Source organism: Cupressus sempervirens, chromosome 2 (genome assembly GCF_028749045.1).
Source record: "Cupressus sempervirens isolate cs-2001-9-10 chromosome 2, ASM2874904v1, whole genome shotgun sequence".
In the NCBI taxonomy this organism is placed as follows: Eukaryota; Viridiplantae; Streptophyta; class Pinopsida; order Cupressales; family Cupressaceae; genus Cupressus; species Cupressus sempervirens.
Window position 1 is genome coordinate 593,730,409 of NC_143119.1, and position 72,089 is coordinate 593,802,497.

Here is a 72,089-nt window from a genome sequence, read left to right on the forward strand (position 1 = left end):
TATCATCATCATTCATGCTAACAATCTCTCCCTTTTTCATTGATGGAAACATAGATGAAAAAACATCTGAGTTCCAAAGAATACCAAGTAGTACTTTGTTGTTGCTACTGCTCCCATCTTCTTAGGATTGGCAATAGTTGTTCACACTAAACAACTCACCATACATCAAAATTCCTCATGTTGCATATCTCTCCCATAGAGATATTCCTCCTTCTTCTTTACATGAATCTTTTTAAATCTCCCTAATAAAGTAGAGATTTCCATGCACTCTCCTTGTACATACTTAGGAGATGTTTTCCATGCATATTCTCCCCCATTGACATCAATGACAAAGGCATCATTATGTCAATTAACTACTCTAAGTCTTCAACCAGCTCAAGTGTCCAAAGACACTATTATAGACCAAATACCAAGTGTCATTAATGACTTAGCTCTCAACAGATACACCCCCATATAGGAAGCACCAACATTTAGTCCAATCTAACAAGAGTGCTCTATACCACTGGAAAAATGCACTTACTGCATCATCTACTCTAAAGTAGGTAGGGGCTTAACCCCAAGCATACCTCTCAAGTACTCAAATGTATCTTTAGTTAAGGACTTTGTAAAGATATCTACAATCTAATCTTTAGTACTTACATATTCTGACCTAATCTCCTTTTATGTTTATCTCTCTCTCAAGAAATGATACTTAATAGATATATGCTTCATTTTAGAATGCAATACAAAATTCGTAGACATACTTGTTGTACTTATGTTATAAAAATATATGATAATAGGTTCTGTAAACTCAATCCAAATGTCTTTCAACATCTTCTTCATCCACATAACTTGATTATAGTTATTTGTTGCCACTACATACTCTGCCTTAGCTATACTTTGTGAGATACAAGCTTGTTTCTTGCTTAGCTAAGCAACCAATCTTCCTCCAAGGAAAAATGCTCCACCACTGGTGTTCTTTCTTTCATCCATACTACTTTCCCAATCCGCATCAATATATGCACATAAAGTGAAATCATTTGATCGATCATACTAAACTCCATAGTCAGATATTCCTCTCAAATATCTAAATATCTTTTTTACTATTGCATAGTGATACTCATTAGGATCATCTTGGAATCTAGCTATAATCCCAACTGCATTAACTATATCTAGTCTAGTGTGAGTCAGATATTGCAATCCTCCAATTATGGATATGTATTTCTTCTGCTTAACTATAGGTGTCTCATCCTTGCTTGATAACTTGTGAGCAATTATCATAGGTGTATCAACATGCTTACAACTCTCCAAATAGAATCTCTTCAACAAGTCTTTCAAGTACTTAGCTTATGAAATAAAAATACCATCATTAATCTGCAATCCTAGGAAAAACTTCATCTCTCCTATCATACTCATTTCAAACTCATTTGTCATCTCTTTAGCAAACTTATCACTTGCTTCATCATTACCTCCAAATACTATGTCATCAAAAAATATTACTATGATAAACAAACCATTATCAATTTCTCTCAAATACAAATTACCATTTGTCATAGCTTTAACAAATCCAAGCTTTGTCAAATACTTATCCAATCTTGCATACCAAGTTCTAGGTGCTTGCTTTAGACCATATAGAGATTTTTTAAGTTTGTATACCATCTCTATGTATTTTTTCAAAGGGAAACCTTTAGGTTGCTTTATTGTATACCTCTTCTTCAAGTTTTCCATTTAGGAAAGTTGATTTAACATCCATCTGATATACTTTGAAACATTCTCATTGCATCCATTCTTTCTATAGGAGCATAAATCTCCTCATAGTCTATGCCTTCTTCTTGTGAGTAACCTCTGCATACAAGTCTGGCCTTGTTTCTCAAAACTTCACCTTGTTCATTCATCTTGTTTCTAAATACCCATTTGGTTCCTATCACATTCTTGTCTTTAGGTCTAGGAACTAACTTCCAGGTTTCATTCTTCACAATCTAATCCTTCATTCCTTGAATCTAATGATCATCTTTACATGCTTCATCTACACTTTTAGGTTCAACTTGAGAAATCAAACATAATTCCTCATTAACTCTATTCTTTATCATCACACCTTGGTCTTTTCTTCCAATTATCTACTCTAGAGGGTGATTCTTTGTCATGTTCTTGTTAGAGATAGGAGTTGTCATCTCAACTCTTATCTCAGCTCTTTGTTCAGATATGTGTTCTCCTCTTTTCTCAATAGTTAGCACATCATTCTATAGATCATTATTAGTCTCAAATAAAACTTCAACATCTTTCCTAACAATTCTAGAATTATTTTCTTCTTCATCATAATTACAAATTACCATCTTGTCCTTAGTTCCAAAGTTTTCATCATTTTTTACATTTTCACATTCAACTATAGTCTTGGCTCTATGATTAAAACATTTGTATGCCTTACTTTTCAATGAATAGCCAAGACACATACCTTCTTCACTTCTTGGATCAAACTTACCAATGTCATCATCTCTCATAATGTAACATTTAATTCCAAATATTTTGAAATACTTAACTAATGGTGAATAACCAAACCATAATTCATAAGGGGTCTTTCTCATACCTTTTCTGATTCGTACTTTGTTCATAGTGTACACTATTGTATTGACTACTTCTCTCCAAAATGTCTTGGATACATCATTCTCAAACAACATCACTCTTTCTTCCTCTAAAACTAATCAATTCCTTCTTTTAGCAATCCCATTTTTCTTAGGAGTCTTGGGTGAAGATAACTATCTTTTGATTCCATTCTCTTCACATAATATGTTAAACTCTCTAGAGGTGAATTCTCCTCCTCTATTTGATCTCAAACACTTAATCTTAACAACATATTCATTCTCAACTCTATTCTTAAATATGTTAAACTTCTAAAAAGCTTCAAATTTCTCTTTAAGAAATTCTACCCACACCATTCTAGTGAAATCATTAACAAAAATCATAAAATACCTTTCACCATAGAATCCTCTTGTTCTAGTAAGACCACTCAAATCTATTTGAACAATTTCAAACTTCTCTATCATAGTGAACTTCTTGTTGGGAAAAGATACTTTCTTTGTCTTAGCCAAAATACACTCTTTGCAAAAAATATTAGTAGGCTTTATTATCTTAGGCAAGTCTATAACTGCAAACATGCTACTGAATTTCACAATACTATCAAAGTTTATATGACAAAATCTCCTATGCCATAACCAATTGTTATCCACTTTAGCTACCAAACATGTTATTTCAATAGGATTCAACTAAAATACATTATCTTTGGACCTAGTTTCAGTTCCAATCATCTTACCATCCTTGTCCTTGATAGTGCAAGTCTTTTTTGTGAATTACAATTGATACTCTTTGTCCACTGTTGTGGTATTCACAACACATGCCCCATTCCTCGCCAAGAATGGGGGCCCCCATTTTTTTTTTGACTTGTGGACTCACAATTCGAGAGTTAGGAGAAGAAAAATTCATTTTGAAAGTTAGTCTTTGAGTTGAATATTCTAAAAAAAAAAATCATAAAAGAGATTTAAAAAGGAAAAAAAATCATTCACCCCCTCTCCCCATGTGCGTGCCCCGAGGAGCAGTGCGCTTTACATTTTTTGCAAGAGGAAGAGAGGGCTATAAAACCGTCCCTTCACCTTATTTTATTTTCATTTTTATAGGAGAACAAAGGAGGGAGTAGGTGAGCAGACCCCCTCCCCCCAACCCCCCCACCATGGCACTTGGTTGAGTTTTGTGTGCTTGCACCCTTGGCATTGCATGCCACGCATGCAGAGCCCTTGGCACAAGTGCTATGAGCCATGGCACCCTAGGTGGGAGCTCCACCACACTAGGCATTGCATGCCTCAGTGCAAGCACTAGGCACTACACGCACCCTTCACACGAGCACCGCACACACCTAGTGTCACATGCCTTTGTGTGCCGTGCGCCCATGAGGATGACATTTATTTATTTTTAATAAATTTAATTTTTTGAAAATAAAAAAAATTATAATTTTTTTTAAAACTTAAAATAAAAATAATAATAATAAAATAAGTTTTCAAGAAAAAAATGAATAAGTCCGCAAGGGGGACATTTTTTTTTCCTCGCTTGCATTTTTCTCACTATCCAATGATTGATCAAGTTTTCTTTCTCATGATGCATAGATAACATAATTAGATGGCATCTACATCTGGATCAGCAATGAAACCAGTTGTTTGCAAGTAGGTGTAACCCCAAAATCAAGGTTACTCGATGAGTATGTTGAGATCAAAGATATTGACCTCGAACACACAGACTTAGGAGAATTCTTGAGAGTATGCAATAATCTGACACAAAAGGTCAACCTTGGTGTCCACATTGATCCAATCCAGATTAGTAAATGTAGCATCACATCCCGTGTTGGTATAGTTAGCTGAGTTGATCATGACCCTATCTTGGCATTTTGTTCCTGATGAGAGGGTAGTTAAGGGCATCACTAAAGAAGTGGCCTTAGATTTGCAACTTGACAACATTGAGAGGGTCTTTCATCTACCTAGAGCTGATCAATTCATCTGACTCTCCTATGAAGCAACTAAGAGATGGTATAAAGATCACCATCAGGAGGCCATCGACATCATACATTCTTATACTTCATTGAGAAGCCACCTCGTGGAAAGATAATTAGCAAAGTGGATATGACACAAGGATACATGAAGGATGACATTGGATACTCAATCATTCTCCTAAGCAGAGTCATGGGCTTACCTGTAGCAGGCCATCTCACTCCATTTATGGTCAACTTCATTGAGACCATTAGGCATGCAAAGATACCACTAGATTGGGCCACCACACTAAGCGAGAATTTATGTGACCAATTGTGGAAGGTAAAGGAGAAGAAGAAGTTCTATATGACTTCTTATGTGGTGTACTTACTTGTGGTAAGGGCAATCAACTATCCTAGGTTATACAAAAAGGGCAATATGCAGGACCCTAATGCATGGCCATACATAGTCTATCCTCAGTTGGTGGAGAAGAAGCTCTCGCCATAGAGAAAAGATTACAGGATTGTAAACAATGCCTTCATCTTTTTCATCATTTGATTCATAGAGGGGGACTATGGGAAGATATTGTTTGAGGAAGCCAAGGCACAGATCATAGCTCTTAGAGCATATTTCATCCAGTTCAGGACATTTACATACATTCGGGTAGGTGGTGCATCTATCAATCTGAAGAAACTCCTAAGGTACCAAAGTGACAAGTTGGTCCTAATGGAAATATCCTGATAGATTGAGTTAGCTTATGAGAGGATCAAAAGACAATGGAGACCTTGTTGGGATTGGCCTTTTGTAGTAGGAGCATATTAGGTGAGGAGAAAGCAAGATATCTTAACTTTCGAGTGAGAATGGGAGAACTACCCTCTTGAAGAGTATAAATTTCCTCGACCATTCTTCAACAATGTTGGTAAAGTGGAAAACCTAGCAAGAAAGGAGTTCTATCATGAGGATGCCATTGAAGATCATTGGATGAATGCTACAAATGACCATGATGTTTGCATTAGAGACTATTATAGGATGACTTTGTATCTAGTAGAAAAGGATCTCCATTTGACCATCCCTGATGAAATAAGGCTATCAGACTCCAAGGAACTACTAGATCCCCTATTCAATATAGATAAAGTTGGTGAGAGACCCATTTTGAATGTAGAAGTTGATAGAGAGGAAGGAGACGATATTAATCATTGAGAGAGACATGTCATTTGAATGACAAGGAGTTCGATTAAGAAACCCTTTCCACTTGATCCAATTTTGGATACAGTCATCTTCCATGCACATGCTCACCCAGACAGGGGTAAGGGAAGGAAAGTCAGAGTTCCTATTTTTGTACTCCAGTCTCCTATTAGGCCAGAGATAGTCTACCAGCTTGATCACCAAGTAGGATACTACCACCCTTCAGAGAGGAAGGGAAAGAGGAAGAGATCCTCTCCTCAAAGGATTTAGATGGAGCATGTTGAAGAATAGGTCTCCTCCGAGCAATAGGAATTGAGTCCACAAGAGCCCCAGGATGGTGGAGCTTCTCATATCTAGGTTGAATTTCCATTGCCTCCTATTTTGTCAAGTCAATGAGAAGAGGGAGAAATTCTAGAGACCTCCATTCCTCCAGTGCATGAAGATCCTACTTCTCCTATGGTTCCATAGAAACAAAAGAGGATCAAGGTTGGAATGAACAAGAGGCAAAGAGTCCATAAAATATTAGTGCCTAGTTCATCTATTCCTAAGACCATTCCAGAGGAAGAATCAGAAGAGGAGGAAATAGAATCAGATGAGTAGGAAGAACAAGTACCCTTACAAAGGAGAACTTTGTTGGAAAAATCCACCAAATTGGAGAAAAGGAAGAGTACCATGAGTACCCTACCACCCACCCAAGCAAAAACTGTAGAACTCTCTTCTTCGGAGGATGAAGTGCAGTGATGGGTGAATGAGAAAAGGGAGCAAGGTGAAGATGTTCGCTCCATCCCAGATTTTGATTTCATGCCTGTGGGTATAGAGTTAGTTAGAGATAAGATCAGAGACACCCTAATAGGTGAAATTCAATAGCAAGACTGGACACAGATGCCACCAAAAACACAAGGTCCTCATCTCACTCCTCCATCTCCACCATAGGTCACGATGGTAGATAAGGGTTTAGTACTCCTCCACCTCTAAGTTTAGAAGACAAACATGTTCAAAAGGAACCATCATTATAAGAGCAACCTAAACCAAGGGCTAGTAATGAAGCATCAAAAGAGGCATAGATAGAAAAATATGTGCAACAACCTTCTCAGGAAGTTGAGGATCGAACTACAAGATCTACAGAGACCAAGACTACAAAAGAAGAGTCCTCATAGTAGGAGACTTTGAGCAAGAGCAATAAAGGGAAGGAGGTAGTTGGACACATCCTTCATAATCTAGAGCCAAGGTTGTAGAGAGACATATCCCAAGATGGTTTCAAAAATAAATAATGAGAAGTGCCAAGCACCAATTTCATGCTTCAGAGGATGACATTTTTGATATTGTAGAGATTTTGAACAAGCCTGAGACTCCATTACATGATGCAACATCATTTGCATTCATTACTTACATACAAAACTAGGACTTATTTACACAAGCGGTTCACCCTCCCAAAGGTATAGATATAGAAGCTATTAGTCTTGAGGACTATGAAGTGAAAGATATTATGTTAGGAAATCCTACATGGGATACATCTTTACAGATGATGACTGTGGGAGTCATAGAGGTTCTCAGGCACATGGAATAGGATGAGATTGAAATCAAAACACTTTGTAGGCAAGTTGAGATCCTAAAGGGATATCTAGGTGAAGTTATTGGTCCTCTTTATCCTGAACACCCCAAGGAGACTTTGAATACCATTCTTAGAGAAGGGGAAGGTGTACGGCTCAATCCATTTTTGAAAGCTTGTCAGGATTGGTGAGACAACCTTGAGGATAAAGGTGTCACTATAATCATAGGAAGTTTGAATTTGTTGCATGCTACACAAGAGAATGTTGATAAGATCATGGAAATTTTGAGGCAGGACTTTAGTATCATGGATGAGGTACGAGCATGGAGCAAAGATTTGCAAACTCTACAAGCCATAAAAGGACAAAGGTATCACATTCTAATTGATGTATAGATCGGAGAAGAATTAGACATGATAGATGATTGGATAGAGAATATTGTTGATGGAAATAAAGTGATGGAAACATTGCATGATGAGATACATAAGCTCAAGGACCAAGCCCAAGAGCAAATTTTGGAAGCAAAAAAGTTGTACAGTGATGCATGCTTGAACATTTTTGAAGATGAAGAATGAGAGAAGCTTTTTCCAGTTGAGATAGTAGTAGAAAATTTCAAGAAGACTTTAGAAGAGGCATCTAGTGATGAAGACATCAAACAAGCCTTCAGGACAGAGGAAGCACTATTAGAGTTGGACACCAAACTAAGAGATTTTGTAGAGACTCAAATTGAGGTGGACAACTATAGACAGAAGGTCAAGGACAAGTATGAGGCTTTAGATCTTCTAGATGTGGCTAAGATTACTGAGATGATAGAGAAATTCAAGGGCAAATATCCAAACATAGCTTTAGGGTGAAGATGAACAAAACCCAGATGCCAGAATTTCAATTTTGACCCAGTCAAGGTCCATAGGTCTGCATTTTCATGCAGCTCTACAGGTCTATAGCTCCACAATTCAGAGGTGCACTGATAGTTGATTGCGAGTTCCAAAAATAGCACTTTCCATGCATCGAGAGCATGTTTTGATGGCAAGTTAACTCTGACACATGCCTAGTGAAGGGCTAGCTTCTATTTTTGGCACCTCCTTACACTTCCACTTTGATTGATGACTTCCCCCTACTTTCTCTCTCATGCTTTCATTATTTTTGATATGTAAAGGGCTCATGCATCCAACTAATGAATAAAATATGGATGGAGTCCTTATAAGCACCAGTTAGATTGCTAGTTTGTATATGTTTAGTTTGTTTAAATGTTTTAAAAGCATTTTATTGCATCAAGATATCTCTCACTCTCAACACAAATTGAGGAGATGATTTCTTATAAATACCCCATTGTAAAATGTAACACGGGCCACTGTTATTATGCAATTAAATTATGCTTTTGGTGCTCGCATTTGGAGTGTAGTTATTCTTGCCTGAATCTATCATTATTTTGTGAATTTTATTCATAATATTGTGATTGAGCCAAAGGTTTATTGCATTGTTTTTAGTTTTGTGATCTTTTAGTTCTGGTGTTTGCTATAGATATACAAATTCTGCTGACATAACAAGCCTGAGAAGAGATCACCCGATTGTGTCTACATAGCTTTTTGTCTTGCATGTGTGCACTTTCCATGACCTTGTGATTTGATGAAGAGTAAAACATCATTTGATTTGTTAAATATTCTCATCGACGATTGCATCAGTGGATTCTAGGAAGCGTTGCTCCTATTTTCATTGGTTTCCTACCAATATCTTCAAAGGTTTAACTCATAGTGAGTTGTGTTCTATAGCTTATGTCTATTTAGGAATTTCAATTTCAAGTTATTTCAATTTCATGCTATTTGGTTTTAGTTTTTTTTTTTTCTTTACTAACCCCCTATTAGAATAGGACCTCATAGTAGCTGCATTGTTAGAGTTGCATTAGTTGAAAAAATAGAAAATAGAAAATATTATTCTTTTGGTGTGATATTTTAAGATAGTGAACATATTTACTTTGATTTTGAGATAAAAGAGGATTTAGAACTAGCAAAGGCCTCCTTGTGAACACTCACATTTATCTTCTATTGAGCAAATTTTGGTATGTCACAAGACAAATAATGAACCTTGGAGGGGATCCTTAAAAATATTTACTTTTCAAGAGAGGAATTACGCAATGGATTCTTGTCATTGACCTCGTGCAAAACAAATGCCCAACATCCACCAACTACCCAATAATAAAAAACTTATGCTTCAATCCATAAACAAAATAAACATCATTAGTGTTAGTTCTTCCATCTAAAGTAATGGATATAATTTCTATAATATGAAAAGCTGCATTGTTACCAACTCTAACAATACCTCCATCATAGTTTTTAAATTTAACAAACTTATTCATATCACTAGTCATGTGATGTGAACAACCATTGTCAATTATCCAATCAAATTTCTTTTCAACTTGGGAAAGTAGAGCATTTTCTTCTCTAATTTCTCTATCAAGATCATCTTCCTTAATAGCCACAAATCCTAGGTCATCATCACTTTCACTTTGAGCTCTTTCATCAGATTCCTCATCTTCATTAGCATACAAACAATTTCTATCTCTCTTAGGCTTAAACTTTCCCTTATGCTTTTTCTCTCTTTTAGGACATTTAGATGCATAATGACCAAAATCATTACATCTCCAACATTTAAGGATATTCTTTCCATCTTTTTCTTTTCTCACAATAAGTGTTATACCTTCTTCAATCCTCTTGCGTTCATCAGATCTAGATTTATTGTGACTAGAAAAATCTCCATGTACTTGCACTTCTAGACAGGCTTGGCCTAATGTTAAGGGCACTGAAGGTTGTCTCCACTCTTGTTAATTCTCCAATTTTTCTTAGATCCACTTCTTTTTCTTCCAATCTTCCAAGCAACAATTCTCTAGTTAATTCCTTAGTGCAAGGTATTAGTAGCTGAATCATCTAGGCTACTTGCTTGAATGGTGGTGTTAGAGCCTTCAAGATCTTCCATACAACCTCATCTTCTTCCTTGGTTCTACCATGTGACTTAATTCTTGCAACAATATCTGATATCCTACCAATATAGATTCTTACAGATTCATCTTCCATCATTTTAGCATCTTGAAATGTACATATCTAATTATGCAATCTTATTCTCATTGTATGTGTATCACCTTCAAAAATAAATTCTAATGCTTCTAAAATTTCATGACATGTTTGAAGTGACTTTATCTACCTATACTCATTCTTAGTAAGAGATGATAGTTAAGCTTCTCTAGCTCTCATGTTACACATGAATAGATCTCTTTCTGCCTCACTACATTCTTCAAGCTTTTCATCTTTCATAATCATCTTCTCACTCTTTGTTAAGAGCCAATAACCTAGACCCATGCATAATTGATGGGTCTTCATCTTCTCCTTCCAATTGTCATAGTTGGCCCCATCAAATCTAGGACTATCCTTTCTAAAAAGATTCACCATCAATCTCTCAAAGTTGTTAAGCTTATCCTTTAAGGACCTAATTCTCTAATACCAATTGTTAGAATATATAGTCCACCAATATAACTGGGGGGTGGGGGGGGGGGGGGGGGGGGGGGGGGGTGAACCTGTTATCCAACTAATATCACAATTATCAACCTTATTAAACTTTAATCATATGAGAGATATAATAGAAAACCACAACAAGATACTCATGCACAATTAACACCAAATATGTTAACAAGGAAACCCTTGATTAGATAGAAAACCCTGGTGGGGATGGTATCCACATGATGATGTACTAATATAAATATTTCTTGTTAGAGGATGGACTATGATAGGATTCTATAACAATATTTAGTACATAATAGTTCCTATTAGGAGACTTTGAATACCTATTAGGAGATTCCAACCCTATTAGGAGTTGTGGAAGATAATTAGACCCACTGCCCAAACAGCTTCGAGGTTAAGATCAAAGAACCCACTCTCCAAATGATCTCCATATTATTCCTTGTAAAATAATAGAAATGAAATGTCCTTCCTTTCTCTTCCTCTACCCTATCAACCAAACTTCTACTCCAAATCTTATAACTAGATCACAAATCTCGCATCCAATAATCCCTTGGATCACTTACATTTAGTAAACACTCTTCTCCTTTTCACACTTTTCTTTCAACACAAATGATCACCACACTTTATGAAAAAGGAAAACATCTTTCCTTTATACCATATCTACCAAATAATTCCTTTAGTCAGCCTTGAGGCATTCCCAATTAATTACAATATGATAATTAATTAATTTACAATTACAATAGCACTATTGGCTCATAGTCTATACAACTTCTCACACATGTGATACTAGGGTTTGCACATCCACTGACATCATCATCTAACTTTCATGAGTCATTGGTTTATAATGCATCTTTTCATTGCATCTCAAATGGAAGATATTGAACAAACATCATAAATTGATTTCCAAGCACTCTATCTCAGTATTACTCTTAGTAAATTAGCTACAACTTTTGTACATCTTTGAATTATGTCATCCACACTTAACCACATCATCAAGACATAGTGAGGAATGTGTCCATGACCACACATCACTAGACTATCAAACCATTGTCTGTATAGATAAGAGCTATGTCTGCTACTTTGGCAATCTTCACTAATTTATTTCTATGTTGACATCAATAAGAAATATAGCCATGAATGCAATATGTCAATATTCTCCAATGCTTAGGATACCCAAAGTAGTATCATCAACATTCATTCTAGTAGATATGATTATGGATCCTTGCATACAATAGTTGCAAGAGGTCTCTTTATCATTAGAAGAGATGCTTGGTTATTTCGGGCATGTTCTACATCCATCCTTACTAGATCCTGGTGTTGGAAATGTAAATGGGAAAGTAAGTTCTAAGGGGAGGGTGGGTGAATCAACACTTAAAACTTTTACCATAAAAAAAAAATCACCATACATCCATCTCATAACTTAACATGTAAACTGAAATAAGTAACCATGCATCACATCCAAAGAATAATGTAAACACATAACACTAAATATTTTGGTTACCCAGAAACCCTCCAAGGAGAAGGTAAAACTAGGGTGGGGGTGACACCCACAAATCTTCACTACTGGAGTTGTAAAGTGTGGCCAATTATGGCTGCAAAATTTTGATCATAAACTATAATCTACCCTATGAAAGGTCTACCCTATTAAAGACTTACAAGATTGTTAAGTCTCACCTTTACTAAAGGATTTAAACTTACAATTAAGTAAGAACTTTGTTATTATATGTACAAAATTCTATTAGGACTACTTTGTTAAGAGACTTACTCTATATCACCTATCAAAATGATTCAACATCTGATCTTTCGATTAGCACCTTACTGCTTGATGTCAGATCTCCTCTTTACTGGCCATCTCTTGATTCTCCTAATCAGATTTCTCTTCTCTATCCTTTCACTTCTTATCTTTAATCTTCTAAAATTGATTCTACATTGTAGTTCCATAACTTAACATTTATTTCCAATATGAAATTCTCTTTATTCTCTTAGCATTCCTCTCCTCACACATATGATACTTCTCTTTGAATCATGTATCATATCTAGGGTTTACATCCTTAAATCAACATTGTGTAGATGGGCTAGGTCATAATCAATGGCTTAGGTTGATTGTTATTTCTGCTTAATGCTTCCCTTTATCTAATTTTCTACATTTTTTCATAGGAATGTGTAATATGACTGGATCCTTATCTCTTAATATCAAAAATTCATGTTCATATCATCCAAAAATAGTTTACATAGAATTTTGTGCGATAACAAACATCTATGTCAAAGATTGGTAGTTTGGCATCATTAGACTCTGATGCTTGGCCTTCACTATGCTCTTTATATTGGTACTTGACTCCTAAATGGCTCAACACCTAAATCACTCAGCACACACTATTTACTCAACACCTTCTTTTTGCTCAACATGTAAGTGACTTTGCATATAGTGCCTCTCATGGTTGTAATCTATAACTTGTTATATTTTGATCTAAGAGATACTTGTTACTCATGTTGTTTTACTTTTCAAATGACCTGAGGGTCAGATATTATAATTTGATTTCCAGTATCATAGATGTTAGATTACTATGTTGCTCAATTGATCATATCTACATGATGATGGCTTTTTGAGATGACAATATGTTTTAGGATGATATATGGTTATCTAGTATTTGGACATATCATCTGATTATGTTTATATGTTGGATTTGATGCTATGGTTATTTACTTCATTCTTGCTTTGTGATGCTTTATGCGAAAGTGAGTGATGTAAATGGATTATTTTAGTATAATTAAATAAATGGTTAAATTAGGTTATTTAATGCATTTATTGCTTCAACAATGTTACTATATGCAATTGCACTTGATCATGTGTTTTAGTGTGCAGGATTTATATCCCTAGTAGTGGCACATGGAGTTAGTGATTAAGTTATTCATATCTAGCCAATGTCATCCCTATATGGTCGATGTGCCCTAGCTAATTATTTAATTTAACCTTCCAGTAATTTATTAAATTTGGACTCATTTGCATTATGTGATTAGACATATGAGTGTATCTATGCATTTAGAGGTTCACTTTTGTTGTGAAATTTATTAAGAAATTATATGATTTTGGTTTAATGGATTTTAGGCTTGAATTTTATTTAATTTTTTCCATAGTTGAATTCTAATTACTTGGAATAGCTTATTTTTGTTTGGGTTGAATTACGTTTAATTAGATTACCAGGTTATTTACCCTAATTGATTATTCACTCAAAAAGTGAATAAGTATCCAAAGAGGAATTTTATTCCTCACTTCTCACTTTTGCAAAATAGAATTTGAGAGTGAATATCCAAATTCTATTTTGTAGGGTTGTGTTTATGTTTGTTGTAGGAGCTAGAGGCATGGGATCATCGCAAGATCAATCTCATTGGATCCATCTTGAGGAGACCTTGGATTTCCATGGCTTTTAGTAGCTTCCATAGGTTATTTATTTTATTGTACTAATTCTTGTTTTTTCCCTTTTGGCTATCAGGTAAGGATCTCATGTTTTTGCTTTTTAGCTCCATTTCTAATTCCATCTCTCGTAGCTATACGTTAGGAGGTTGAGAACTAGTGTTCCCCTCCATTTCTAATTGATAGTTCTACATGGTTGGTTGAGTATGAACATTTCCCTTATTTTTAGGATGAGGGTCTGAGGTTTCACACTGTTATGCTCGTCATTTTGCATGTTATCTTCAAACCCAATTTTCATTAGATTTTTGTGGCTTATTCATCCTTGGGGTGAATGGGTTTTATTTTTCATTGATTTTAATCAACATTGGTGTTTGGGAGGTTTTCACCTCAATTTACATTTGGCATAGTTTTCTCAGGTTTCATTGGCATGATGTTGGTCACGAACTTGGCTTATCTATACTCTTGAGCTTGTATTCAGTTGAGTGTTATTTTTCTTGTGTTCTCATCCAACCCTTGTTTTATGATCTTTGTGATGGTGGTTCACCACACATGAGCACATGTACATGCATTTGTTAGGTGCTTGCGAGACCTAAACTCTCAATTGTATTTAGATGGAGTTATGTTCTTTGGGGTTGGGCTGGGAATATGCATGCCTATAGGCACTCATAATTGTGATGAGCATGGGTATGTAGGGTAGCATGGAGGGGCTTCTCTCACAACCTTAGTGACTTCTTCGTAGAGGGTTGGCATGAAGAAGTTTGAAACAAGTGATAACTAAATAATTGACTAGGTAATAAATTTAAGATAATAAAATGTTATGTAAGTGCCTAGTTAAGTCTAAAGACATAGGATTGTACTCCTCCCTAAGGAGCTACCAATATTAGCTTAGGATACTCGATGCCAAGCTACTTACCCTCCAATGAGCCCCTACATAGTGACCCATAGAGTGTCTGACTAGGACCTGATCCACTTCCATTATCTCATGATCTTGGTTTTAGTCATCTTTACTATTGGGTGTGAGTGTTAGCCATGGACATTTTCTTTATGTTTGTTTTTGGTTGGATCATTATCTCCATCAACATGATAGGTGTGGACCTAGGGGTTTCATGTGGTTGGGAGGCATAGCTATGTATAACACTACTGGGGACCGGTGTATAGAGATGCTCTATTATTCCAGTGTGATCAATGCTTGATGTTTCACTTGGTATTTCAGGTGTCTAGATTGCTTCCTTGTGATTTACGCTTTAATTGGAATACTTGGATATCATGTTTAGATGATGTTAGATTATTTGACACATTCCTTATTTATGATGTTTAGCACATGGTTAGATGATGTGATTCACTTAGTTGGAGTATATATTGCTTTATTGGTTTAGCATGTTAGATGTTCTTGTTCTTATGATGTTATAACATTGTAGTAGTGACGCCCTCGTAAGATATCTCTAACTATCCAATTGGTGGTTTGGGACGTTATGTGTGGGGGATTCTAGGGCCTTCAAGGTATCATGATGCTATTATAGTTGGATAGAACCATACAAGACTTTAGTTGTTTTTGTATATAGTGATGTTGCTTTCTGCATGTTTTCATATACTAATATGGTTAGCTGGTTAGTTGTGTTTCTATCTTGCTACTCTTGTGTTTGAGTGTCCAAGTCTTGATTTGTGGATCTAGTACTCCCCATTGTGGAGGTTATAACTCTTATCCTTCCTTCTAAATTTTTGATAGAATGTTTCTTGATTCCTAGGTGATAATGCTTTAGAATGGGTGATATTGGAAAGTATCACACACCCAAAGGAGATCTATCGTACGATACTAGAAAGTATCGTACACCTTAGGGAATTCTATAGTATGATACTAGAAAGTATCACACACCCATTGAAGCTATATCATACGATACTAGAAGAGTATTGCATGATCATAGTAAACTTTAACACCTAGACCCTAAAAGTATCACATGACAAAATGAGAAATATTGTATGATATTGGTGAAATATTGCCTGGGTTTGTGAGAAAACCTGCTCGGGTGACTATCGAGCACTTTTTGACTTGACCAAAAGCTTTTGCGAGGTGATAGGGACACCCTCTATGGAGCTCTTGAACCCTAGTGATTGTCATGTGCATCCATACTTGTCTAAAAAAAATTATCTTGGCTTTTATTTATCCTTGTTTCAAGGATCTCTAGGTAGGGTATTACATGACACACACTAACTACTCAGCACATACTAGTGCTCAACACTAATTTTCATATTACTCAACATGTATTGTCTGGAGGCTTATGTTCAGCATATACTATGCACTCAGCTTGCACTATTCTTTGCTAGATAATGACTAAGTGATTTATCACTGCCTTGTCAAAACCAAAATGAGATCAACAATCTCCCCCTTTGACATGAATGGAAAAAACACTTTGTCATGGCATATACAATCTTATCTTATGCATAAGTCAAACAATGTAAATTCTTCTACTCGATCTCTATACAAAATTTTAAAATCTCAAAATTTACAAAAAAGTGATGTCTCCCATACCTTATTACTCCCCCTAAGTAAATACTTCATGTCATTTCTATAACTCCTTCTGAGTAGATATCTAGTTTGACAAAATTCTCCAAAATTAAAAAAATCCCCCATTTTTGATACTTATGTCATTTGGGTGGTACACTTATAGTGTATGTATCAAAAAATGGCTTATGTAGGTCCATTATGATTCCTAATATAGAATCCTAATTATTAGTGGCTGAATCTAAAGATTGAATCTGTATTTCTAGATTTGTTACCATATGTACTAGACCACCTTCTTGTGTAGAAAGATGAGAAACTTTCTTGATCAATGTTTTTGCAAAGGTTAGTTCCTTCTCTCTATGTGAGGGGTCAACATGGATTGTATACTAATCAGATTTGATCTTATATTTACATGCTTTGCTTGCAACTCAACAAGCCTACTCTATGTATGTAATAACATTTGGAAATGAGCTTAACTAGTGCTAGGAGATTTCCTCAATGTAGTACCTGTTAACTATAAATATCCTTGGAGTTGGTCAATTGACTATTGAGTTTATTTAGTAAAGATATCAACATCACATAATTTTTAGTAAAAAGAGAAAATGTTACCCAAAACTGTCTTCACACTCACCATTTTTTGGAAATATAAAGGTAGGCAAGGTTACTGAGCAGGGAGGGGTGAATTGGGAACTAATAAAACTTTATCTTACTTCACCAATTAACCCTTCATATAATATTCTGAGCTAATTGTATGCATGAAAGAATGAAAGAAAATAAACATTCATAACAATTTGACACAAGATATGGTGACCCAAAAACCTTCCAAATAGAAAGTAAAACTTGAGTGGGGATGATATCCACAAGCTTTAGTACTACAATATAAGGTTAACCTATTAAGGCTTACAATTGACCACTTATGGTGATCTACTCTGTTAGGAAAAATAAGGAATATGAGGTCCACCTTGTAAAAGGATTTACAAACATACAATGAAGTATGCACTCAATTAAGAGATTTAGAAAATACTATTAAGTCTACCCTGTTAAAGGATTGGGCTGATGCACTTGTTAGGATTAACTAGTGGTTGATCTCTGATTTTTTGGTTGAGATTCCTTGTATTAAAATGATCACCTAATTATAATAGATAATACTTTGTTGTCCCTTATACTTCTTGTAGCCTTCTTTAATTCATACTTCTGTTTATCATATACTCATTTCATATATTATTGGATATGATACAATACATTATATATGTACCAATCTAAATTACAACTCATTGGAGTTGGCTACAATACCAATTTCATCATAATCCACAAAGTCGGCCCTCCTATTGTAACTTGGTGATGTTTTGATACATGAAAAACATTGTCAATGCTTGGTAATCTTTGGCACTCGGTTGAACTTGAAGCTCCATACTAATCATTTCCAAGTATCTTGAACTCGATCAACACTATGTGACTCATTGAACTCTAAGAAACTCTGTAGCAACTAGATCACTTAATTGACACTACATGATTTAGTCAACACTAGATCTACTTTGTTAACCCTGAGAGCTTTGTAGATACTATTTGACTTGGTTAAAACTGTAGAGCTCGGTTAACACTACTATCTTCTTTACTTCCACTGACTAGCTCGGTAGCCTCTTCTATGCTCATCTTGCACTGAACTTTGTCTCAAAATCTTGATAAACACTATGTAGCTCAAAAAACACTGCAAACTAACTACTTAGCTTAGGAACAATTGAATCACTTGGTTGGCACTACAAAATGAATGATAAGCTTGATAGAAACTATAGAGCTCAATAGAAATGTAACCAATTGACTAAGTGTTGAGTCACTAATAGACAAATTGACCTTAATTTCAATTTGACATGGAAGTCTCTTTTCATATGAGAGATATGTGTTAAGCCCTTGGTTTCCAAATGTTGATGTTTGGATTTTAATGCACCATCCACACATAATTCCATGAATGCTTCATTAATCTCTAGGGTTTTGAGTTCTTAGATTGAGAAGTGATAAAAAGAATGGATGTCGTGCATAAGTAATACCTTGGGAAAAATTTGAGATTGTGCACTAGCTAGGTCAAGCACTTTTGCAATTGTCGAACTTAACTTGAAGTTTAGTGCCTTGTAGTTAAGTCCTCGAACCAACATTTTAGATCCTTTCTTTTTTTTGCTACTGGAAGATGCCATTTCTCAGTAGGGTTTGTGAAAACTTTAAAAAATTTCAACAACAAATACTTAAATTGCTCTGGGGCTATGAATTCTCTCTTCTCAACTAGCTTTGGAAATTTGTGGTGAAACAATGCCTTTGATTTCTTCCATTTAAAAAATTTCCATCCTTCAATGACCATTAATACCTCATACTTCATACTCACTTGGTGATAGGCTATTCTCCACTTGGTTTAGTCTTTAATGCTCGAAAGACATCTATAGCTCGGTAGAGTCACCATCACTTGGCAGGAACTACCAACTTGAGTCTACAACAACATGTAACTTGACCTTTCTTCATAAGGTCTTGTGACCTGACCTTGCTTGGTAAGGTCTTTAGCTTTCCATTATTCTTTGTGATCCTTGTGCATCTTGGATGTTGATTGGATTATTCTTCTTGCTAGATAGAGCTAGTGTTAGATTTATTCTTTGGAATCATAGCTCCAGTGATTTCCATAAGGAAGTAAGTTGAGGTGTTTGGACCACCCAATTCATTAACTTAGGTGTCATTCACTTCATGATCTTGATTTGCATTCTCTGGAGATTTTGATACCCATTGTTGCTTCATTTGTTTTATGATATTATTAGCTTTGGCTTTCTTTTCATCTTAAATTTTACCTGTATTCATATAGTTCTTAGGAAGATGTCCAATTTCTATTCAAATAAAACATCTTTTTGTATTGTCTATTTTCCTCATATGATGTTCCACATAGTTTGCTCCAATGTGCCCAAATTTACGATAGTAGTGACATTTGCACCATGTATTGTAATCCCATCCAAATATCGCTTTTACAATTTGTTATGTTGGGCTCCACTACTTGGTTTTGAACTTTGAATATGTGTGTCCTTATTTCTTGCAATTGTGGCATTTACCTACAAAATTGGGTTTCTATGTGCATTCACCTACTCTATGACCATGCTTATTGCAACTATAACACTTTTCATTGAATTTTGCTTTGCCATTACTCCAACATTTGTTTGATGTATGGCCTATCTTACCGCAATGATTGCAAGTAGGTTTTTGATTCTTTTGAGCTGCTTGCTGAGATGATTCACCTTGTTCTGTGTATCCTATTCCAGCTTTGCCTTTGTGTCTTTACTAACTTCATTCATTTAATTGATTCATTCTTTCCTGAGATTTCATCATTCTTTCATAGGTTTGATTTTTAGTGTTAAGATCATTTTGTAGTATTTCATTCTCTGATCTTAGATTCATAAGTTCTTCATTTCATCGGTGAGATGATCAATGGAGTCTTCTTGTTGAAGGGATAGTTGCTAGATTTCATTATTCTTTTCTTCTATCTCTTCTTTCGCTTTGTCTTTTTATTCCATGACTTCACATAATCTAACTAATTGAATTTCTTGTTCTCTTTTCAGCTTTTTGACTTCTCCTTGAAGATTGGAATTCTTTTCTAATAGATATTTGATTAGTTCATTAGCTTCATCTAATTTTTTTCAAGATATATATCTTCAATTCTTTTTTTAGTATAGAGATTATCATCCATTTGCACTGCAAGATCTTTCCTTCTTTTCAATGATTGTGAGATTTTCTCCTTTACTTTCTTCAATTGCCCAATGGCCAATTCAAGATCCAACTTTTCATTTTCAATAGCCTTATTGAGCCTCTATACCTGCATTTCCTTTGATCTTTTAACTAGTTGCTAGACTTATGATGTGAGAACCTGAAAAGCTTTAATACCAATTGTTGGAAATATAAGGTAGGCAAGGTTACTGTGGGGAGTGTGAATTAGGAACCAATAAAACTTTATCTTACTTCACCAATTAATCCTTCATATAATATTCTAATCTAATTGCATGCATGAAAGAATGAAAGCAAATAAACATTCATAATAATTTGACACAAGATAAGGTGACCCAGGCACCTTCCGATTAGAAAGTAAAACTAGGGTGGGGATGATACCCACAAGATTTAGTAATGTACTATAAATTTAACTTGTTAAGGCTTATAATTGACCACTTCTGGTGATCTACCTTGTTAGGAGCAATAAGAATTGTGAGGTCCACTTTGTAAAAGAATTTACAAACATACAATGAAGTATGCACTTGGTTAAGAGATTTCACAAAGACTATTAAGTCTACCCTATTAAAGGATTTTACTAATGCACTTGTTAGGATGAACCAGTGCCTGATCTCTAATCTATAACTCTGATTTGCTGGTTGAGATTCCTTATATTACAATGATCACCTAACTGTGATGGATAATACTTTGTTGTCCCTTATATTGCTTGTAGCCTTGTTTAATTTTCACTTCTTCTTATTATATACTCTTTTCATATATTCTTGGATATGATACAATACATTGCATATATACCAATTCAAATTGCAACTCATTGGAGTCAGCTACAATACCAATTTCATCATAATCCACAAAGTGTAACTTGGGTTCTTAAGACAAACTTAGTGATGTTTTGATACACACAAAAAATTGTCAATGCTCAACAATCTTTGGCAATTAATTGAGCTTGAAGCTCAATCAATACTGATCACTTTGAAGTATCTTGAACTCGGTCAACATTGTATGACTCAGTGAACTTTGAGAAACTCGGTAGCCATTAGATCACTTGGTCAACACTAGATCCACTTTGTTAACCCTAAGAGGTTTATAGATATCGTTGGACTTGGTTAACACTATGATCTTCTTCACTTCCACTATCTAGCTTGGTAGCCTCTACTATGCTTAGTTGAAGCTTGGTAAACACTACAAACAAACTACTTAGCTTGGGAACAACTGAATCACTTGGTTAGCATTGCAAACTAAATGATAAGCTTGGTAGAAACTGTAGAGCTTGGTAGCAATGTAACCAACTGACTAAGTGTTGAGTCATGGATAGACAAATTGACCTTAATTTCAACACATCTTAGTTGATAAATCAACTTGGCTTAGTGCAATGGCACTAGATATCTTGTTCATTACCTTAGTTTGAAATCTCTTCTTAGACTATTCCAATAATTTAACATTTGACTCTATGTCCTCATCTTTTATCTTATCAACTATATGTACAAGTTGCTCTATAATAGGCTTATTAGAAAATGAATCTGGAATATCAAAAGCTTCTATAAAAATATCTCTAATGTCATGTAGAACCTGGTTTTTCTTATGCTCCCTTCTCAAGATTTCTTGCCTTGATTTTCCCTATAGAGCCTCGTGAAGAACAACCATTTCTTCAAGTGTGACTATTGTTGGATCAAACTGGGGTAGAACAATCACTTAATCTAAACTCACATCCTCAAATGATGTAGTCTCAACACTCTTAGGTGTACTTGTACTTGGTCTTGATATTTGCAATGGTGCAACATGATTACTCAACCCTTGAAGAGTCTAGATGCTAGGAGGAGTTCTAATAATTGGACAGATAACCAGTGTTTGAATAGCTACCTACTCCTCTAACTCAAAAGTCAAATTATCCTCTTTAGCTTGATGATCTTCCTTTTGATCTTCAATATGTTTTGAGGAGGTAGGTGTAGGATTCTCTTCCTTATCCTCTTTCACTTCATTACCCTCTTTATCAATTATGACAAGTGATGGCAACCTTGAGTTTTGTAAACTTGGCAGTAATGTAGCTGGTGTATCTACATCCTTCTCCTTCATCTCAATGACATTAGTAGGCATTGAAGATGCCACATTTGTAAGCTCATCATTCTTCTCTAAAATCTTTTTTTTTTATTGCTCATGTGATTCTTTATATTTTATCTCTACAACAAGTGGGGACACATTAAATGTGTCTTGTTGTCGTTCATTAGTGGATGCAATCTCAGCCTTTTGAGATTCATCAATCCTTACCATATAGGATTTGAAAATTGAATTTTTGTATTGGTGGATTCTTGTTGCAACTTCTATATATCTTCCTCACTCAATGGATTTACATTCTGTCTAGAGTTATCAGGTATGTCCTCAATAGTCATTGAGTCATATAGACTCACTTTCTCTCCATGTAGAGGATTGGTGCTCGACACATTAACATCCTATGCATCTTCCTCAACTGTGTCATCCTTTTCTAGTTCATATTTTTCAGGCTCTTCCTTCTCTTCCTCAATTCCTTTCTCCTCTTCTAATGTTTCCATTATCTTTGTGGTTAACACATAGATAGATTTTCAAAGTAGCTTACTTCTGGTTACCACCTTTTCTACTTGATTCCTTAAGATATATACTTCTCTATATTTAGGAGTAAATATCCCTTTATATTTCTCCCAGCATTTTTAATCATTCTCTTATCAAGTTTAGGTATAACTTGAGCTAAAGTAGCCTCTCTAATTTTATTTTTAATTTTTGGATTGAACTTCCATTTCTACTCAACTCTCTCATATAGACTTTTGGGTATAGTGTTACCAATTTCTAATGGAGCAGTCTTAAATTTGGCCATCATACCATTAATAGCCTCTAGTACATTATTCTTATCTTGATTATCCAATTTATCATAATCAACATTCTAAAAATTTAAGAAATTTGCATTATTCTTTATAATGTCACATAGGTTTTCAATATCAGATGAGGGATTATGGCTTATCACTTTGAATTGACTAATGTCATCTAATTCAATCTTCTCATCATTTGACTCCTCTTGGGGCTTGTACTTCTTCTTCACTCTCATAGCAAGCATGCTTAACTCTCTTGTATCAATCTTCTTTTTACCTTTGACAGATTGAGCTTCCTTAGCTTATATAGTGGTAGCTCTTATGATTGACCTTGTCAAAGCTGTAGCTAGCTTCTGTTGTTCCTTCTTTGCTACTTTCTTTGGTTTCTATAGTTTCTTCTATTGTGCCTTCCTCTTCTTGTATTTTTCTTTAGGTTCTTACTCAGATTACTCTTTATCCTTTGAATCTTGATCTTCACCTTATCCTTATGTAATTTATAGAGTTCCTTAACCTTCTTTTTCTACTATTTCTTCTTCTTCTCCTCCTCCTCCTTCACCAAAATTTTCTTTTATTTTCTTCACCATTTTTTCCTTCTTTGTGATAACTGTAGCAGTTTGCAAGTTTATAGTTATCCTTGAATTGGCTTCATCATAATTCCCAAAGGATATAGCATCCTTGTCAATGTCTTCTGCCAATAGTATAGATATGGTTCTTGATGCCTCATCAACATTTATCTCATAAGCTAATGGTCTCAACCATCTAACACTAGGAATAGCATCCTATACATATGTATAGTCAGAATCTACTAGGAAACATACATCATTATAATTTTTCTCCACTAGAGACACCAGAATTCTTGGTCTCTGCTTCATTGCTTTCTTGAAATCTTCAAAATAGCTAGTCATTACTAAATCAAAATTCTTACCTAATTGCTCAATGAATTCTCCTATCTATTGGGTAACAAACCAATTGGACTTCCATACTACCTTGCCAAATGTAGGAAATGTATTTTCTACATAGAAGAATATGAAAATGATAAGTGAGCCAAACTTACATGAAGAACTCTTTGCCTTTCTGATAGCTTTTAGGTTTTTTGATAGTTGATGAAGTTATAGCTTGGCTAGGTCATATGTATGATCTTTCTTTACAAGTTTGTAACCTAGGTCAATGGAAATGCATGAAACATTGTTAAGTCGTCTCAACTAGTAGAATCTATGTGCAATCACTCTCATTGCAAATTTAATAATAGGGTCTTCAATTGTATCAATTTTCATTCCCCTCTTGTTCCATACAGCTCCAATATTCTTCTCAATTACTTCTTTTGCATTGCTCCTCAATGTATTTGGCCTATCTAGGGTAGGATACACTATCACTCTATGAATGATCCTCTTTGATATTCTAATAGGTCCATTTTCTAACCATACTTGATTGTTGTGTATCCAGCTCAATATAATCTTTATCCATTCAGTTTTGAAAACTTGGAGAAAATCTAGGGCATAGGTTAACCCTTTTCTCTTTCCAACTTTTTTTTCTTCCCTCAAAATTATGTTTACACAACCTCTAGTAGGCCTCTCTGATCTCTGGGTTGCCAACCTCACCAATCTTTCATGTATAGCAACATCTTACATCTTGAATCATTAAGACCTTGGGTAGAATAGTTAAAAATGCACCAGACAGATCACCCTTGTATGCAATCTTACGAATTGCACAAAATGGTGGTTCATGAACATTATTATTGATTAACTAAACATTGGTAACCTCTTTACCTTCCTTCCTAACTCTCGTCGATGAACTTCCTTCCATTTTTACTTCCTAGGGTTTCCAAAAATATGAAACAGTATAACTTGACACAACTGAAATACCTTTCAAATTAATGTAAAATATCATGTAGCAATTGGATCTGGTTAGTAGTCACTAGAATCTCTTTCTCAAATCACCTTTGTGCTCTTTGATCTTTTGGTAAATGCAAATGACTCAAAAAATTAGTATATACCCTTCAAAACCTTGCAACTAATGCTTAGCACATACAGAGCTATAAGCTTGGTCGCTATAGAATTTTCAATATGCTTGGCCATCATAGCTAACTCGACAATCACTACAGTACCTTCAAAACTTGGAAGTCACTGCAATACTCCAATACTCAGCAATAACATAGAAAACAACATAATGATAGATTATCTCTTTCTTCTAATCACATCATTGTATCTTAATATATGTTGATAGATCCTTTTCATTACTTGAATGCTTGGAATTGATGCAAAATATATCATTTCAGATGTCAATTCCACACATACCTTTGATTGCCTAGTTGGGGGTGATGTGATCACCTAATCCATTGGATAAAGCGACCTCATCTAGACTTGATGTGTTGTAATCTTCCTTCTTTTTCCATATTATGTTCATCTAGCATCTACCTTTCCTTTACCTTCATTAAATTCATTTCCTAGTGCATGAGGTGACTGAGTTGGACAAATTCTTACATGACCAGCCTTAAGACAACTAAATCATACTATCTCATTTAACCATCTACTGTAATTACCTCTAAAGTGTTTCCTAATGAAATTTTTAGGAATATGACCATATTCTTGGTAGTAGTGACAACTGTACCTTGGATTGTAATTTTAATAATAAGAATTTGCATTATGATGTACCTTTTTTTTCTTTTTTGATGTCCACTTAGGTTTGGATCTACAGAGTACATTCATATGCTTTGTGTCCATACTTCTGATAGTTATAAAAATAACCTTTAAATCTCTGAGTGTTGATGATCTTGGTCTTGCATTCATGTGCCTGATGTTCTTGCTTCTTGTAGTTGTGGTAATTTTCCTTTAATTTTTGCTTAGGGTTTTGATTTCCAATGTTGGTACAACAAAGATTTGTTGTGTGACCTAATTTTCCATAGTGATGACAAGTGGGCTTGATTTTCTTTCCCTTATTGTTCCTGTTTTCACCAATTCTAGATGATTCTCCTTCCTTAGTAGTAGAATATCCAAATCTAGTAGTGGCAGTGCTTGACCTTGGTGCTTCCATCAGTTTTTTAAAGTACTTTATGGATTCACTAGGATTGTTAAGCTTTTCTTTCTTAGTCTTCAATTGCAGTATCTTATTTCATGATTCCAAAGTTGTAATCTCAATGTCTTTCCTATTCAGTTCTTGATGTGTAATCATTAGTTGATTCATCAAATCCAGTTGAATGCTTGACAATATCTACACATCTGATGACTTCTTAAGTTTTTTTGCTAGTGATATTTTTTTTTCTTCAATCATGACTCTATCTTCTTCAACTTTCTTTTTCAGTTCAGTTATCTCACACAACAATATTGATTGAGTTTCTTGTTCTAGTTTTAGATTCTTGACTTCTTCATTTACAACTCCATTCTTTTCCATCAGATCTATAATTTTTGCATCAAACTCTTTTGAGTTCCTATCCTCAAATCATCCAATAGTGTCTTCTTCTTGATATTGAGTGTCATTTTTTTGAATGACTAATTCCTTTCTTCACTTCAATGACTATTGTAGTTCATCTCTTGCCTCAAGTTGATGTAGGGAAAGCTATGATTCAATCTATTGGTTCTTAATAGTCTTTTCCAATTTCTAGAGTTCCATCTTCACAATCTTACCACCAAATTTGTCAAACATTTCTTTCTAGAGAACAAAGCTTTGATACCAATTATTGGAAATGTAAATGGGAAAGAAATTTTTTAGAGGTGGGGAGGGGTGTGAATCAACAATTAAAATGTTACAACCAAAAGTATTCACCATATATCCATCTTGTAACTTAACATGTAAACTGAAATAAGTAACCACACATCACATCCAAAGAATAATGTAAATCCATAACATAAAATATTTTGGTTACCTAGAAACCCTCCAAGGAGAATGTAAAACTGTGGTGGGGATGGCATCCAAAGATCTTCAATACTGTAGTTCTAAAGTGTGGCCAATTATGGATACAATTTTTTTATCATAAACTATGATCTACCATGTGAAAGGTTCACCCTATTAAAGGCTTACAATACTATTAGGTCTCACCTTGACAAAAGTCTGTTAGGACTACTCTTTAAGAGATTTACTCTATATCACCTATCAAAATGATTCAGCACCTAATCCTTCGGTTAGTACCTTACTACTTGATGTCATATCTCCTCTTTATTGGTTATCTCTTGATCCTCTTGATTATATCTATCTTCTTTATCCTTTCATTTCTTATCTATGTTCTTCTCAAATTGATTATGCACCGTGTTCCATAACTTAGCCATCATTTCCACCATGAAAAACTCTCTTTGCTCTTAACATTCCTCTCCTCACACATGTGATACTTCTCTTCACATCATGTCTCACCTTTAGTGTTTACCTCCTTAAATAATAATTGTGGAGATGGGCTAGGTCATAATTAATAGCTTAGGTTGATTTCTATTGCCACCTAATGCTTCCCTTTATATGATTGGTTGCATGTGTTGCATAATGATATGTAATATGACTAGGTCCTTATCTCCTAATATCAAAAATTCATGTTCATGTCAGCCAAAAATGGTTTACGTAGAAGTTTTTGCCATACTAGTAATTTGACATCAATAGACTTTGATGATCATCCTTCACTGTGCTCTTTTTGCTGGTACTTGGCACCTAAATGGCTCAACACTTACTATTACTTAGCACTTGAATCACTTAGCACACATTGTTTACTCATCACCTTATGTTTTCTTAGCACCTAAGTGACTGAGCACATATTGACTACTCAACATGTAGTAGTACTTGACACTATCATATTACTCAACATGTATTTTTTGGAGGCTTATGATTGACATATACTATCCACTCATCTTGTATAGTTTTTTCTAGATAATGACTAAGTGTTTTGTAACTACCTTGTCAAAACCAAAATAGATCAACACTTGGCTTGTTCTTTTTAGCAATGTTGGAAGGGGAAACCTTCAATATCGACACAAGAAAAGTTGAGTAGTTTTCAGAGACACCATTCATCTTGAGGTTTCTTCCTTCATATAAGGGAGACATCTCATATACACCTATAATATTGTTTCCTCCTAAGGGGAGGAAAATTATGTTGAAGTTGAGAAAATATCAAACCATAGAAGCCAAAGAACAACTGCATGAAAACACCTGCTACATGGAAGAAAAGAGAAAAAGGAAAGAGGATCATTCTGACATTATGAAAAATTATATTATCAAATAGAATAATTAAATTTATAATGATAAAACCTAATATGGGATATGTAGTAATCTAAAATAAGAAACCCTAGAAAAGAAAAAAAATAATTATTCGTATAATTATTAAATGTCACTAATGCATAAAGTGAATTATTAAGAAGGCATAAATGGTAACTTCATAAAACAATTAAGTTAAACCTTTTACTCAAACACCTCCCCTTAAGATGAGAAAAAAATATTGGGACAAATGATGCATGGAAAGAAAAGGAAGCTATAGTTTAGAAAGAAAAATTAGGTCCTAGTAAAAAGGCTAGATGAGGTACCCAATCACAACCACATCTTTGTAAAGTGGAAAAACAAAGAAAACCACATGAGAAAACCCTACTCTATGAAGATATGGAAAGAATGTTGAAAGAACTAATGAAGAACTACATAAGCCTCCAAACTACAGAATGTCCCAGAAGATAGGAAAAAAAGGATGATCATAAAAGAACGCCACTAAAGCATATAGAAGTTGAAAAATCTATAAAAAGTAATTTTTGAACTAAAGAACCTCCATTGAAATAGAACCTGACTAGGTAGAGAAGACTATAATTTACATGATGTTAGGATTAACCTCAAACATAAATAATAGTTACATGCTAATATAACCAATATCTAAAAATAATAGATCGCACATAAGAGAACACAAGATACCAAGATTTAATGTGGTTAACCCAATCCTTAGGCTATGTCCATCAACAATAAGTCCAATATTATTATTATCTAGTGATTACAATCCACAATCCCTTATAGCTCAATACCACCGCAAGAAGCTACAATATCACCATTACTTTTTGAAATCCCTAACCCTTAGCCTTTTTATACAAGATTTTTACCACTTAAACAATTAGGGATAGAATAAGTTATCCAATAGAAAAATAGTAGATGTCGCCTTTTACAATATAAGGTCATTTTTGGCTTTGAGGGTGTTGCCTCCAAAAATCCCCACAAAGGCATTACCCCTTAACCCCAACCTATACTATGATAGGGAGTGCACCTGGGGTACTACCTCACGACCTTGTAGGGGCACTTCCTATTGACACCATCTTGGGGGCATTGCCCCTAAATACACATAGAAATAATATGGGGAGAAAAATGAACTAAATAAACCTCCAAGTTTGATTAGGCTCCACACCACAACAATCTCCCACTTGGAGACTAATCACGCTCCACAAAAATAACCTCCCACTTGGAGACTGATCATAACACTACTAAATATGTAGCTCTCGCTGGAATATCAAACCACCCTAGACTCTATTGTTCTTCTATTTTGTTCAGTCTAGAAGACCAACTGAAGCTAAAAAGGAGTTAAGCTTCTCCCTTGTTACTACCTTGGTAAACATATCTGTTGAATTTTCATCTATATGTATCTTCTCCATTTTTAACTATCCATCATCCAAAACTGATCAAATGAAATGGTACTACAACTATATGTTATTAGTCTTTCAAAGCTAAATTATTTGAAAGATGAATGACACTCTAGCTATCTGTGAACAAATAATTATCCCTCTATGGATGTCCCAACTCTTCCATGAAGAACTGAAGCCATATTATCTCCTTGGTTCCTTTGTAGAAGCAACATACTCTACCTTTGTAGTGGATAAAGCATTAACCTTTTGTAACCTAAAAACCTAGCTCACAATTGCCTCACCAATAGTAAATACATAACCTATAGTACTCTTCTTGGTATCAATATCCCATATCAAATCTGAGTCAACATATCCCTGTAAATTAGTACTAGAGCCCCCAAAATGTAAACACTTACTAGATGTTCCTCTAAAATATCTAAGAATCCATTTAATTGCATTCTAATGCTTAATTCCTGGATGACTCATATACCTACTAACAACTCCCACTACATGTGCAATATCTAGCCTAGTACATACCGTAGCATACATCAAGCTTCCTATAGCTGAAGCATAAGGTACCTTAGACATCTTATCCTCCTCTTCTTGTATCTTGGGACACATCCCCTTAGTCAACTTCAAATGACCAGGTAAAGGTGTGCTAATAGCTTTAGCATTCTCCATAGAGAAATGTTACAACACCTTCACAACATAATCAACTTGAGATAATGTCAATTTTCTATTCTTCCTATCTCTACAAATCTTCATACCAAGAATTTTTTTTTCTACCCCCAAATCCTTCATAGAAAATGAATGTGCTAACTATTCCTTTAACCCATTAAAAGCTCTCCTTTATTGGCTAATGATAATATTTCTTAGTTTCTTTCCTTTTTGAAGAAAAGAGAATTGATCTCCCATGGCCAAAGTTTGAACCCCTAAAATTGAAATTTTCTTTTGGATTGCTCTACAGAAAAAAAATTCTCACTAAAGACAATCTTAAAAAAAGAGGGATGATCATAACCAACTAGTGTTGTCTTTGCAAAAAATGTATGAAATCTGTTAGCCATATTTTTATTCATTGTTGTTATGCTAGGGATGTTTGGAAGGAAATTTTGAATATTTGGGATATGCAATGGACTTTTTAGGAGAATATATCTAACATTTTTTAAAGCTAGAGTAGCCCCTTCAAAGGAGAACATATTTGCATCCTATAGTAGTATTATTTTCCCCATATTTGTTGGGGCTTGTGGAAAGAAAGGAATGATAGAATATTTAGAGATACTAGAAACCCCTCATGGGTCATTAGTAAAATAATTATCAGAAACATAAAGAAGAATTTTATATCACATTTGGGCCCCTCAAAAAATCTCAACTTGGAGCACCCTAGTCAAAAATAGTAAAGTTTTGAGTGAAAATGTCATCTGGTTATCTCCTCCGAATGGTTGGGTAAAGGCTAATTTTGGTGGTGCTTCCAAAGGGAACCCAAGAAAGGTTGGCTATGGGGAAGTCATTAGGGATTGTAATTGCAACATCATCAGGGCTAAGGCTATTCCTCTAGAAATTACTTCTATCAACAAATCTAAGATGATTGGAGCATATTATATGATCAAGATGGCTAAGGATACTGGTTATAGGAACTTCTTGCTAGAAGAGGATTCCAAAAATATTATCAATATCCTCAATAATAATAATGATCCTACTAGGAATATTTTTAACCTTCTTTGGGAAATCAAAAAGACCTCATTTTTTTTCAAAAAGTGTTCATTTCTCATAACTATTGTAAGATGAACACATTGGCCAATTGGACGGTCAACCTAATAGTCCAAAGTAATGAAATTGTCTAGTGGGTTGAGTAGCTAAGCATGGATGACAATTTAAAAGCAAAGTGTAATTATGAAAGAAACGTATCTCAAGAAGGGAAAATCTACATTTGATATGCTCATTGCCTTTACTTATCAAATCATCACTACTTCCATTTATTGCTTTAAATGGAATGGTTTTCATGCTTTCATGTTTGTTAGGACTTCACATGGATTGTGGGTGCATTTTGGGCTTTCAAGAGGTAATATGCTAAACCTTTCTCGGTGTATTTCTGTTAGCTCTCTTAGTCACATTTTTTAGAGTGGGTTTCTTGCTGTGAATATGGGATAGGAAGCAAAAAATTTGGAACCTAAGAAGTGTCACTACTGGAAAAAGAAGAAGGAAGTTTAGCACCATCTCAAGAAAGGGAAGGTGATGAGCTATATTGAAAAACTTCATGGTGACAAACCTCATGTGATGGATAGTTTCTACAAAGCTTGGTATGGTGACATGGTTACACTCTATGGTAGATAGTTTATCCTTAATGTTGATTTCATTGCTAAGATTATTGGGTTGTTGAATGAAGGTATTATATTTTTCAAGAAAAAAAAACTTCGAAAGAGGCAGTCAAGCACTTTCCCAAAAATGACTAGGAGGATGCAAGACTAGTGAAGGTGGGTAACTTCTATGATCTTGCTCAAATTAAGGACATTTGGCAGGAAGTTCCCACCTATGTGCAAGTGTATTTCATTTTGGATGGTAGGGTTTTGAGGGTTCATCAATACTACTTTGTTTTTTCTGAATCGCTTCCATTATAAGAAAAGAATCTCCTTTCCTTACTATTTGGCACATTCTCTCCTTGAGGGATTCAAAGCCCATAAGCATAAGGATTCTAGACCTATCATCCATGAGGTTCCCATCCTACTTATCACTAAATTTTTCCAAGACAACACCCTTGTTAACTCTATTTCTAGTAGTAAATAGAAAACGGAAGGGTAAGGCACACCTAGCGAAAAGGATATTGTTGGTGGTTCTTTGATGAAAAACACAAATAGCTACAAGTGGGCTCTAGCTATGGAAATAGACTTTGATCAAAGCTTGGATGATTTGGAGGATGAAATTGCCCCCTAGACAATGACTTGGCCCATACTATGAGTGACAGGTGTTCTTCTTAGACCAATGATACCACTCTCATCCTAGATGATATCTTGGCCCATGATTCTCCATATTCTTCCTCTAATACTATCAACAAGAGAGGTAAGCCCTCTTCTAATAAGGGTAAATCTAAGGATAATGTTCCTTCCTTGAAGTGTAAAAGAAAAAAATAGGATTAATACTATCCTTGAGATCAAGGGTGTTATCATTAAAGATGATAGTGGAAAGATGGTGAATAAGGAGGTCTTGCATGATAAATATGACAAGAAGGAGAATAGTAATAATGACAAAGATGGGCTAATCAACCTGATCACCCATACACCAGATATGGAGCGTGCTAAGAACTCCCCTATTATTTCTACTCTTTCCCTAGATCTTGTGTCAACTAATGCTTCTCTAGCCAAATGTGTTCATGAAGATATTAATCTTGGTACAAAAAATGAGCCCAATACCCAAAACCAAGACTTTAAGGAAAAGCTAGAAAAAAAAATATTCCAGAGAATGATGATTCTAAGGGTGATGATAATGGTCTAAAATTTATGAATAAAACCAAAGAGAGAGATAATATTGGGACAGTGATGGACAACTAGATGTATAAGGAAATTAAAAAGCTTCACTTATCTGTTTCTTCCTTCCAGGAGAAATCTGTATTTTTATAGGTAAAGCTGGATGAGGAAAGTGAGAAGTGGATGGAGTTGGAATCTCTATTTGGGAACATCCCAACCAAACTTTAGAATTATGAAGCTTCCATTAAAAAATAATTAAGGATAGTAAGATGGGTATGCAAGGTGTTACATCATCCATCCTAGATGTTTTTTCTTCTATTGGAAAAGTTTCTTAGGACGAAGTCATCTTGACCGGTCATGCACCATTGTTGGTTGGTGGTCTAAGTAGAAGAAATAGACAAAGCACTAAGAAAGCAAACCTCTAGCTTCCTACGAAGAATATTCAAGAATCTCTCAAAGAGGGTTTTGTTTTAGGCACTTCTATTACTAGTGCTATTAAAGATCTTATCTAAGTTTTTATCTAGGCCTTTTATGTACTTTTGGTCTCTATTGTTTTGTTGATTTATGTTGGTTCTTGGTCCCTATACAACTAGCCTTTGAAATCTACTGTGATACTCTAGGTTGCTGGTCCCTATAAAACCAACTCCTGACTTTGGTTCTTTTTTTTTAAGGTTTCAGGTCCCCTTCAAACCTGCTTTTACCTAATCAAAATGATAATATTTCTAGATCTAGTCATTTAGAATTAGGATCAAAAGGATCAATTTCCTTGACTCCCTATTTGAGTTGTGTAAGTGTGGTCATGTGATGAACTTAGGTTTTATTTCTTGTTAATCTCATTTTGGTTTTGACAAGGGAGTGACAAAACACTTAGTCATTATCTAGAAAGAATAGTCCAAGTTGAGTGCATAGTATATGCCTAGCATAAGCCTTCAGATAATACATGCCAAGTAATATGATAGTTAGTGTTGAGCACTAGCAGGTGTTGAGTAGTTAGAGTGTGTCGAGTCACTCTAGTGCTGAGTAGTCATTATATGATGAATGATTCAAGTGTTGATAAATGGTATGTGGCAAGCCATTTAGTAGTTGATTATTAGCATAAAGAGCACAGTGAAGGTCAAGCATTAGAGCCTATTGATGTCGAGTTGCCAATCTTTGACATAGATGTTTTTTATGGCACAAACTTCTATGTAAATCATTTTTGGCCAATATGAACATGAATTTTTGATATTTAGAGATAAGGATCTAGTTATATTATGCATCCCTATTTAATACATTTAGCCAATCAAATTAAGGGAAACATTAGGTGGAAATAAGGATCAATCTAAGTCATTGATTATGACCTAACCCATCTCCAAAAATGCCTATTTTAAGGAGGAAAAACCCTAAGGAGGTGTACCATGCATGAAGGAGATGTGTGCTAAGAGTATAGAGGACATTCAAGGTGGAGAAGATGGCTAAGATAGAGATAAGAAATGGAGAATCAGTTTGACAAGAACAGAGTAATCAGTGAAAGGATAGATCTTATCAGGAGGATTAAGAGATAATTAGTAAAGAGGAGATCTAACATCAAGTAGCAAGGTGCTTACCAAAGGATCAGGTGCTAAATCATTTTGATAGGTTATACAGAGTCAATCTCTTAATAGAGTAGTCCTAATAGAATTTTTTAAATCTCCTAATAGAGTGCTTACTTGATTGTGAGTTTGAAATACTTTAGTCAAGGTGAGACCTAATAGTCTTGTAAGCCTTTAATAGGGAAAACCTTTCATAAGGTAGATCACAATTTATGATCAAAACTTTGTAGCCGTAATAGGCCACACTTTACAAGTGTAGTAGTAAAGATTTGTGGGTGTCATCCCCATCCTAGTTTTACCTTCTCCTTGAGGGTTTTTGGATAACCAAAATATTATGTGTTATGTGTTTATTTACATTATGCTTTGGATGTGATGCATGGTTACTTATTTTAGTTTACATGTTAAGTTATGAGATGGATGTATGGTGAATTGTTTTTATGGTAAAAGTTTTAAGTGTTGATTCACCAACCACCCCCCACCCACCACACTCCACACCCCCCCCCCATGCACCCCCTCTCCCGTTCAAAACTTAATTTCAAAGCTTTGTTCTCTAGAAATGAAAGTTTGATCACCTTGGAGGCAAGATCTTGAAGATTGAAGTCTACAAATTGGGAAATAATATTGAGAACCAAAAGATTGAAATATAGTTTTCTCTACATCAACTTAAGGAGGCAAGAGATGAAATACAAAATTCATTAAAGAGAAGAGAAGAATTGGCCATTCAACAAAATGACACTCAATATCAAGAGAAAGACACAATTGGATTATTTGAGGATAGTAACTCAAAAGAGTTTGATATGTCAATTTGATGGAAAGAATGAAGCCCTAAATGAAGAAGTCAAGAATCTAAAAATAGAACAAGAAAATCAATCAACATTGTTGTGTGAGACAACTAAACTGAAAAAGAAAGCTGAAGAAGATATAGTCATGATTGAAGAAGACATAAGACTACTAGATAATAGACCTAAGGAAAAGTCATCAAATGTGCAAAGGCTAAAAAATATTCAATTGAATTTGATGAATTAGCTAATGACTGCAAATCAAGGATTGAATAGGGAAGACATTAAGATTAAAACTTTTGAAACATTGAATACCCTACTGCAAAATGAATTAAAGACAAAAAGAAAAGTTTAACAAGCCTAGTAAAGACATAAAGTATTTTGAAAATTTGATGGTAGCACCAAGGTCAAACAATGACACTTTTAGTTTGGGATATTCTACTATTGAGAAAGGAGAATAATCTAGAAGTGGTGAAAAAGGGAACAATAAGGGAAAGAACATCAAGCCCACTTTTCATCACTATGGAAAATTGGATCACACAGCAAATGTTTGTAGGAGCAATACTGGAAATCAAAACCCTAAGCAGAAATTCAAGGGACATTGTCATAACTGCAAGAAGCAAGAACATCAGGCACATGAATGTAGGAAAGAGACCACCGACACTTGAACATTTTAAGGTTATTGTTACAACTGTCAAAAGTATGGACACAAGGCATATGAAGTTGAATACAATTGATTAATTGCCTGTTCTCTTTGATGTTACACAAATGTCATAATCATTATCAATTAGTAAATGTTGAGCTCACTTGTGTAGTGAAGATAGTTCTTAGTGTTTTCCGAACGTTCCTATGTTTGCCTAGTTCAAAAGGTAGTTTCTACTAAGTTCACTCAGGCATCGAAGCAAAAGTTGTAGAAAGAGAGTGTTAACCGAGCTCACTCGGGTAACAAAGAAAAGTTCTATGGAACCAGTGCTAACCAAGCTCACTCGATTGCCAAAGAATTTTTGTAAGTTTGCATTCTTAACCAAGCCTCTATTGTTTAACAAAGGAAATCATTTTAGAGTTAGTCTCTACCAAGCAGGGTCAGCTAGCAAATGATTTTATTACTTTGTTGTATTGAGTTTAATTAATCTATCTATTGATTCCAGCCAATTGAGGTGATGAATGTTGATTATTGTAAGTTTTATTTTAGCTAACTTGACAATGTGAAAGGTATAAGTATAAGGTCAAGTTGTGATTTCAATGTGTAGAAGGAAGTGTGCAAGTGAGTGCAAGAGAATGTGCAAATTATGGTGATGTGATTGAAGATCTATTGGTAAGCAGAAGAAGCAAATTTGAAGGATAAGCAAAATATCCTTGTGGTGTAGCAAATTCATAATTGATCAGGAAGGATCAAGTACAAGCCTAAATAGAGATCTAAAATCAACAATCAAGTTGAATTCAAATTAGGTCAACTCATTATTACTCTCTAACCATTGTAGCAGTGATCTTAATCTCTAAATAGAGTTAGCTTGACAGCTATTTGTAAATCCTCTAACAAGGTGGCAATTCCATTGAATTGTTCTTAAGACCTTTGATCAGGACACTCCTAATAGGGTGATCAAATATTTCAATAGGGTCACACCTAATAGTGTGTTTTTTAACCTTTAATAGGGTTGGCTTCTAACAGGGCTCACTTTAGAAGAGTGAAAATTAGTAACTAGTTGCTATTGGTGGTTTTTCTCAAATTGGGTTTCCACATTAAATCCTAGTGTCAAATGTGTTTATTTTCTTTATGTGTTTGAAACTAAGTTAAAGTAATGATAGTCATAGATAAAATATAATGGTTTACAAGTTAATCTTTTACTGAGCTAATCCAATTACTACCAAGTTACAACATTCTCTATGTTTATCAAGCTTCAGCAGTATTCAATTATTTGTTGGCATTTTGTACTGACATCAAAAGGGATCTAAAATATTTTTGTAGTAATTGATTCACACCTCCCCTCTTAGTTACTCCTCTTATATTTCCAACAATTGGTATCAAAGCTTTTGGTGCTTATAGATAAGGTTTCAAGGACCTAAGCTAAAGATCAAGATGTCTTATAAAAGAGAGATTCCCAAGCTGAATAGAGACAATTTTGCAACATGGCAAGGACTGATGAGATTGAATCTGGCTACCATCAGTGATTCAGGTTGCAAGTATCTTGATTATGAATATAAGACTCCCACTATAACATTATTAGTTGAAGATATTGCTGAAAAAAAGAATCATAATATCATGATGATTGATATTGCATCTGCTCTTAGTTATGTTGAATTTGATGAGGTAGAAGATTGCAAAATTGCTTATGATATGTGGAACAAACTGAAAGATATATATGGAGGAGATGACAATGTGAGAAGAGCCAAAGCATAAAACCTTAGAGAACAATTTGATCAAATGAGAATGAGAGAAAATGAAAACATTGAAAAATATGTAGAAAGAATCAAGGCCAGTGTTAGTGCAATCAAAGCATCTGGAGAGGACATCAAGGAAGAAACTGTTGTAAGTAAAGTGTTCAGAACCTTCTTCCTATTTATGCAATTAGAGTATCTTCTATTCAAGAAATGAGATGTGATCCAACTAATAAGATAGGGTTGGTGTAGTGCCTCTCCCATTTGACTTTTGTAAGTCGTCCTAATGGATGCACCCTTGCTGATCTTTTGTTGTGATGGATCATGATTGTGACCCTGAGTGGTCCACACCGTCGAGGTGTTTGGATTTATATTTTTGTATCAGTTGCTTTATTTATGCTTTTGACTGATCTATGAGATTATGATGTGATTTTTGGTTCACTGAGGTTTGTGCCAGTGGTTACCAGGATGGATGTGGTATCGTGAGGTTGTTCTATGATTACCCTGAGATGTGTGCAGAGATTGCACTGTGTACTATTACCATGCTACACTAGACTAGGTTCCTATAGCAGTGGTTAGTCATGTTTATGACTGTGTTCGTTTATGTGTTTTAAGTGCCTTATTAAATGCATTAATGATTAGAAATGGATTATTCTGGTTGGATTCTTTGGTTATGTGCTATGGACATCTACCTTGTTATATTTCTGATTAGAGAGATATTTGTTACTCATGTTATGTTTACATTTGAGATGACCCGAGGGTCAGATGTTATACTTTGATTTCAATATCATAGATTTTAGACTACTATGCTGTTCAGTTAATCATATTGCATGATGATGCCATTTTGAGATGACAGTGTGTTTTATGATGATATCTGGTTATCTGGTATTTGGACATACCTCTGATTTTGTTATGTGATGGATTTAATGCTATGGTTATTTACTTCATTCCTACGTTGTTATGCTTTATGCGAACATGAGTGATGTAAATAGATTATTTTAATATAATTAAATAAATGGTTAAATTAGGTGATTTAATGCATTTATTGCTTCGGCTATGTTATTATATGCAATTGCACTTGATCGTGTTGTTTAGTGTGCAGGATTATATCCCTGGCAGTGGCACATGGAGTTAGTGATTCAACCATTCATATTTTACCAATGTCGTCCTTATATGGTTGACGTATCCTTTATTAAAATGTTTAAATTAAACCTTTTGATGATTATTAAATCCAAACTCATTTGCATTATGTGATTAGACCAGTAAGCGTGTTTGTGCATTTAGAGGTTCGCATTGTCGCGAGAGTTATTTAAGGAGATTTATGTGTTTTTGGGTTTTCGGGCTTTTTAATTGTTTTATTTTAATTTCTAGCAGCTTTTCCATAGATGAATTCCTATTTATAGGAATAGCCTATTTTCGTTTGGGTGGATTCGGGGTTTAACTAGATTGGTTGGTTAAATGCCCGAATCGATTATTCACCCAAAAAGTGAATAAGTATCCAAAAAAGGAATTTAATTAGGCACTTCTCACTTTCAAATTGGAAAGTTGGAGAGTAAAACCCAAAATCCTCTTCATGAGGATTTACTGTTTTGTTCATTGTGGGAGCTATGGGCGTGGGATCCTCGCGAGGTTGGGCTCGTTGGATCCAGCTCGGGGAAACCTTGGATTGCCGTGATTTTCAACTACTTCTGCGAGATATTTATTTTATGGTTCAGATTCCCATTTTGCCCTTTTGGCTATGAGGTAGGGCTTTCCCATTTTATTGTTTCTGCTTCGTTTCTGCTTCTATTTTTGGTAGCCGTTTGTTTGGAGGCTGAGAACTAGTGTTCCCCTCCGTTTCTGTATGTTAGTTCTACCCGGTTGGGCGAGTATGAACATTTCCTTTTTTTTTGGGATGAGGGTTTGGAGTTTTGCACCATTATGCTGGCCATTTTTGCATATGGTGTCTGATTTCATTTATTTTTAGATTTTTGGGGTTTTTGAACCCAAAGGCCAAATGGGTTTTAATTTTGAAGTTTTTCCAAAATTTGAGATTTTTACCTCATTTTGCGTGCCGCCCTATTTTCTCGAGTTTTCTTGGCACAATGTGGGTCGTGGACTTGGATGATCCGTTTGGATATCAGTCAGACCACTTTTGCACTTTTATGTTGCATTGAGATGCGTGTTGCATCCGTACCCCTGACATTGTGTTCGGTTGAGTGATTTTATACTCGTTATGGTTTTTTTATTGGACCTTTGCCTTGTTTCATGGACATTGGGATTCGTGTAGAATCCATACTCTCGGATTGAGGCTGATTGAGTAAGTTCATGACTTTCGGTCTTGTTACATCATTGGGATTCGTGTAGAATCCATACTCTCAGATTGAGGCTGGTTGAGTGATTTCATGATGTATGATTTAATTGGCTTTGGGATTCCTGTAGAATCCATCCTTCTCGTGTTGCTTTCAGTTGGGTGTTTTCTTTGCATTGTGTTCTCATTCATGTCCTTGTGTTATGATCTTCGTGATGGTGGTGCGCCACACACGAGTACGTGCGCGTACATTTGTTGGGTGACTTGCGAGGCCCGATCTTCCGTGAATTTGCTGGAAGTTATGATCATTGGGGTTGGGATGGGAGTATGCATGCCCACGGGCACTTGTCGTAGGATGAGCATGGGTAGGGTAGGGTAGCATATGGAGGGGGCTTCTATCCTGTAACCTGGTGACTACTTCCCGGTTGGCAGAGGAAGTTTTATATAAGTGATAATTAAATTAAAACTTTGGGTGGTAATAAATACAAGATAATTAAAATGTGTGGGTTGTGCGCCTTCCGTCGTGAAGAGTAGCTGCCCTAGGTTGTGCGCCTTCTGTTGAGAAGAGTAGCTGCCTATACTAGCTTGGGCTTGTCGATGCCAAGCGACTCTCCATGATGTCAGTCCCTAATAGCAGCCTTTTGAGTGTCTGACCAAGACCTATACTCCTTGCATTGTCTTAGGTTCTTGGTTCAGCCATCATACTGTCTAGCATGAGTGTTAGCCTTGGATGTTGTGCTTTATGTGTTTGTTGTTGGATCATTATCTCCATCAGCACGGCGGGTGTGGACCTATGGGTGCCACGTGGTTGGGAGGCGTAGCTACCTTCACCACTGCTAGGGATCGATGTACAGAGACGATCTTTTGTCCTAGTGCGACCGTTGCTGGATGTCTTCACTTGGTACTTCGAGTTTCAGAATATGCTTTCTTGTGATTTATGCTTTCATTGGAATGCTTGTATATCATGTTTAGATGATGTTAGTTTACTTAACGCATTCCCTTATCATGATGTTTAGCATATGATTATATGACGTTATTTGATTTAGTAGTATATCTGTTGCTCACTGTTGTTTAGCATGTCATAGGTGATGTTATCTACTGTAGGATTATCTTATGCGTTATCACTAGCATGTTAGATTTCCTTGTGCTTATATTGTTGCATGTTTTTAGTAGTGACATCCCTATTACGACACTACCAATGATTTGGTCGATGGCTTGGGATGTTACACGCGGGGGATGGCTAGGACCCACGATGGTCTTATGATGCTATTGACGGTTGGGAGGAACTGCGCACTTATTTGGTTGTTTAGTTCTGAAATGTATCTTTGTTCATTGTGATGTTTATTTCAGTATGTGCTTTGCTTTTATGTTTTAGATGGTTAGATGTTCCTCTTTCCTTGTTGTTAATGCTCTCGAGTGTTCATTCCTCGATTTAAGTGGATCTGGTACTCCCCGATGTGGAGGTTTCCTTGTTTGTTTAGCTTTTTGTTTGTGTTTTGTGTTGCGCTGATTTGTTTCCTCGTGCGAGATTGTATTTTTCTCGTGCGAGACTATTTCTTCCTCGCACGAGACTGTTTATTTCTCGCGCGAGACTGTTTCTTCCTCGCGCGAAAGAATACACTTCTCGCACGAGAATGTAAATCTTTGCATGACGCATAGGAATCCTCACGCGAGAATCTAAATCCTCGTGCGAAGCTCAGTAGTCCTCGCACGAAGTACGCACTTTCTCGCGCGAAGTGGTGAAAGATCTCGCATGAAACTCTAGACCAGTTTTCTTTCTCGCGCGAGAAATAGGGGCTATCTAGGCTTGTTGGATGAAAGTTCGAAAGTTGGTTTTGGACACCCTTTTGGTTTTTACACCTTCCTGGTTCAAAACAGATTTCCTAGGGGTTTAAAATATATCGTTTAAGTATAAGTTGACGTATATATTTAAGTATATATTTCTTATACTTAAGATATATTTTAATATATGTGACAAATTGTTTGAGATAGGTTTCAGACCTCTCAGAGATAAGTTATGGATTCTAGGAAATTTCAAGGCTTCAGAAATCCAGACTTAGCCAATTTTCAGGGCTTCAGGATTTCAGGCTTAGCCAAATTTCAGGATTCTGCATTTTACCCCAGCTTGGTGTTTCGTTGATGAGTGGTCTTTTCTTGTGCCCTCATCTTGTTGTGGTGGTTGTTGGCTTTTGTTTGGGTGTGTTAGTCGGGTAGTGGCGTTCGAAGATTCGTTGGTTGCCGAGATTGTGTTGAAGTCTTTCGTTGCGATCTTTGTGATCCTTGTATGATGTTGTCTTATGCATTCATACATGTAAAAAAAAATATCTTGGCTTGATTTGAATCCTTGTTTCCAAGGATCTCCGGGCGGGGCATTACAGTTGGATTCTCTAATTGGAAGACTAACAACTTTTGAGTTAGACAATTATGATAACTATGTTCCTGCTTCAAAGAATATTGAATCTGCATTCAAAGCTAAACTCTCACTCAAAGGAAAGGGAAAAAACTCAAAATCTAGTCAATTAGGAAATGAAGAATATGGATCATAGGAAGAAAGTTCAGAAAGTGATCTTGAAGTTGTTGAAGCCCTGCTTGCAAGAAGTATTCCAAAGGAAGAGGGAAGTACAAAGGTAAATTTCCTCTGATCTACTTTTCTTGTGAAGAAATTGGTCACATTGCTACTAGGTGTCCAAACAAGGAAATGAAGGATGCAAATAAAAGTATGAAGCATAAAGGAAAGAAGGACTCCAAGAACTACAAGAACGTCAAGGATAAAGGTAAGAAATCTTGCTTCATAGCTAAAGATTTTGATAATAGTGAAGATGAATCTAATGATGAAGGAGATAAGATGGCACTTATCTCTTAGGTTAGAAAAAATTATATATGGATTATTGATAGTGATTACTCACATCATGATTGGTGACAAAACAAAATTTGAGCATATGGAATATTATGATCGAGGTAGTGTAAGATTTGGAAACAATGAACCTTGTAATATAAAAGGAAAAGGATGTATCTTGTTAACTAAAGAACTTGTGTGTGAAAATTCTTACTGGGTTGAAGGACTAAAGCATAATCTACTAAGTGTGGCACAACTAAATAACATTGGATTCAAGGTAGAATTCATGAATGGATAGGCCAAACTACTGGATGAGAAAGGAAATTTGGTTGGTTCTAGTAAGCAAACAAAAGGTAATCTATTTTATCTTGATCTCAATGATTGTTCATGTTTTATTGCTAAAGTAGAAGAAATTTGGTTATGGTGCAAAGGACTATGTCATGTGAACTTTGACAATCTAGTTAAGATAAGAAAACATAAAAGAGTAAGAGGTATTCCTAGTTTGAAGAAGGCTGACATGCGTCTATGCAAGAATTGCCAAATTGGTAAGATGAGAAAGAAAAGCTTCAAAAGAAAAGACTATCAGTCAAAAGAAGTCTTGGAAATTGTTTTTACAAACTTATGTGGAACTATTGGAATAGAGAGCTATAGTGGAGAAAAAAAAATCATTCTCTTTGTTGATGACTACTCTAGGATGATGATAGTAATGTACCTAAAATAAAAATTAGAAGCTTTTCAAAAATTCAAGTGGTATCTAGCAAGAGTAGAAAAACATACTAGAAAGAAATTGAAATGCCTAAGATCAGATAGAGGTGGTGAATTCATTTCCCATGAATTCAACAATTTATGCATTAAAAGAGGAATCAAAAGACAAGTATCTTCTCCTGGTACACCACAAAAGAATGGTATAGTAGAAAGAAGAAATAAATCTATCATGGATTGTGCAAGAACTTTGATGATTGAAAAGAACATTGCTCTCATATATTGGAAGGAAGCTATTAGCACTGTAGTTCATATGTTGAATAGAGTTTAATTAAAGAAATATTCAAGCAAGACACCTTATCAGCTATGGTATGGCTACAAACCTAATGTAAGTTACTTGAAGGTATTTGGTAGCAAATGTTACATATTGAAGGAATCTATAAAAGGAAAATTTGATGTAAAAGGTGATGAAGGCATATTTGTAGGATACTCCTACAGAAGCAATGCATACAGATGTTTGAATTTATCTACTCACAAGATCATAGAGAGTGCACATGTTAGAATTGATGAATATACAAAAAAGAGTGAAGAAGAAAGCAACAAAGAACCTGAAGACTAAAAAAGATTCAGTTATTAATGAACTTGATACTCTTCCTAATATATCTGAAATAAAAGATGCTTCAACTCCCGAGTCCCCAGAAACTCCAATAGCTATTGAGTTGCAAATAATGCAACTTGAGTTGCATGGACTTGAGTCACAATTAGAGCCTACCGAGCTAGTTCAAACTGAGCCTAATGGACCTAAGTCATAGATAGAAGGACTTGAGCTTGAAACTAAAATTCAAGAAGAAGATGATGGAACTCATTCAAAGGCCAAGGAGCCTATATTAGAAAGATATTTTAGAAGACATCATGCACTTGATCAAATCATTGGAGATAAATCAGATGGAACAATGACAAGAAGAAAATTAAAAGGTACACATTTACTTGCTGAATTTAAACCTAGAAGTGTTAAAGATGCTCTAGAAAATGAAAGTTGGATTGAAGTAATGAATGAAGAGATAGAACAAATAGAGAAGAACAAAACTTGGACTCTTATTCCTAGACCCAAGGTAAAAAAATATAATTGGTAAAAAATGGGTATTTAGAAATAAGTTGAATGAAGATGGAAAAGTATCAAGAAACAAAGCAAGACTAGCATGCAAAGGCTACTCTTAGGAAGAAGGTATTGACTATGGTGAAACTTTTTCTCCTATAGAAAGACTTGAAGGTGTTAGAACTTTACTAGCATATGCAGCACATAGAGGATTTAAGGTATATCAAATGGATGTTAAATCTACATTCTTGAATGGAATCCTCGATGAGGAAGTTTACATTGAACAACTAGAAGGTTTTGTAGATCCTAGCAAAGGAGACATGGTTTGAAAAATAAACAAAGATTTCTATGGTCTCAAGCAAGCTCGCAAAGCTTGGTATGAAAGACTTTATAATTACTTGGTACAGATTAGTTTTCAAAGGACTAATGATAACAATAGTTTGTATATCAAGGAAGGACCAAATAAGAAGATTGTGTTAGCAAAAATATTTGTTGATGATACTTTATTTACAGGAAGTGATGATCTATGCAAAGCATTCTTAGAAGAAATGAGCAAAGAATTTGAGATGTCCACATTTGGTGAAATAAAATTCTTTGTTGGATTGCAAATACAACAGAACAAGAATGGTATCTACATCACTCAATCTAAGTATATCAAGGAGATAGTGAAGAAATTTGGAGTGGAAGATTCAAAACCAGTTGGAACACCTATGTCTAGTAGGCATAAGCTTTCAAAAAATGATAATTCCAAAGAAGTATGTAGTTCACATAAGGCCTAATATTGCTCTAGTAGTTCGAATAGTGGCAAGATTCTCAGTAGATCCCAAAGAAAATCACATGATGGAAATCAAGAGAATCATGAAGTATCTGAAAGGTACTGAAGACTATGGTTTATGGTACAAACTTGGAGGAAATTTGGACTTAAAAGTATTTACTAATGTTGATTGGGCAGGAAGTCTTGATGATAGAAAAAGTACTAGTGGTGAAGCATTCTTTCTTGGTAAAAGACTGGTATCTTAGGCAAGCAAGAAGTAGAATTCTACTTCTCAATCTACAATAGAGGTAGAATGTTTAGTAGCATTGTTCTAACATTGTTTGGTTCAAACAACTATTGGAAGGAATGAAGGTAGAAATCAAAGATCTAGTTATCATATATTGTGATAACACCAATGCAATCAACATATCAAAGAATCCAGTGATGCATTCCAAAACAAAGCATATTTCTATAATATATCACTTCTTAAGAGAATTGGTACAAGATAAAGAAGTCAAATTGGAATATGTGAACACAAAGGAACAGATTGTAGACATATTCACCAAGCCATTACCTAAGGATGCATTTTTGTATCTAAGAGGTAAGTTAGGGGTCATTCCCTATATGAAATTCACTAAATGAAGTTTAAAGAATGCATCAACTAGAAATTATTGAATATCAATTAGTTGGTGTAGAATTGGAAAGGGCTTATTGTAGATGAATCAGTATTTAAGGTACATTAGAATTTATAGAGTTATTATCTTTGGCATGTGTTGTCAAAGAGAGAGAAGTTTACTGTCATATCTCAGAGAATTCTTTGGAACCAAAATAAAGTCAAAAAATAGAGAGGGAGAAGTTCTCTAAAAGATGAAGTATGTTGAAATAGGGAGAATGTTCTGAATTAACTTGGTAATAGTTGTTGCAAATAGAATTTAGTAAAAAGGAAGAGCTCATACTAATAGAGGGAGTTCTCAAATCCAAAATTTGATTGTACTATGACATGTTGTGTTGCCATCAATGCCAAAGAGGGAGATTGTTGGATATAATTGATTAATTATGTGTTGTCTTTGATGTTACACAAATCTCATAATCATTATTAGTCAGTATATGTCGAGCCCACTTGGGCAGTGAAGATAGTTCTCAGTGTCTACCAAGTGTTCTTGTGTTTACATAGTTCAGAAGGTAGTGTCTACTTAGTTCACTCGGGCGTCAAAGGAAAAGTTACCAAAAGAGAGTGTTAACCAAGTGATGGAACCAGTGTTAATCAAGCTCACTCGATTGCCAATGAATTTTTGTAAGTTTGTAGTGTTGACTGAGATTTTGTTGGTTAACAAAGGAAATAATTTTAGAGTTAGTCTCTACCAAGCAAGGTCGGTTAGCAAATGCTTTTATTACTTTGTTGTATTGAGTTTAATTAATATATTTGTTGATTCCAACCAATTAAGGTGATGAATATTGATTATTTTAAGTTTTATTTGAGCTAACTTGACAAAGTAAAAGGTATAAGTATAAGGTCAAGTTGTGATTTCAATGTGTGGAAGGAAGTGTGCAAGTGAGTGCAAGAGAATGAGTGAATTATGGTGATGTGATTGAAGATCTATTGGTAAGAAGAAGAAGCAAATTTGAAGGATAAGAAAAATATCCTTGTGGTGCAGCAAAGCCATATTCAATCAAGAAGGATCAAGTACAAGCCTGAATAGAGATTTGAAATCAGAAATCAAGTTGCATTCAAATTAGGTCAACTCATTATTACTCTCTAACCATTGTAGTATTGATCTAAATCTCTTAACAAAGTTAGCTTAATGGCTATTTGTAAATCCTCTAACAAGGTGGAAATTCCATTGAAATATTCTTAAGACCTCTGACTAGGCCACTCCTAATAGGGTGATCAAATCCTTTAATAGGGTCACACCTAACAATATGTTTTGTAACCTTTAATAGGGTTGGTGGCTTACTTTAGACAAGTGAAAATCAATAATTCATTGCTATTGGTGGTTTTTCCCAAATTGGGTTTCCACATTAAATCTTGATGTCAAATGTGTTCATTTTCTTTATGTGTTTACAACTAAGTTAAAGTAATGATAATCATAGATAACATCTAATGGTTTATAAGTTAATCTTTTACAAAGCTAATCCAATTACTACCAAGTTACAACATTCTATGTGTTTACCAAGCTTCAGCAATATTCAATTATTTGTTGCATTTTGTACTAACATCAAAAGGGATCTGAAATATTTTTGTAGTAACTGATTCACCCCTCCCCTCTCAGTTTCTCCTCTTATATTTCCAACATATGAATGAAGATCCAAACCCAAGTGGACGTCAAACAAGCAAACAAAGGTACACCATAATGGAAATTCTTGTTATTGGGATTACAACACAAGGTGTAGTTGTCACTATTGCCAAGAATATGGTCGTATCCCTAAAAATTGCATTAGGACACACTTTAGAGGCAATTACAATAGATGTTTGAATGAGATTGTATGCTTTAGTTGTCTTAAGACCGATCATGTGAGTAGAACCTGCCCAACTCGGTCACCTACACCAAGCAAAGAATTTAGTAAAGGTAGATGCTAAAAAGATAAAAATGTAGATGAACAAGATATGGAAAAAGAAGGAATATTGCAGCACATCAAGTCCTGATGAGGTCACTTTATCTAATAGATCAGGTGATCACATCACCTCCAACTAGGAAATCAAAGGTATATGTGGAACTGACATCTAAAATGATATATTTTGCATCAATTCCAAGTATTCTAGCAATGGAAAGGATTTATCAGCATATATTAAGATGCAATGAAGTGATTAGAACAAAAAGAAAATCTATCATTTTGTTGCTTTTGTTGATGTTTTTGAGTTTTGGAAATATTGTAGTATGTGCCGAGTACTGAAGGTATGGTAGTGATAGTCGAGCATGCTATGTTAAACAAGCATACTAAAAAATCCTATAGTGACTAAATGAATAGTTGTATATGCACTAAGAATTAATCACAAGATTTTGAAGGCTATATACTTGATTTTTTGAGTCATTTGCATTTACCAAACATTTGAAGAGCATGAAGTTGATTTGTGAAAAGGATTCTAGCATTTGCAAGAAAGAATCTACTGCAACTCAAAAATATTTGAAAGGTATTTAACTTGTGTTGAGTTACATTGTTTCATATTTTGCAAACTCTAGTGAATTATAATGGTAGAAATTTCTTCAACCCTAGAAAGGAAGGAAGGAAAAGAAGTTTTCAATTTTCAATTGATTAGTAATGATGTTAGACAACCCCCATTTTGTGTCATCCTTGAGATCTCGTACAAAGGAGATCCATCTAGTGTGCTCAATGATACCACTAAAGGTCTTAATGATCTAAGATGTATGATGTTTTTATACTTGAAAGGTAGGTAAGGTTAGACATTTAGAAATTAGAGTTTCCTATTAGAGGTTGTGTGAGAATAGTGTGTTAAGGGAAGAAAACAAAATTGTAGAGAGAAAAGGGTTAACATGTGCCCTAGATTTTCCCCAAGTTTTCAAGACTAAATGGATTAAGATAGTATTGAGCCATATACATGATAATTAGATTGGTTGGAAAATGGACCTATCAAAATATCTAGGAAAATTATTCACAAAGTGATAGGGTATCCTACCCTAGACAGACCAAAGACATTGAGGAGTGATGCAAAATATGTTGTTGAGAAAATACTAGACTCATGTGAAACAAACATGGAATCTTAATTGATACCATCATAGATCCTATTACATAATTTGTAGTGAGAGTGATTGCACACAGATTATATTAGTCAAGCTAACTCAATAGTGTGTCATGCATTATTGTTGACCTAGGTTATAAAATTGTCAAGAGAGATCATACATACAACTTAGCCAAGCTATAGCTTCAACAACTATCAAAAAAATTGGAAACTATCAAGAAAGCAAAGAGTGCCTCATGTAAGTTTGGTTCACTTATCATTTGAATATTCTTTTTTATGAAAAATGCATTCCCTACATTTGGCAACATAGTATGGAAGACAAATAGATCTTTTACTCAATAGATAGGAGAGCTCATTGAGCAATTAGGTCATAATTTTGAAACAATAATGACTAGTTATTTTTAAGACTTTAAGAAGTCTATAAAGTAGAGGTCAAGGATCCCTATGTCACTAGTGGAACAACATTATAATGATGTATGGTTTCTAGTTGATACCAACTATACATATGTATAGGCAACATTTCCAAGGGTAAGATGGTTAAGACCTTTACCATATGAGATTAATGTTGATGAAACCTCAGCAATTATTACTGCATTATTGTCAAAAGCGATTGATAAGGATGCTAGATCCTTTAGAAATTATGAGGAAGAAAAATTAAGGATCACCATAAACTTACAAACTACCACAATTATAAGGAAGAAGAACAAGATGGTAAAGAAATTTAAAGAAAAATTTGGTGAAGGAGAAGCACAAGGGTTGTCACTACAAAAGCCAAAGAGACAAAGGAAAAAGGAAAAAGAGAGAGTGCCACAATCAAACCAATCCATCTTGATAGGAAGCCAAGAAGAAAGTACAAACCACAAGGTGACTCAGATGAGGAGAAGACAAAATTTGATGACTTAAGTCAATTCAAAGGTGTAAGGCACAACTCTTCATCAGACATTGATAACTTATGTAAAAATGTAAAGACCAATTCAGATTTATATGGCCTTTCACATGTTGATTTTGACAAGTTAGGGAGTGAGGATAAAAATAATCTTGAATAGTCTATTTATGATATGATTTCCACATTTAAGACCACTCCATTAGAGATTGCTAACTCTGTTCCTAAAAGCTTATATGAGAGAGTTGAGCAAAAGTGGAAGTTTAGCCTCGAGACTGAAAAGCCAATCAAAGAGACTACTCTAGCCCAAGTTATGCCTAAACTTGAAAAAATAATGATTCCAAAGGCCATTGAAAAATACAAAGGGAGATTTTCTCCCAAGTACCGAGAATTTAATATTTTGAGGAATAAAGTAGAGGAGGTGTTAACCTAGAGAGAGTTACTATGGAAAGTTATCTATGGGTTATCCACCAAAGTTGTGGAAGAGATAGGAGACCAAGAAAAGGATACTATAGTAGGAGAAAAAGAAGATACATTGGAAGCCAAGGATACCATAACTAAGGAAAATGCACAAGGTGCCCAAGATGCTCAAATATTGAGCACCAATCCCCCACATGTAGAGGAATGGAGTCAACAAGAGTCTATAATCATTGAAGACATTCCTAACAACTCTACACACAATGTTAATCCATTGAATAAAGGACATAAAGCAACTACAATAGGAATCCATCAATACAACTTTTCCATGCTCTAATCCTATATTGGTGAGGATTGATGAATCTCAAATAGGTGAGATTGCATCAACTAAGGAACAATAGAAAGATACATCCATAGTTCCATTCATTATTGTAGAAATAAAGGAGAAGAAAGATCAAGGTGTAAACCTAGAGAAGAAATATGAGCCTATAAATGCACCATCTACAATGCCTACAATAGTCATTTAGATGAAAGATAAAGACGAAGAAACACCAGTTACATCACTACCTAGTCTATAGGGCTCAGTTTTACCTACACTTGTCATCATTGAAAAGGATGGAAATGAAGAAGCGAAGAGTAAGGAAGTTAGTCCTCCATCCACCTTACTAAAACCCATTGAAGATCAGAAGAAGGATGATAAAGAAGAAGAGCATAAGACAACTATTAAGATAGAGGAACATGTAGCTATATAGACACTAGTCACTTTACCAGTCTCTACACCTATTCCTAGCAGCTAGACTCTTCAGAGGTTGAGTACACAAGAGACTCTGTTGCAAATATCAAGGTCAGGTACCAGCACATTGTAGAGTGTTGAAACTACATCATTTGAGGATGTGAATTTAGATGAGGTGATTAGTTCACCCAAGTTTGATCTAACAACAATCACACTTGAATAAATAAGTTCTCTTCAAGAGGTTCTATAGAGGAAGAAAACACACTAATTCTAAGGAGGGAGCATAAGAAAAAGTAGGTTCTACATGACATTGGAGATATTGTAATATCCCCATTTTTTCGTATAATTTGAATAATAAATAAATATTATATATAAAGTAATATCAATATTAATATTAAAAATAATAATAGTTTATGAGTAATACTATAAGAAATATTTTATTCATATACTAATATCATATTATATATATCGTATTATAATAGTAATATGAAAATACGAATAAAATAATAATCTAATATAATAAATAATCATATTATGATTAACGTATATTTTAATATAGCAATACTATATTAATAAAGTATTATAATATAATATAATATATATAGTTGATAGATTATTGAAAATAATATATGTTATAAAATAATATATCTTATGAGATTAATTAATATAATCAAGCTCATTAATATAAATATATAATTAATATAATTATATTATTATAATAATATAATTAATATTACGAAAGGACGTGACTCTTTCTATTTATATATATATGTATGTATATATGGAATAATAGCATTGGTAAGGGGATTGGGTGAAAATATTATTAAACTTATACAAATTGGAGACAAATCAATAAATGTCCTGGAAAGGGACATTACAAGTGGTATCAGAGCAAAGATCTTGTCATCTTGTTTAAATTGCAATTCCCTACACATTTACCACCGTGGAAACATTATTTAACCAAATAACCATGAGGAAAATACCAATTACCACTAGACTATAAGGAAATAATAAACAATGAGAAAAATACAGATGATTTAAACCATCTCCAAGATCTTGAATTGATTCAGAAAGTGAGAGAGGTTTGCGAAGATTGGGGATTTTTCTACATCGTGAACCATGGAATTTCATTAGATCTTCTAGAAGATGTGATGTCCCAAACCAAGTAATTTTTTGAAATGTCTACTGAAGTTAAAGTGAGAGTGAGCACCAGTGCTTACAGAGCTCCTCAACCTTGGAATTTAAGCATTGACCTCCCCAACTTCACACATTTAGATTCAGCTCAAGAAATGGCTCATAAAATATGGCCCAAAGATAGAAACCCTAAATTTTGGTATGGATTTTTACTTTACTTTTATATTACATTATTTCTTGGTTTTTATATTTTTAGTCTATTGAAATTAGTAATAGATCTTATTGGCTTTAGGCTTAAATGTCATTTTACTACTTCTAAAATTACTGATTTTAATCTCACATCCCCTGTAGTAGATAGCTTACACAGTACACATTAGATCTGTACATGACACTAAAAAGATAAAAGAAAAACAATTTGCCAATTCATCATGAATCAAGAGAAATTTTCTTTTTAAAGTTTAAATAGTATTTTGTGTCCAGAGTATCTATTCTGGGAAAAAGTTAGCTGGTATAAGATTCAAGCTATCTCTTATGATATCAAAATTATGCATATAACAAGATTTAATTCTTGATAGACTCATCCAAAACTATTTTCACCATAATTTATTAACAAAAACTTAAATCAAATTAAAATATTAAATAAGAGTGAAAAGTTTCCATCATGTCCAGATCTCCTTCCACATTCCACAAAAAAATTCATCAATGTTATTTTTTATCAAGCCACCCCATATTAATAATGTCTCTGATAACCAAATTCTTCAATCTATCCCACAACATTAATTTTAATGATTTAAAATAGCTTGAAAAGATAAACATATTAAACGAGGAAATTAGATACTTCAATGACTGAATCACTAGTAGCAATGGCTAAAATATTGGCACAATAAACAATTCTACTACACACTACTTCAGAGTGAGTCTTGATGACATCTATCACATCAAATCCTCTCACAAAATTGTTATTAGGTCCCATCATTTTTTCTCCAGTGAAGTTTGTAGTGTCATCTAAAGAATCAACCCATCACAACCCTATAAATTAAAATAACAGTTTAAGATGACAAAGTTAAAATTGAAATTATAGTCAAAGATATCAAGAGACCAAATAGCGTAAAATGAAATGGAGAATCCTATGTGAATGAAAAAGTCATGAAAATGAAGATGGAGCAATGAAGCACCCATGCATTTTTCCTTGACAATTGTTTGTTTCACCACTGCTTTGACTGTGGAAAGTACCTTTGGACATGTCTTATCGTAAAACATTGAACTTAGCTACCCATTGGTGAGACTTGAATGCAAGACTACCAAGACAATGCATGCAATGATGCCATATAAACCTTGATTCATGATAGCACATTAAAGTATATATGAACATCAGACACAACATCAACTAAGTTTATCATTTTCAAAGTAATTGGTACTTGATATTGAAAATATCTAACTTCATATCAGAAACAACAATTGCGCAGCAGAATATAATGAATAATTTAGCATTAAATGTTCACATCCCTTGAAATGCCAAATGATAAGATAAATATTACATTAAAAAATAATTCTCGTAGAACACATTTTGCATTCTAGTGAGGTTGTATATGCTACTTTAGTATGTTAGAAACACTAAATTAAAACAATCAAAAAGCATTTGCATACTAATTTAACATAACTTCATGAGAGACAAAGTGAAGTCCTCAAATGAGAATATGAGTCATGGATAGGCTTTCTCAATGAGGATAATCACTTGATGTAGAGGTGTGTCTAATAGCTAAGATGGCTTGATTATGTATGTATGCTCAAATGCTCAAATGGGCTTCAATGGAGGATTTTTGATAGATTTTGGTGAATGGATTTGATGTAAAAATGGCTTCTCAAAAATGGTATTATGGCTTTACTTTCTAGATTGTGTTAAAATGGCTTGGGAGAGGATTCCTTAAATAGGCAAAGGGCTTGAGGGATCAAGGGCTAGGATGCAAGGATGGGAGAAAGCTTATGGAAAGGTTTAGATTGAATGAGAGGAGAGCACATGGATTGTGCTTCCTTACAGCCAATCAAGGAGTGACACATGTCACAGGGTCATTGGTTAGAGCAAGAGGGGTTGAGAGGTCAACAAAGGAGGCTCAAAGCTCATAAAGACACTCATAATGGCTTATAAGAGCAATGAATGGGCTTGTAAGAGTCATTTATGGGCTTGTGGGCTTCATAAAATTTTATGGTTGGGATATTTGTGAGAGATTGAGATATTTTACTTGGGTTGGATTAAGAAAGTCTTAAGCTTGACTTAGGAATGTGCAAATGATTAAGGCTTGGATTAGGCTTGGGTTAAGATTAGATTAAGCTTGTTAGAGATGGCAAGTGGATGGCATTTAATGAGGGTGGGTGAAGGAGGAGATATTTGTTAATTTTGTCTTGGGTTAGCAAGTCTTAACCCATGTTTAGGGAATGTGACAAGGTTAGGGGGGGATTAGGATTAGGGTCAAAGATAAGGATTGACATCTTCTAGAAGAGTCTAGGCTTTGGATGAGGATGAAGACTTTCTAGAAGAGTCTAAAACTTCCTAGGATGAGGATAAATAAGGTTTTATTTATTTCAAAGGTTTAGGTTGAGGAGATATTTATTAAAATATTTTTAATAAACATGAGGATTAATATTTAATTTTAATTAAATATTTTGAGTTGGGATTAGGGGTAGGAAATGATGGGATTAGCCTTTAATCGAGATTAAAGAAGGATTATAAGATTTTGGAAGAGGTTAGTGATCTTAAGGAAACTGGCCAACTTTTGGGAAAAAAATAAATAAATTATTTATTTTGGGATTTTTGGTCAATTTATTAATTAAATAATTAATAAATAAGGAAATAATGTTTAAATAAGATTTAAACATTTTTGGGAGGGATTCCTTAATTAAATATTTTTAATTAAGATAAAGGGATTTAATGGCATAAAAATAAATTAATTAATTAATTAATAAATGATGATGTCATCAGGGACTTTTTTAGAAAATAAAAATACTTTATTTTCTAAAGGTTTTTTAGGTGTCTATAGAGGTAAGTTCTTTGGCTCTTCTCAGATCGCCAAAAGATAAAAGAAAGAGGTAAAGTATTAGTTTTAATATTTGAATACTATCTATATATTTTTAAGATGTTTTATTTTAAGGGAAATACTTTTAGGGAAATATTAACTTTATTCAATTCATCTACATCTCCTTGTAAAAGGTAAGTATTTTTTTACTTCTATCCTAAGTGTGAAAAATAAAAGGCATATGTATATAAATATTATTTATTTATTAATGTCTACTTTCAAATTTAATTTAGGGTAATATTTTCATTTTAAAAATATGATCTTATAAATTATGTATTGTTACTCTAAAATAAGAAGTTCATTTTGAGAAGATTCTCCAAAGCAATATTTGAAGGTTAAATGTTTGTACTATGATATTATGACAAAGTACATATGTACCTGGGAGAGAGCTTCAGGAAAACCTAAAATTAAAGGTAAGACTTCAATTTTTTTTGTGTATTATGAGATCTATTTATACATGCAAGGGAGATTTAGATTTGAAATGGTTAATTAAAGGATAAGTAAATTTCTTCTCCATTCTTTAATAATAATAAATTGAAGGTTTAATACATTATACTATTGTTAAGTAAAACTAATTAAATTATCTAAAGTCATCATCTTCCAAGATAAGATAAGGTTTGTGGTGGAATTGGTTGGGTGCCACCATTCAGAAGTATTAGGTAAGGTCTAAGGTCAGATGGGCATTAGGTTGTATCATCCAAGGGTACTAGGTAAGGCCTATGGTGGAGCGAATACTCTAGGGTACATCATACAAAGGCGCTATCTTGGAGATGATGATCAGAGAGAGATAACAATAATGAGGGAGAATGGTGAGGCCCATGATTGGGTAAAAGGGCAACCTATTATAGTTTCTCCTCCCATACTTAGGAAATTATGAGTTAATAAATGAACTATACTTTTGATTGACAAGTCACTAAATTAAAACCATAAATACCTTGTTAGGGGATTAATATAAGGAAATCCTAAAAAGAAAAATTTATATATAAATGTGTACTAATTATTTTTTTTGTGGTTGCAGATTCACAATCAAGGAATTGCATAACATGTGTTTTCATCTGTCTGCATCGTGTTTGCTTCATTCTTTCATGCATTCATGTGACTACTCTATCCGCTTCATGTTTTCATTCATTAAAGATGTATATCTCATAAATATTCTAGGCCTTTTGTATGCAAATATATTTTGTATCTATGAAGGAGCTTGTGTATGAAAGATTTTGCTTGAGGACAAGCAAATTCGAGAGGGGAGGATTGTGATATCCCCATTTTATCATATAATTTAAATAATAAATAAATATTATATATAAAGTAATATTAATAATAATATTAAAAATAATAATATTTTATAAGTAATACTATAAGTAATATTTTATTCATATACTAATATCATATTATAATAGTAATATGAAAATATGAATAAAATAATAATCTAATATAATAAATAATGATATTATGATTAAGATATATTTTAATATAGCAATACTATATTAATAAAGTATTATAATATAATATAATATACTATATATAGTTGATATATTATTAAAATAATATATGTTATAATATAATTATTAATATAAATATATAATTAATATAATTAATATAATCATAACAATATGATTAATATTATGAAAGGACGTGACTCTTTCTATATATATATATATGGAATAATAGCAAGGGGATCAGGTGAAAATATTATTAAACTTAAACAAATTGGAGACAAATCAATAAATGTCCTAAAAAGGGACATTACAGATATTTTGTAGATGCTTTTGATATTTCAAATTCAATTTCCAATAAGCCTATTTTAGAGAAACTTGTACATATAGTTGATAAAATAAGGGATGAGGACTTAGATTCAAATGTTAAATTATTAAAATTACCTAAGAGAAAATTTCACACTAAGGTTAAATTTCACACTAAGGTTATAGACAAGACATCTAGTGCCATTGCACTAAGCCAAGTTGATTTGTCAACTAAGCTAGAGAGTGTGAAGAAAGTTTTGGAGATTATTTACTCTTTGTATAGTAAATTATGCAAAGTTGAATTATTTACTCAAGAAACTCAACAAGCAATTGATTTTTTGCAAGGAGATATTATGTCTACAAGATCTCAATTGAAGACATATCCTAACAATAGTCAAACACATTTTTAGAAGTTATAGCATACATAGAGTAGGCTTGCCGAGTTGCAAGCAAAATATACAAACACTAGATCAACTTTGATCAATATATAGTCCATGCTGACCCCTCACATGAAAGTTTTGTAGAAGGAACTAGCCTTTTCCTTAGGCATTGATTAAAAAAGATTCTCATATTTGTTCTCAAGAAGTTACAGTTAACATGGCAACAAATCTTGAAATATAGATTCACTCTTTAGATGTAGCTAGTAATAATTGGGATTTCACTTTGGGAATCATAATGGAACTACAAAAGCCATTTTTGGACAAAAATACTATAAGTGTACCACCGAAATGATGTAAGTGTCAAAAGGGGGGAATATTGAAGATCTTGTAAATTTTGGAGAAATTTTGTCAAGGAAGATATCTACTCAGAAGGAGCTATAGAAATGACAAGAAGTATTTACTCACAAGGAGTAACATGTTAAGGTAATAACAACATTTTTGCAAATTTTGAGATCTTTAAAATTTTGTATTGAAGTCGAGCAGAGATAATATATTGTCTAACTTATGCATGAGATAAGATTGTATAAGCTATGAAAAAGTGTTTTTGCCACTCATGTCAAATGGGGAGATTGTTAATCTCATTTTGGTTTCGACAAGGTAGTGACAAAATACTTAGTCATTATCTAGCAAAGAACAGTGCAAGTTAGGTGCATAGTATATGTCAAGCATAAGCCTCTAGACAATAGATGCTAAGTAATATGATAGCTAGTGTCAAACACTAGTAGGTGTTGAGCAATTAGTGTATATCGAGTCACTCCAATGTCAGGCCATTCAAAAGATAAGTATCATCATAAAGAGAAGAGAGAAGGTCGAGCATTAGAGCCTATTGATGTTGAGTTACGAGTCTTTGACATAGATTTTTTTATGGCACAAACTTCTATGTAAATCATTTTTGGCTTACATGAACATGATTTTTTGATATTTAGAGATAAGGATCCAATCATATTATGCATTCCTATGCAATACATGTAGCCAATCAAATTAAGGGAAGCATTAGACAAAAATAAGGATCAACCTAAGTTGTTGATTATGACCTAGCCCATCTCCACAAATGCCCATTTTAAGGAGGTAAAACCCTAGGGGGGTGTACCATGCACAAAGGAGGTGAATGCTAAGAGTATAGAGGGCATTCATGGTGGATAAGATGCCTAAGATAGAGATATAAAATGCAAAATTAGTTTGACAATAATAGAGTAAGCAATAAAAGGAGAAATTTGATCAAGAGGATCAAGAGATAATCAATATAGAGGAGATCTAACATCATGCAACAAGGTGCTAACCGAAGGATCAAGTGTTGAATCATTTTGATAGGTGATACAAAGTAAATCTCTTAATAGATTAGTCCTAACAAACTTTTGTAAATCTCCTAATAGGGTGCCTACTTAATTGTGATTTTGAAATCCTTTAATCAAGGTGAGACCTAATAGTCTTGTAAGCCTTTAATAAGGTAGACCTTTCATAGGGTAGATCATAATTTATAATCAAAACTTTGTATCCATAATAGGCCACACTTTACAGCTATAGTAGTGAATATTTGTGGGTGTCATCCCCATCCCAGTTTTACCTTCTCCTTGGAGGGTTTCTAGGTAACCAAAATCTTATTTGTTATGTGTTGCTTTACATTATGCTTTGGATGTAATGCATGGTTATTTTAGTTTGCACATTAAGTTATGAGATGGATGTACGGTGAATTATTTTTATGGAAAAAGTTTTTATTGTTGATTCATCACCCCCACCCCCCCCACCCACCAAGAACTTACTTTCCCATTTACATTTCCAACATTTCTTTGATATATATTTTGCCCTTAAAAATGCTAAATATTTTGAACTCCCACTATCAACAATGACCTTAAAATGTTTTCTTGCAATTTTGCATCTTTTTTTGAATAAAAGTTTCCTTGATATTAGTTCTTGATTAGGTTCCTTACTACACAATGCTCTCCTAACCATCAATTTTTCTCCATATTCTAGTTGAATCAAGGATTCCAATGGCTAGTTATTCATAAATGCATTCTTGTTATTGCTTCATATAGTATTCTTGCTTGAACTTCCATATGTGCATTCAAACGTCCTATCCTTCTCCACCTTTGAAATACATGCACTAGAGAAACTCTTACCTTCACTTTTATGATCATGACCTATAGGGTAACTACTTCCCCTTCTTCAATATGAAGTAACCTCTTTCCACTCTGATTTTGCTTTATTCAAATCTAAATAAGATCTTCCTCATCTAGTAAATGTTCTACTTCTCTAAAATCTTCCACCTCTTCTTCTATGTATATGTTCATGCATTGTGTTCAAATTCTCCTCATCCTTCAAGGAAAATTAATAACCTTATTTAACACTTTCCATCTTAATCTAACTAATTTCATCCAAAATAAATGTTCTCAAACCATTAACATATCTAGAAATTCCTTCTACTCCTCACCTATATGTTTAGATTTGATATCCGACCTGTATAATTGTTAAGTACACTCGTTTGCATAAGAATTATGGTCAGGGGAACTCCATGTCCTAAAAAAAGAATTAAAAATGACCTTTGCATAAGGATATTGGTGTCCTAAAGGGATCAAAAAGAAGATTGGGAATCCCATATTTTTATTATTACAAAGAAGAATTAAAAAACATGATTAGGCCTTCTAGAATGTTAGTAATATGAATAAGGATCAATCTCATAGATTGTTAGTAATCTAAAGAGGGATCCAAAAGGAACTACAAGGATCAAGCCCCCCAAATTGTTTATAGTCTATTAGAGGGATCCAACCCATCAAGGTGCATGTGTACACAAGTGAAAGGAGTTTATGCCCCAATGCTAAAGTAATTGAAAATTCCTTAATGAGAGCAAGAGATTTAATAGAAGTGTACATGAATCCACTAGAAATATTTCCACTCCTATATTCCCCCAAGAGAGAACACTTCAACAAAAATAAATGTATGAAAAAAGAAAGCATGGAAGGGATCTACTAATTTTGGGTCAATATGACCATATGATAACATGTAATATTATATCAAGTATGAAATGTCATTATTCCCCAAAGGAAGTATAATTATGACACAATAGAGGGAAAACATGTACAAGATATGAAGAAGAGTCTCTTTGGGTTGACAACACAAAGATAAAAATGATTTAGTGCTACCATGTCACAAGCATCCAAGTAGACTACACCAGAGAACATGCAAAATCAATAGCACATATATGACATAAAATGTAACAACATATAGAAGAATGAGTACGACATGTTTGATTAATTTATTATCTTGTACCAATAGAGAAATAAGAATCATCTAAACCAATCTAGATAAAACATATAAAAAAGAGCACGAAATAGGAGAAACACAACACAAACACATAAAGACTACCATGAAAGATAATTCCACTTCAAGTGTTTTGCAAGCCCCCTACCCCTACATCTCATTATGTATCATTAGGGAAAGTTGGGGAAATTGTAAGGGGAATGACATCTAACATAATAGGAACCACAATCAAATGCAAGAAATGACTCTGGTGGAAGTCACTATGATCAATACTAGGAGTGAATATTAATTTTTTAGAAAGAATGTTAGGAATATCATAATACATATCAGTATTTTCATATTCATCATCAATAAAATGTGCATTAGAATCAATGTCATCATTAAGAGTATCTTCTATATTAAGATTACTAGAATCTAAGACACAAACATAATCATCATGTGTATCCATTTTTATGTTATTACTATGATAACTTCCTCCAAGGGGTCAAGCTTGATTCAATTGAAGGAAAGAAAAGGTTGAGAAGAAAATGTAATTTTGGAAGCAAGATCATGCTTGATAGTTCTTATGATGCTAATTACAAGCATGTTGATTAAGAATAGTTTTACAAGATAAACTAGAAATATTAGGATCAATTGACATAGGTTCTAAAGAGGAAATACCTACGGGTTGAGTAATGTTATATAGAGGAATAGATGGGGTAGGAAATACAATTACAGGAGGATCAACCTTAGGAATCCTAAGATCAAGAATCTTATCTACCTTGTATCATTGATAAGATCTAGATAAAGATGACAAAGATGAGTAGATTATTTTTTAGGGAGAGGTGGCCAGTAAAAATATATCTCAACATAATCTTGAGGATGCAAGGGTTTATAAAGAGAGTGATTAATAGTGACCACTTCTTTGTTATGAGGATTTAATTCATTCATGAATAGGATAAGCTATATCTTTTAGAGAAGAGAGTCAAGGAATACCAAGATTAACTTGAAATTGATCAGAAGTAGGAATGGAAAAAAGGTTGTACAAATAACCTTGTGGGAAATGGTCACATGAAGATTGATATAACCTTGAAGGTAATAGAGGAAAAAAATACAAGTTTGAATTCCAACATCATATGTGCCATAGATATCCTTATGCAATCATTTATTAAAAAGATAATCTTCAGTGATATCATTCACAAATGAAGAGGGATCAATCAAAACACCACAAGAAGGGATATGTAAAAACCTAGTAATAATACATAGAGGAATGTTAGACTTTTTAAACATATCAAAATGATAAAAAGTGATAGGAAGTACATGTTTAGGTTCATGTAAAGGAAAAATTGAAGTTTGAGGTTGAGACACAACATTATTAACCACATGATTAGCTTCTTCTACCTTGTCATTGTATTTGATACTAGTAATAGGGGAGGAACTTTTATTAATGATATTTGTTGAATGTGAAGGTAAAGGATTAGTATAAATTTTCAAATTATAATTAGGAGGTGCAACATATTTATTCATATTATTAACCTTGACACCAACAAATATATCATTACAATTAATGAGGTCCTGAATAACATACTTCAAAGTATATAATTTTTAGTATCATTACTGGGATGACAATGGTACTGAAAAAAATTATTTTGATTAGGCATTAGTTTTATAGTGTTGATAGGATAGATAGAAGGGTTTAATAATGTTAGCATTAATCAACTACAACATCAGCACATGCAAAATTTTAGCTAAAGAAGTGTACTTATAATTAAGATGATACATAGAGGAAAAAATAGTTGCACCTTTAGATGCAGCAGTGACTTGATCATCTACTATGTTTTTTGTCTTATTATTTTTGATTTAGTTGTTAGGCTTAGAAAAAATGTTTTGATGAACATCAATGTCAGTCTTATCCACCATAACTGGAGCCATTGCAATGGTGCTCTCAAGTTGGTTCACTTGTGATTGATAATGGTGAAGCACTACACCAAGCTGTGAGAAGGAAGTATTATAAGTAAGAATAAATTAATATCTAACATCTTTATGAAAAATAAAAATAAAAATATGTTGAATATCATGACCAAGTGCATGATAAGATATTTGGGTATACAAATGTTTGGATCTACCAATAAATTCACTAGCATTTTCATTAACATTTAATTTGCAATGCATAAAATTAGTTAAATATATTTGTGGATCAATGTTGTTTTGAAATTTTTGAATGAAAAAATTAGCAATAATTTGAAATGAATAAATTGAATAAGGGGTAAATATCAATACCATTGCAAAATTTGTCTATAAAAGTGTGCATGAACAACTTAGCCACAAACCTATAGTCATGGGGAAAAAAATACTACATATAGTTTGGAAAGTCCTCACATGAATGTCATGATCACCCTTACCATTATAAGTATCAAGATCAAGTATCTCAATGTGTTGCAAGATAACAACTTGTAGGATTTCTAAGGAAAGGGATTAACAATGACACATGTAGGCATGTTGTACTTAGATTGAGTGAATTGGGCCACTTCATTTTGTAAAGAGGTGACATTTTGAACCAAACTATTAATGGTAAGATTAGATGACACAATAGTGGGCATAGACATATTGGACATGTTACCAAATTTACTATAAGAAGTCAAAGGAATATGGAAAGATTTTTGGCAGAGAATTAGAAGGTGCAAGAAGAGGATTGAAATATGTGAAAGGAAAAATATTATATGAAGGCAATGAAGATGGTATGGAAGTAAGATGAATTATAAAGGAAGACCAACACTTAAAGGATTAGAGACTTGTGTAGAAGTTATCATGTGAGGTGGCACATAAGTGGGGATGTTAGGAATAAAGGTTGAAATAGAGATGGAAGGTTTAATGGTGGTGGAAGGAGGAGTGTATCCTAAATCTTGATAACATCTCATCAAATTCTTCGAATGATTATTAATAAGATGAGAAATACCACACAAATGGAAATATTATTACCATCATGAGTAATAAGCTTCTCAATAGCCTCAATAGAAGAAAAGCTATCAAGATTTTGGTTCTCTTGTGCAAGCCAATTTTACAATTTGCCAAACTCATGAGAGAGCATATCAACTTAGGAAGAAGGAACTCTTGAGTCTTCACCTGCATCATGGAAATAGTGAGAAGAGTTATTCTCCATGATAAGATTGATAACTTGAGAATAATGTTGGTATCATCATGAATCCTAAGAAAGAAAGAAGAATCTTTATTATAAGATCTCATGAGTCTATGACTTCTCCTAATGGGAATGATATGGCTAGATTAATGTAATAAATCTCATAAAAGGGTAAGAAAGAGAGACTCTAGATAGATCTGACTACATGAATATCAATGTAAGAAGGAGCATAAAAAGAGAGATCTAAACTCTAACTCTACAAAACATGCAAAGAGGATGTTTAGTCAACAAAAAATGGCATGTATGTTAATGAGTTAATGATGTAAAATATGTGAGATGAATTCATTAACCAACCATTCATTTACTAAGTCATTCAACACAAGAGAAAAAGGGGCTTCCAAACATAACTCTCAATAGAACCCAAGTTAAATTAGAAAAACCCAAATGGATGAAGGGATGCAAATAATAAACCCAAATTTTGTCAAGGAAGTACACAAGTAAATACCCTTCTAGGAAATGTTAATTGATTTAAGATATGCAATGTAAGTTCAAAATTATGCTAATTAATTTAATGATAAGTTTAAGATATATCTAGGTGCTAAATGTATGCAATCAACCCAATTACAATATGAAAATAGGTCTATGCTAAAATTTGAAAAATAATAATGAAGGAATTACCATAAAATGTGTAAATATGCCTTTTTGCTCTGATAATTATGGATCTAAAAATGTGAAAAGATTTTTGACTACAGATTTGCAATCATGATAAAAAGCCCTATTTTTCTTAGACCTCTAGGAATAGGTAGACTTGGTGGGAAAGTGTTTAGAAACTTTACATGAAGATTTATATGTTCCTAGGGCACTTTGTTAGAAAGTTAAGGTGTCAAGGAGTGGGCAGGGGGGGTTGGGTGAGGGAGGGGGTTCAATCATTGCCTTCAAAAACTTTAACCCTCAAAATGGTTTTAACCTTTGAACTTTAGATCTTTCTTAGCACACATAAACTTAATATGTTATTATTAAATGAAAGTAAATAAAACTAAATAACTTCAACACATAAAAACATCACATGCATGAACACATTTGACACATGATGTTGGTCATGCAAAAGCCCTTGGTTAGAGGAAAACTTGTGGTGGGGATGACACCCACAATCCCTCACTATTGCAACATAAAGGTTGCTTGGTTAGAGCTTACAATGATACCACTTTTGATGACTAACCCTATTAGGAGTAATCCAATAAGACCTGCTAAAGTCTACCTTGGTAAAGGATTTTCGCAAAACTCTTCAAGTGTGCACTCTGTTAAGAGATTTATAATGCAAGATTTGTTAATGCCTACCTAATCCCTTTGGATTAAGGAATACAAATCAATAATAACAATGTATTCAATAATTGATTTGGAATAATACATCTACCTAAATGATGTGTTAGATCCTTTATGCTCTGTATAGTCTCATCATCTTTCACAATTTGGTTTTACCAATATCTGTCCTTGTCTACTCGATAACACTGTGTGCCTTATCTTTGTTACTTTCTCATTCTTTTTAACCTTCTATCCTCTTCTTGATCATACCTTTTATACTAATATTGTAGCTTTCTCAATACTTGACCTAATTAAGGTTTGGTTCCTTCTAGAATTCTTAGAAAGTATATTATCAATCCTCATTCATCCATATCTTCAAAAATATTAATCTTTTGTTTTATTGGTTCAAACATTGTCTTTTGATCATAAATAGTTATGATTTCAATCCCAATAAATCATATCAAACCTTATCCTTGATCTTTGTTAACCATTTTCTTGCTTCCTAGAATTCAATCACATAGGATTTTGTGGACTTACAAACTTTAATGTTTATCATGTGTACCTTGGTTACCTTTTTTGTTTTTCTTGGTTATCATGCTAATCCTACTCAGTAATATACATCCTCAATTAACTTGATGTGCTCAGGAATCCCTATGCTTGGTAACCATTCATGTTCAGTAATAAGGTTCACCAACTTATTCTACCTTGTATTTACCAAATGGTTATGCTTTCCTCATTGACTTGATTCTTCACTTCATCATGACTTGTCTATTACAAGCTAGGCTTTTCATTGCACCAAAAGATTTACCTATTAATGCCTAATACAACTAGTCAACTTATAGAACACATGAGGCAGTTAAGCCATGTCATGAATCTCAATAGGGAATGTTGGAAATTAGTCCAACAATCCCCCCCAGTGTTACCCAATGAGATTTGAACCTGTGACAAAGCTTTGATACCACTTGTTACAAGCTAGATTTATCATTGCACCAAAAGATTGACCTATTAATGCTCAATACAATCACTAGACTTATAGAACACAAGAAATGGTTAAGCCATGTCATGAATCTCAAAGGGGAACATTGAAAGTTAGTCTAACATTATTATTTTCTCTAATGAAAAAACTTAATGCATTTAGGAATAATACACTGTAGAAAATAATACCCATCTTATTTCTTTGAAAAGGTCTCGGTAAGTACACAATAAAAATTTGTTTTTTCTCACAAGAAAAATTGGTTTTGTTTCTTGGGAGAGGACTTTCCTTGGTCAAGCCCCTATTAGAGGAATCAACCTTGACATGAAATATAATGTAAAGCATGAAATAAAATAATACAAATGTAAATATTCACTTGATAAAACCCTTGTCAATAAGGATTTTGCAATATTTGTGTGTTGTCAATGTTGAATTTGCAATGAAGGATGTAGGAAATCTTCAAAAAATCAAGGGATCTACCAAAACCACATCATAGAGACATGAATGTAAATGTGCATTAATGAAGAAGATGGTTAATTCCATGATGTAGATCTCCTCCCTTAATGGCAAAAAAAATGCTAGATCTTGAAGAGATAATGCTCATAAAGGATCATTGATCATGAATGCTTGAAATGCCATAAAAAATCTCCTTGCTTGAGTGCTTAACTGCTAGTAATCATTCCTTTTAATTTTTATAATAATGATAGATGTCTTATGAATATGCAAAAATGAGGTACCTAGGCTTACTTTTATACTAGTTTTGGTGCAAAAATAAAGCAAACCGATGGGATCACCCAATTTCTGAATTTGTAACCTCGAGAAAAAATTAGCTTCAAGACTCAAAATCCCTAGGGAATAGGTTGACATGGGTCTTCCTATTCTAGAATAGTTCAACCTAGGTGAACCTATTCAAGGGTTAGCCCAAAAGGAATTAACCCCAAGGTCTCAAAAATAGTGTAGATGAAAGTGCAAGAAGTGAGATAGAATAGAAGAAAGAGATGATTGAGAAAAAATCCATCCATGGTCCATAAGGTCACTAAAGGACAAGATATGAAAGGTCTTAAATGATGGGTGCTTTAATTTTAATATGATACATTATTATTATTTTCAATTGACTTTGAATTATTTTTTTAATAGTGTTAAGGGAATGTTTACTTATGATAGTGGTAGTTATGTTTGAATTTGTGATATTCTTACAAGGACTCAATTGTGTAGGTTTTTGAGTCGAAGTTTGATTAAAAACTACTCAGTTGAATCCCTAGAAATATCATAATTTGACTTGTGGAAACTATATCCTACTTATCAAGTGTGAATTTATTTATACTACTTTCTCATTCCTATGTGTTAGGTGAGAGGAGAGTGTCTTCTTAGTTTTGGGTGGGTCCCTCATAAGTTGTGATATTCATTTTTTAGTGTCATTTTTGGGGAAGTTTTCCTATGAAGCAAAAGATGTTTATTGGTTTCTATTTATATAATATTAAATGATTAGTAATGAGATGTATTGAATATTTTCCTATAGGTTTTGATGAGTGTTGGTTTTAAGAATTAATTTATAATTTTTCCTCTTCAATTCTCTATAAATTGGATGTTTTGGATAGCTATTTCTCACTGGTTTATAAGTTGTCCATTCTTAGGCTATTGAAATATCATTAGACTAAATAGTCAAAGTTGATATGTTGATTATTATCATTATTATTATTATTTTGATTAGTAAAGACTTGTTCTCTCTTTGATTTTTTCTTAAAAGGATTTCTATGTATGGATACGGTGTTATGACTTTCATGTTATGTAAACGCCACTTTTATTGATGATATTATTAATCACATACTTCTCCAAGTTCTATTTTAACTTTAAATTGATAATTGAACATGTTTATTTAATTATATTTTTGCGTGTAATTCCTAGACTTTCATTATATTTGATTATTGATTTTATCGATATTTTTATGCAATGATAGTGCTTGATGAAATTTCCAAGATCATTTTCCTTGAGTGAAGGAAAAAAGGAGCTAGTACAACTATGTTCATTAGTTCAAACACCATGACACGTGATATGGATTCCAACAATCAAAGATACATGTTATGATATTGGTTGGACTAGTTCAAGGTTTGATATTAGCCATGTCACCCATTGAGAAGATAATTCCTAATACTTTTTAGAGGCTCAAAATGTAGTGTAATGTATATTTCATCTCACAATATGAATTCATGATGAAGATGGATGATTTTGAAATAATAATCCTATAGAAATTTAGTGACCCACTTTATCTCTTCCTAAGGGAATATGAAAAGTCCCATGTTGAATCTAAATGTTTCATGAGTCCTTAGACCCAAACATGACTCCTCACAAATCACATGGCTTCTTGTTTAAAGAGATGAATGAGGTTTAATTGGAGTATTTGACAAAAAGTATAAGAGGTTAGTAAATAATCTTGGGAGATTAATAATGATTGTTCTTACATATTGTATGCCTAAGAGGCCTATACTTCAATAGATTAGAAATGGTGGATTAGAAGGCCAATAACCTCAATCTTGATAGTTTTTTCTCTTAGAATTTGATTTTATTAAGGAAAATCCTTGTATCATCCATTATTTTAATTTCCAAACTAGGTCCCTTAATACTTAGTTATTTTTATGAATGCTAAGGCCATTGCAACATGCCAATGCTTCTTTAGTTTATAATTAACCAAAAATAGAGTATGTAACACCCTGCTAGGGAACCCAAGATTATCCTATAAAGATGCTAAGTTTTCTAAATATTTTTTTTGAAAGATTAAAACATACAATAGATAATAATGTGTAATTAGTAACTCAATTAGACATCACATACATACATAAGCAAAGCACTAATAGTTACATCTCTCAATATAGAATAAAAGCCAAATACTATTAACAACTACAACTTGAAAACAATTGAAATAACTCGAACAAAAGACTTATCAAAACAAAACATAGGATAAGGAAAACTAGGAGAACTTATAACCTTTGTTTCGAAAAAAATATTAATGTGATTTTTCTTTATGATGTTGTGCCTTTGTTTTATTTTAGTATGCCATTGTTTTCTCTTGGATGTTGTAGGAGGATGGTGACTGAGACTAGATCAGCTATGAGGAGTCACATCTTAGGTTGGGGTAGAGGTTGAGGAAGGGGCAAGCATAATAGCCCTAATGTGGTTGATTGTGAGAGTCCTATTCAGGAAGAGAACAATGGAGAGAAATATGTTGACTTAGAGAGTCCAACACTAGGCAGATGTTGATGATTATCTTAGAGCACCTACCCCTTCAAAAGGGTATTGCCTAGGAAGAATCACATCACTCTGGGAAAAATAGAGATAGAGATCTAGGAGCCCTTGGAGAGATCATTATAATGATAGTAGAGACTATATCAAGGCCACCCAGATGAAGGACCTAATGTTAAACCTTTCATAGGAGAAGGTATTGATTATGATGTGGGTAAATTGTTGACTTGTTTAGATAGATGATTTGTAATGCAATATTTTAACTCTAATGTCAAAGAAAGGTATGCCATTACCCACTTGGATATATTTACGACCAACTAGTGGAAAAATAAAGGAGAAGAAACTTGGACTAGACATGAAGACTATTATATGGGATATGTTCCTTGAAATCTTCCATGATCACATTTTACTAGAGTAGTGGCACCAACAAAGGGTAAATGAGTTTTATAATTTGAGACCGTATACCATGACCATGGTGGAGTATAAGCACAAGTTCTTTGAGATCATGTTGTATGTAGGGATCAATGCTAGTTCATCACCAATGGTACAACACTTCATTTAGGGACTGAATAACCATATCATTGGGGTGTGAAGGTGTTTAGCCTAATACCCATAAGGATAGTGTTCAATTGGCTATACTTGTGGAGAAGAATATCACTTTGGTACATGGTGGTTTTGTGGGTGTACCTATAGGGTCTAGGAGCACACAAAACCAAGGAGAAGATAGTAATAGGAAGCCTCCTTTCTCTAAAGTAAATTAGGGGCATCAACAATAGTATCAACATAGGGGATCATTTCAGCTAGCTTAGAGTGGTGGTGCTATTTCTAGCTCTCAAAACTTTTCTTTTGTAGTCAATACAATCAACTAGCACATAGTACCCACTCTTTTTCCAATAAGGGAAACCATTAATACTCTAGTGCACCTCCAACTGGTAGAGCTTTAGGTCAAGGTACATGATGTTTCTCATGTGGATATTTTGGGCACATTGCAAAGAACTACCCACAATGTGCTTCACTACATTCTGGATAGAGACCTGCAATTTTTGAGCCTATAGTGGATGATGCAAGAAGATCACAGAGGGTATTTGGATCAGTAGACCACCATCAGGAAGATCATTAGGGTACCATTATTGAGACTACAAGGGAAATCATAGGTGCACCTCTTTCTTTTCTATTTGATTCTAGTGCTATATACTCTTTTATATCACCTTCTATAGTAGCTAAGTGCAAGCTTGAGGCGGTTAAACAAGACATAGGTTGGCAAGTGGATATGGCTTTCAAATCCAAGGTAGCCACATATTCTTTAGTGTATTAATGTGGGTTTGACCTTGGAGGACTCACTCCTACACTAGACTTTCAATTTATTTCCCTTGGATCTTATGATGTGGTATTGGGTATGGATTAGCTAGGGGTGCATGGGGCTAGCATTGACTGTAAGAGAAATATTATTAAATGCAAGGATGGAAAGGGTAAGGACATAGAGATTGTAGGCATCTAGAGACCCATATCCCTCTACACGATTTATGTGATGTAGCTTCAGTGCAGCATCCAAAAGGTCTATCGAGTATTCACCATTACTGTGAAAAAACTAGAAGAGGAAGAGGAATCTAAGGACAAGACTCTAAATCACCCCATATTGCAAGATTTTATTGATTTCCTTCCTAGTAAGATTCTAGGTATGCCACCAAAGTGGCATATTTATTTTTATATTGATCTCATTCTAGGAGTAGAGCCTATATCTAAAGCCCCTTACCAAATGACTACCTAGGAGTTGACTAAGTTGTGAGTGAAGCTAGGATCTCTTAGCTAATGGTTTCATTAGACCAAGTCTTTCTCCATTATGAGTGCCTATTATATTTGTGATGAATAAGGATGGATCATTGCACTTATGTATTGACTACATGTAGTTGAACAAGGTGTTGATTAAGAATAAATACCCCTTACCAAGGATCAATGATTTATTTGACTAGATCAAGGGAGCCAAGGTGTTCTCTAAGATTGATCTTAAGTCATGTTGCGGTCTCACAGCACACACCCCATTTTGAGTCACAAAATGGGGAGCCCCTAATTTCAAAATCCTCTTAAAGAACCCAGTCAAGTGCCTCCATCATTTAGGATACTCCTCAAAGACTAGGACAATTCCCTATCCCCAGTTAGGTAGGATCGAGTAGTATTGATAGGGTCAAAACTCATTTTTTGGGTTTATAAGTGAAAAAAGTGCACTCTTGCACATGCATGATGAGTTTGAACATGCACACTCACCTCCATCTGAAGATGCACACATGTGCATGTGCTCATGTACATAGCCTTAGAGGTGCACACTAGGCCATGCCAGCCTATAAATACCCCCTACCCTTATGTTTCTTTTTTTGTCCACTCCTCCTCCTTCACCACACCTTCACACCTTCCAAATCTCTACAACTCTATATGTATGAAGGTCCACATCACAC